General features: G+C 41.8%; 1 protein-coding gene across 1 annotated transcript; it reads right to left on the bottom strand.

The window, feature by feature from the left end:
• Positions 1-29,784: 29,784 nt before the first annotated feature.
• Positions 29,785-42,570, bottom strand: LOC142154930 (annexin A1-like). The gene is made up of 13 exons (XM_075210984.1): positions 42,464-42,570; positions 39,103-39,185; positions 38,229-38,319; positions 37,582-37,676; positions 35,894-36,007; positions 35,634-35,724; positions 35,327-35,406; positions 33,812-33,868; positions 32,525-32,618; positions 32,114-32,209; positions 31,828-31,886; positions 30,773-30,895; positions 29,785-30,071 (listed from the first exon to the last, which is right to left on the bottom strand). The coding sequence occupies exons 2-13, from the start codon at positions 39,169-39,171 to the stop codon at positions 30,009-30,011; spliced, it is 1,032 nt and encodes a 343-aa protein (XP_075067085.1). The 5' UTR covers positions 39,172-39,185; positions 42,464-42,570; the 3' UTR covers positions 29,785-30,008.
• Between the last annotated feature and the right edge of the window lie 9,206 nt (positions 42,571-51,776).

The following is a 51,776-nucleotide window of genomic DNA, read 5'->3' as shown; positions in this document are numbered from 1 at the left end:
AGCAGTGCACCGGGGCCCCTATATATATATATATATATATATATATATATATATATATATATATTATTATTATTACCATTTATTTATATAGCGCCACTAATTCCGCAGGGTTGTACAGAGAACTCACTCACATCAGTCCCTGCCCCATTGCGGCTTACAGTCTAAATTCCCTAACACACACACACAGACAGACAGACTAGGGTCAATTTGTAAGTAGCCAATTAACCTACCAGTATGATTTTGGAGTGTGGGAGGAAACCGGACCACACTATATTTATCTATCTATCTATCTATCTATCTATCTATCTATCTATCTATCTATCTATATATATATATATATATATATATATACATATATATATGTATATATATATATATATATATATATATATATATAAAAAGTAATTTTATATATATATATATATATATATATATATATATATATATATGTGTGTGTGTGTAAAAAAAAGTGATTACATATATACATATATATCACTTTTTTTTTTAAATCCCCCTTAACTTTCCTTTCAATCGCCCTGTTCTTTGAGTCAAATCCTTTTCTGTTCTTCGTCGCTGTTCTGCGCTTTTATTTCGTTCGTTCTTTTTTTTTTTTTACAGGAGTCCTACCTCGGGCCCCCTTGTCCGCTGGGCCCCCGGGCACCTGCCCATCGTGCCTAGTCGGAAAGACGGCCCTGACAGGATTCCGCTCTGTATATGTACATCCCGTGTTTCACAGAATGATTATAGTCTATGATATGAGCTGTGTCAATTCTTTCTGCTCTGTGGTGTGGTTGGTGTACAATAATGGTGAAGTCCAGGCATACTCAGGAGATAGACAATCTTAAGGTACACAGACAGCCAGGTAAAGGAACACTAATATGCTAAGGGGAATACTATGGAAACCAATCTTCATGTAACATTGGACCAGGCTGTCTGGTCTAATCTAGGAATGTCTATGTGGGCAATTATGGAAGCTGAGAGCTGGACTATGGAAGTATGCATATGATTTTTTTCTGCCCTTGGACTATCAGTAAGGGAGAGACATGTAATCTGACTTGTACTCTGTCATGGCCCCTTTTCAAGATGTTGCCTAACTTTATGCTGTTTTGAGTGTTAAAAAGAGAGACATTTAGCAGTGTATGTGATCTAATGTAATGCATGGGCTTGATGTAAGGACTATGCCCACTCTCTAGTAATATCTCAATAGCTAACCCGGAGTGTCTGAAGTACAAAGTATTATTGCTTGTATGAGAAGTTTCCTGATTGGCATGACTTCTTACGCATATAATATCTTCAAGTTGCTACACTCATGGATAACTTTCAGCTGTGTGGCATTGCCCTGAATTCACCTTTCATCTATCAGTAGTCACCAAGTGAGACTAACCTAGAGTCTATGTCCTGTTGATTCCCTGAAGTGAATCCATTAATTTTTTGGGGTGCATGTTGAAGACTGAGGTCTCCATTTTACATTCTTTTCAATCTGACATGAGATCTCTTTGAGAACTTTGGGATATATTATAATATCTCCTCTAGCTTAGAAGGTGCTATATTCTGGAAATGGAATGCCAATGTGCTGATGAGGAAGTGTGAAGGAACTAAAACAATCATCATCATCATTTATTTATATAGTGGCAACAAATTCCCTGGCACTTTACAATTGGAAACAAACACAGTAATAAAACAATACCGGGTAATACAGATCCAGTTCCAATTCAGCAGTGTCCTTAGATCTCTATAAAGTGAGCAGAATCACAATCTTGTCAGCCGGTAGTTATGACAGATGAAGAGCACAGATCTGAAGGTAAATCGTGTAAAATGTGTTTAGTGTGTACACATGAATCTGCATGCTGATCAGGACTTTGTTTTATACTTGCCGTTTGTAAAAGCGTTAAAGATGTCGCATCGGGAGAAATTTTCTGTAGTGTGTACCCAGCCTTATTATGCAAGGGAGGGAATTACACAAAGTGGGTGCAGGCCTCAAAAGAGATTGTGCAGACCTTTAAGCTTGGGTAATGGCATAATAGTGTTATTTGTTTGAACTTAATTGTGGTTCCATATATATTCAATGAAAAGCAATTTGAGGCTCTAAAATCAAAGCTTTAGGGAGCAGAATTAAATTTTAAATAAATAGATTTGAATGAGGGATAACATTCAAATGTTTGACACTGGTATAATAGCTAAGTCATAATGTGTCACAATTTACATAAAAACAATAAAACATCTCATATTTCACATATATCCAAGGGCCAAAAGGGTGCTGGACAATCTTAAATCACCAGAACAGATTCACTTTGGCATAGATCCTACAAGTGTCTGTAACTCCCTATTGAATTGATGCAACCAGTGTTAAACTGGGTTATGAAGGGTTCACCCGCTTGCATATGGGGAGTGACCAGTCAGGGCATAAATAGCACTAAACTAATCACCCTTCCTCCTCAATTATACCCATGTGTTTGGTTTGGTGCCGTGGCTCCAAAATCTCCTGTATTTGAATGTGATACACTATGGTGATTTAGATTTCATTGGCATATAGTTTACATAGTTTTCAAGCTCATCAAATTGTGCATGCCCTGTTGAAGAGAGGATAGAATTCAACTAAATACTAAGACAGAATTGGTTTACCATAGAACGATGCCGAGTACTCAGAATGATTTTCTTTTTACTGATATTTGTTTGACCTGTGAGGGGACGAGTGAACTTAAAACTATAGATGAGCGGGCTCGGATTTCGCTAATCCGAGCCCACCCGAACAGTGCGGATCCGACGGGATCGGAGCACTGTTCGGGTACTTCCGGCGGCGAAATGAATCGAAAACGAGGCTATGACATCCAAGTCTCACGTTGGATCTCGCGAGACTCGGATGTCATAAATAAATTCCCCACTCTGGTAAATGCAGTGACCACATTACTGTATTAACTGACCCCAGTCACAAGTGAAATGATCGGACTACTCAGTCCTTACCCGGCTAGATCTCTTCCAGCACACACGAGCAGAGCAATAGGATCGCAGTGTCCAATGCCAGTCTATGTAAGTAGAGGGACATTGAGGGTAGGTTTATCAATGTAGAACAAGAGCCTGCAATGGGTACGCCGCCACTATGAATATAACTTCTCTAGCTGGTATGGAAAGTGCTACATATACTTGTTGGGTTCAGCCAACTTTAAAAAAACAAAACAAAAAAGCAATAAAAACCCAAAAGAAATCCCATCTAGACATTGTAAAGTGAGTGCATGTTAATTCTCTGTATTATATGGTCACACCCATCTGAGCATGTTTATCTCTCACTCACTTCCCCACTCCTTGGTCTTGTGATGATGTTTGAGCTCCTGACAGAAAGCATTTTTTTACTTCGATAAGGGGTCTTCTGCCTGCGGAGAAGAATTACACCATCGGGGACAAGGAGTTGCTGGCTATTAAAGTAGCATTAGAGGAGTGGAGATACTTGTTGGAGGGAGCTTGTCATCCTGTGACAATTTTTACTGATCTTAAGAATTTGTCATATTTACAGTCTGCCCAATGTTTGAATCCTCGTCAAGCAAGATGGTCTCTTTTCTTTTCTCGTTTTGAATTAATCATAACCTTCAAACCAGCTGCAAAGAATAAAAAAGCAGATGCTCTATCTCGAGCTTTTGTGACGTCCTCAGACGTTGAAGATGGTCCCAACCACTCTATATTAGATCCCAAATGTGTTTCTCTGGCTGCTTCTTCTACTAAAGTGCTACCATTTGGGGAAACCCTCGTGCCTCCTGCTCTTAGGAAGAAAATCCTTTCATGGTTTCACTCTTCTCGTTTTTCTGGACACTCTGGTGAACGCAAGACCTTTGAAATTCTTTCTCGAAGTTATTGGTGGCCTTCTATGAGGAGAGATGTCAAAGATTTTGTAGCTGCATGTGAATTGTGTTCCCAGTTCAAGACTCCCCGCAGAACTCCAGCGGGTTTGCTTCAACCACTACCCATTCCGTCCAAGCCGTGGACCCATATTAGTATGGACTTTGTTACTGATCTTCCTCCTAGTAAATACTGCAATACTATTTGGGTAGTGGTGGACAGATTTTCGAAGATGGCGCATTTCGTTCCCTTGACTGGTTTGCCTTCTTCTTCTACTCTGGCTGAGTATTTCATCAAAGAAATCTTCCGTATTCCTGGTTGTCCGTCCGAGATTGTTTCAGATAGAGGAGTACAATTCGTTTCCAGATTCTGGCGGGCCCTCTGTAAGACCTTGGGCATACAATTATCACTCTCATCCTCCTACCATCCTCAATCAAACGGTCAAACCGAAAGGGTCAATCAAGATCTTGAGACTTTTATAAGGATGTTCTCTTCAGCCAACCAAGACAGAATTGCTTCCATGGGCTGAATTCGCTCATAACAACATGTACCATGAGTCATCGTCTAAAACTCCATTCTTTGTGGTTTACGGTCACCATCCGTCTTTTCCGGAATTTCCTGCCCTCCCTCCCACCCAAGTTCCTGCTGTAGAGACTATTTGTCAAACCTTCAAAAATATTTGGTCGCAGGTCAAAACCTGTTTAAAGAAGACTTCTGCCAGATATAAGTCTTTTGCAGATAAAAAGAGACGGGCTATTCCACCACTGAAAATCGGAGATTGTGTTTGGTTATCAACCAAAAATATTCGTTTGAAGGTCCCATCTATGAAGTTCGCTCCTCGTTTTATTGGTCCATATAGGATCATTCAAGTGATAAATCCAGTTTGTTTCAAACTTTTACTTCCTAAGAACCTTCGTATTTCCAATGCCTTCCATGTGTCTTTGCTCAAACCTCTTATCATCAACCGTTTCTCGGTCCCTCCTTCAGCACCTCGGCTAGTTCAGATTCATCAAGAGGAGGACTTTGAGATTACTCATATATTGGATGCAAAAATTTTGCGAGGAGTTCTTCGTTTCCTCGTTCATTGGAAGGGCTTTGGTTCTGAGGAGCGTTCATGGATCAAAGCAGAAGATCTCAACGCTCCAACTCTTCTTAAGAAGTTCTATTCCAAGTTTCCGGACAAACCCGGTTCCAGGTGTTCTGTGCCCACCTTTAAAAGGGAGGGTACTGTCACTCACCGGACTGTGAGTGCTACTTCTCGTGTGTTTAGGAACCGTGGCCGTCCGCCATCCTGAGGGTCTGCGCATGTGCAGCCCTTTCAAGCCTTCAGTACTTGTTGCTTTTCATTAATTGGCTGATCAGGCAACACTCCCTATTTAAAGCACCTGAGGTCAATACCTCGTGGCCTGATCTTGGAGTCTCATTCCTATGAGCCTCTGAAGGTGTTCCTGTGTTTCCTCGTGTATTCAGCTCCTGCTGATTCCTGTTATTCGTTTGTGGTTTCCAGACCACTTCAACTCTCCTGTGTTCATCGTGTCTACAGCAGCTGATTCCTATCCGCTGCCTTCGTGGTTTCTACAGAGTTCCTACTCACTTCAACTCTCCTGTGTTCATCGTGTCTGCACCAGCTGATTCCTATCCGCTGCCTCCGTTGTTTCTACAGAGTTCCTACTCACTTCAACTCTCCTGTGTTCATCGTGTCTGCACCAGCTGATTCCTATCCGCTGCCTCCGTGGTTTCTACAGTGTTCCTACTCACTTCAACTCTCCTGTGTTCATCGTGTCTACAGCAGCTGATTCCTATCCGCTGCCTCCGTGGTTTCTACAGAGTTCCTACTCACTTCAGCTCTCCTGTGTTCATCGTGTCTACGCCAGCTGATTCCTATCCGCTGCCTCCGTGGTTTCTACAGAGTTCCTGCTCACCTTAACTCCCCGGTGTTCATCGTGTCTGCAGCCAGCTGATTCCTATCCGCTGCCTCCATTGCTTCTACAGAGTTCCAGCTCATCTCAACTCTCCTGTGTTCATCGGGTCAGCGCTCCGCTGCTACCATCTCTGCTACTGGAGTTCAGACCGCCTCAACTCTCCCGTGTTCTTCATGTTCCAGTTCCTTTTACTACTGCTTCCAGAGTATTGCCTCATTCATGCTGGTTTACTTGCCGTGCGCTGCACCAACTTGATTACCGCTTCCACCTTCCAGTGGTCTCTTCTCCTGCCGGCCTTCAGCCGTTCAGGTATCCCTGCACATCTCTCTGACAGCCTGCTCTCCTGAACCGCGGTATGCATACTTCTCATTGACTTTGCTTATGTATTGCATATCTAGCTGGACTGAGTTGTGTTCTCCTCCGGAGTCCTTTATCCACTGAGACTATCGCTACCATTGACTTTGTTTCCTATTTGCCTGGATTGTTATTGTGACTTTGTATACTTTAGCAGTGCTGCTCTGTTATCATTTGTATTGTGATATCATAGTGGGATTAAGTCCTGTGTGCCCGTGTATACTCTGCATGCATTCATCTCCTCGTGCTCTCCTCACATATATATTGCAGTGGTACAACTTGCTATATGCAGACCACTGATTCCTGTTCCCTGTGACACCAGTTTCCAGTATCCTCTCACATAGCAGTGGTACAACCTGCTATCCGCAGACCACTGACTTCCCTGTTATCTACCTCCACCTGGATTCCATTCCTTCACCTAGACAGCGGTACAACTTGCTATACGCAGACCGCTGACTCTCACTGCCTCCTCGCTACCTCTGGACATTCCTCCTCACTATAGCAGTGGTACAACTTGCTATACGCAGACCACTGACTACCCTCACGTTTCCTTGTCCATTTGGTTCCTCGTGTACAGTTATATACTCATTACCAGTTGCTACTAGTCATAGACTTTTCCTGAGCATTCTCTCACCATCTGCTGTTCCTCCTGTTCCGTTGTCACCCTGCTACCAGAGTACCTATTATCACCTATATTACTCTGGTAAGCCACCATCTGGTGATTTCCTGGGTAAAGACTCCTAGTGCCCGTGACACCCACGTTGACAATCCTTATATAAAAACCTGCTATTCCAGGGCGTACCTGTGCATGTAGTTTCACAACCGTACTTGGCATATTTTGACTTGCAAGTAGCACCCTGACGGTCATTGCCCATTGAGTACCAGGAAGAGCTCTAGTGCTATTCAGCACACGCTGGTGGTGGATGGGGGGGCAAATTCCCTGAGGATTGTAGCTCAGTGCTGGGTCTGCCCCCTCCACCCCCTCCTTTTTACCATGTTCCTAGGCTAGCAAACTCTTGCAAACTGCCATCCTGTCTGCCACTGCAGTGCCACTCCTAGATGGGCCACGTGTTTGTGCCGCCCACTTGTGTCGCTTAGCTTAGACATCCAGCTACCTTGGTGCAACCTTTTGGACTAAAAACAATATTGTGAGGTGTGAGGTATTCAGAATAGACTGGAAATTAGTGGAAATGAATGTTATTGAGGTTAATAATAGTGTAGGAGTGAAAAAAAAACAAAAATATGGATTTTAGCACTCAGAACCAAAACCTTTCGTGGGGTGTTTTGGCAAAACAAATCAGAACCCAAAACCTCAAGCTAATCAGAACCCAAAACCCAAAACACCAAAAGTGCACACCCCTACTTAAAACGTGCCACATGAATGGGACCCAAACCATAACAGATTGCAAAGCTGCTGATGGATTGATCAGAAAAGACCATAAAGATTATTTAAAACCTTAAAAATTTGGTTCCCTGGTGAAAATGCCATTTTCCCTATCATAGTGTCACCAACATATCCTTGTATAGCCTAGTGCTGGTAGCGGCCTTTGCAATTGTGACTATGAACCTAAGCTATGAACACTGGTACTAGGAGCGCTTTTAGGGGACGCGCTTTTCAAGACGTAATCAGGTGCAAGTCATGGGTACGCAAATAAAATAATATGCATGTAGGAATACGCACCTTTCATGAGCATCCACAGTTGTAAGGAGAGGATTTTACACTTAGAATTCGCATTGTGCCTGCCTTTAAATGAGTCCCTAAATGTAAAAGTTCACTACTATTTAAGTCTGAAGTAACTCAATTAATTAGTCAATGTACTTCATTATGAGATTATACTGTTATTATTTACAGGAAATACTTTATGTAATTAGGGATAGACAAACTGGTTAGACCTGACAATCTAACCTCTCAAAAATGTATATGGTTGTTTAACTGTAGTTTCAAGTTACCAAGGTGATAACTATAAACCAGTGTGTGCATTGACATTACGTATAGATATGGCTAGTGTCCCTCCCTTCAAAAATATGTGGCATTCTATGAGAAAACAGTGGTGTTTGTGATTCATGCCATAACTTCTTCAAGAGAAGAACTGCACAAAAGAATTATATAAAGCAAAGTATTAGCAAAATGTTTATAACATTAGGGGGTAAATGTATGAACCTCCGGATTCTTCAACTCCGGCGGGTTCAGCGTCTTCAGCGCTTAAATTTAAAGCGGCGCTGCCTTGTAAAGGGAAGTTTCCCTTTACAAGGCAGCGCCGCTTTAAATTTAAGCGCTGAAGACGCTGAACTCGCCGAAGTTGAAGAATCCAGAGGTTCATACATTTACTCCTAGATCTGCTTACATTATACATTCTGTGCAACTAATCTTATAATCTTCCTAATTCTGAAAGCAAGTTTAATAGTACTGTACATGTGATAACTAATAATGAATGAAGCTTCTGCAAATCCAATTTGCAGGTCATTTACATAAAATAAAAGCAACAATGTATCAAATCCATACAAACCGAACAAAGCACAGTTTGTGTACACTTTCACAATCTATGCACATTGTTTTCTCTTTTAACTTGTAATTTCTTGTTTCAATTAAAGAAAGAGAAGACTGACATCACCAAAATAGATCTCCAATAGAAATGTTTCCCTTACTGATCATTTTGTAGTGCCCTACAAAATGAGTGCCCCTTTTGCCCTGGAATAATAGTGGGATAAATGTGACCTTTCATTTATAATAAATTATTGGAAGAATAAGTCATATGATTGATAGCAAATTGCAGACATTATAAAAAGGTGTTCAAAGTATACAATGTGATATGTTTAATGATACTTAAATAAAAAGTAATGATTAATTTAAAGTTAAATAAACAATAGCTATGGTATACAACAGACTGTCTGCACTTGTCTAGAAATTAGAGAAAGGGAAATCAGAGCAGGGTGAGATAGGCCCAACAGTAACAGCGGCAGTAAAGACATCAGCTAGAGAAAGAGGACTGTTGAGAGACTTCATCCACAGCAGTCCTAACACAAAAGGAGTGGAGCCTAACATGGTTCATCTGTGGGGACAGCATACCTGTACTAGGAAAACAGAGGCAATTCAAGGAGATCTGTGATTAAATGAGGAGTTGATCTTACCTCAACTAGTCTGCACCTCATTTCTCACAGAGTTTGGACTATAAAAACATATGCTTTTTCTAGCCCTCTGGTTCCCCTTATTTCTCAACCATATTTTTTCATTTATGTATTGAAACTTGTATATACTGTCTTTTTAAATTGTAATATGCCTGGTAGCATAGCTTGTTAATGTGTATATACATGCAGATTAATCCATTGTTTCACCCTAGGCAAAAGGATTATTGTCCTCCAAACTCCTGCATAATTGTACATTACACAAGGGAGTCTCATGTCCTCTGTTTAGTTGTGTGTCTGTGTGTGTGTGTTAAGATAGGGAAAATGTCCACGGATTGAGCTCCTTGTTTAAAAATAGATTACTACATTATATATTTAAGTGTAATGTCTCTGTGTTGTAACCTCTCCTGTTTAACCAAATTATGCTGCATAGCCACAGAACAATACCTGCCCCTAATTATATCAAGAGGGACTCATCTGCTAACCTTTTGTCTGCATGTTTACCTGTGGAAAGGTAAACACAGAAAAGGACCAATCAGACAGGTCTTGGAACTCCTCAGAAGGCCATTTCTGCCTTTAAAAGACAGCTCTCCAAAGCAGCAAATGAGTATTCACAATCCACTGATAGACTGGCGTTGAGGTTTAGATCTCTGCCAGTTGACAAGGAAGGGACAATTGGTCCCTGGAGTACTACCTTTGTCCTGAACTCCAGGTCTTGGTGTGCTGTGTGTCCCAAGACAAGCTTGGATTGACAGCACCACCTTAGAGTGTCTAGGATACTGGTGAGGTGTTTTCATTATACATTGCATGTTGTCTGTGCCAAACTGCAGTGTTATTTGCTGCAGGTTATTATTTAAATGTTATCATTGCTGTTTGGTCCTATCATTTTGTTAAATAAACCTATTCTATTTCAGATATTTGCCTGGGTGATTTTGCACTTTGATTGGGTAAGCCAGCTGTGTGGCACAGAGTGATAAACTAAGCTCGGTATTGTCACAAAATCCATGATATGAGAACTCGAACAAAGCAGATAAGTGGTTCCAATTATAGACAAATGCACTACATTTACCAGAGACCATAAAATATCTTACATTTAAGTCCTGACCAGTTCAATGCACACCCAACCAGATGGCCAATGAAGTGAAGGAAATAAAATATTAAACTCAAGTTACGCTTAGCAACGATTGCTAGTTACTTACATGTTAACATACAGAGCATACTGACCCGTTATCATAGAACCCGCTTCCTCCAGAAGTGCTCTCGCACTGCTGAACGCCTCTGGAGGAAATCTCGCTCCCTGGCCGACTTCCTTCACTTTAAATTTATCCTCACCTCATTCTGCTCCGCTCTCTCCCTTGCTAAACAATTCTTCTTTAGGTCCCTCATCTCTTCTCAGTCCTCCAACCCCCGCCGCATCTTTGCCACCTTCAACTCCCTCCTCTCTCCACCCCCCCCTCCTATCCCGACTTCCCTCTCAGCTTCTGACTTCGCCACATTTTTCTCTTCCAAAATCGAAGCCATCAGACTGAACATCTCCTCCTCCCATCCCCCTTCTTCCTCCCTTTTCCCCTCACCTCCCCCCAACAACCAACTCTGGTGCTCCTTCTGTCCCACTTCAGGTGAAGAAGTTCGCTCACTTATTCTATCCTCTCCACCCTCTACCTGTCCTCTCGATCCTATCCCCTCTCGCCTCCTCTGCTCGCTCTCTCCCACTGCCTGCTCTTACCTAGCCCACCTCTTCAACCTATCACTCTCCTCTGGCGTAGTCTCCTCCTCATTTAAACACGCTCTCATCTCTCCCATCCTCAAAAAACCCAATCTTGACCCCAACTCTCCTGCTAACTATCACCCTATCTCACTTCTCCCCTTTGCCTCTAAACTACTGGAGAGGATTGTCTGCAGCCGTCTCACCAGACACCTCTCGGACTATTCCCTCCTCGACCCTCTCCAATCTGGTTTCCGCCCCCTGCACTCCACCGAAACTGCCCTGGCCAAAGTTACCAATGATCTACTTTTAGCCAAATCCAAGGGTCACTTCTCCCTACTCATCCTCCTCGACCTTTCTGCGGCCTTTGACACCGTAGACCACCCCCTCCTGCTACAAACCCTCCTCTCTCTTGGCTTATCTGGGTCTGTCCTCGCCTGGATCACCTCATACCTCGCTAACCGCTCCTTCTCTGTATCCACGTCTGGCTCCTCCTCCACCCCCTCCCCTCTTCCTGTCGGAGTCCCTCAGGGCTCTGTTCTCGGCCCTCTACTCTTTTCACTCTATACCTCCTCCCTTGGTGCTCTCATCTCCTCCTTTGGTCTTCAGTATCACCTTTATGCCGATGAAATCCAACTCTACACCTCCTCGCCTGATCTCTCGCCCACCCTCCTCTCTCGTGTATCCAACTGCCTCTCTGCCATCTCCTCCTGGATGTCCTCCCGCTTTCTCAAAATGAACATCTCTAAAACTGAACTCATTGGCTTTCCTCCCCCCAGGCTCCCCTCCCACCACGACCTCTCTATCACCGTCAACAGCAACACCATCTCTTCTGTCACCCAACTTCGCTGCCTGGGCGTTACCTTCGACTCCTCTCTCTCTTTTGCACCCCACACTCAATCCCTCACCCAAGCCTGTCGCTTCCAGCTTCGCAATGTTGCCCGCATCCGGCCCTTCCTCTCTCAGGATGCCACCAAAATCATCATCCACGCACTCATTATCTCCCGCCTCGATTATTGCAACCTCCTCCTCTCTGGCCTCCCCCTCTGCCACCTTGCCCCCCTCCGCTCTATTCTCAATGCGGCTGCAAGACTCATCTTCCTCTCTCGCCGCTCCTCCTCCGCATCCCCCCTCTGCCTTGCCCTTCACTGGCTCCCTATCCCCTACAGAATCCTTTTCAAACTCCTGACCACCACGTTCAAGGCACTTTCCCAGTCCACTCCCCCCTATATCTCTAACCTCCTCTCTATTCACACTCCTGCCCGCTCCCTGCGCTTGGCCAATGACCGTCGCCTCTCCTCCACCTTGGTCACCTCTTCCCACTCCAGAATCCAGGACTTTTCCTGTGCAGCCCCCCTTCACTGGAACAACCTCCCTCGCTCCATCCGTCTCTCTCCCAATCTAAGCTCCTTCAAACGAGCACTTAAAACTCACCTCTTCCTTAAAGCCTACCATCATTCCACCTAACCCATATTCCCCTCTCTCCTCCCGGCCCCTTCTCCCTCCCATATGCATCAACTGACTCCCTTTGTGCCTGAGTCTTGTTTACCCTCCCTTAGGATGTAAGCTCACTTGAGCAGGGCCCTCTTCCCTCCTGTATCCATACCTGTTCTTCTGCTCCGTCCTTACTGCATTAGCCTGCCTGGGGCCTCTGAAGTTTGGTATTTATTGTTTATTGTTCAGTAATGTCTTACCCTGTATAGTCTACTGTTTTGTACAGTGTACGGTGCTGCGGAACCCTTGTGGCGCCAAACAAATAAAGGATAATAATAATAATAATAATAATAGCAGTTGAATTCTGTACTACAAAGAGCCCATGCTTCCTAAGTGGTATAAAGTTTTGGTGAACTAGGTGTTACATTAATAAGTTTAGCATAGGAAATATATTAAACTAAGATTTATAGTAAGATTAAAATGATTTCCTCTCTTTTAATTTCTTGAATAAGATTGTATATCAAAATAAGATATATAGAAAGAGCTTGCATTTAGAATATTTTATTAAGTATTTCATCATTTATAACACATTGATTTCATGTGATTGTCCCCACTATTCTTTCCCTGGATTCCCTTAATAAAGCATTCATTTATTTGGGGGCTCACCTTTATCTGCATTGGGGTTAGCAGCATTCTCTCTCTACAACCAGTAAAGATTCACCACTAACAAATACTCATCAAGGACACCACAATTTTACTAATGTTGCAACCCTCTGCCAGGCATAATACTGAATGCCTGTTTCCACCCAAAATTGAATTAAAAATATCTAAATTTCCCTTTCAATGGGGAGCGTGGCCTGGACGAGCATGGAGTAGCAAGCACAGTTGCAAGCTCTCCATCCCAAATATCCTGTTGTTCTCCGTTATAGTTGAATAAAGAAACTTTTGGACCCAAAACTGTGCATCCGAATAGCTGCTGTACATAGTGTACAATATCAATCTGCTCCGACACCATTTTACCCAGGACTGGGAGAGAAAGTGCTGAGCCTCTGGGTGGAGGAATACTGCAGGCAGTTTGTGGCAGTTGATGACTGCTGGGACATAAGGCCTCTGCAATACCACATACTGGCCTGTGTACAGGTGAACACAGCCTGTGATAGCCATCTGATACAGGTACATTTATATCCTTGTACAAGTGAGGAGTAACAGATTTGGGCTCTGGACTTATTTGATTATCATTATCAGTGTTGTTGGAGGAGATATACCTTTCTCTGTGAAGATAACTGGCTGCACTGCACTGCTAGCAATACAATCTGAGCTGTACACCTATATGTAATTAAAGCTATACAGGCTACAGGGTTGCATACAAGCTTATAGGATAAATATCATCCCATCTTTCCTGTGAAATTATGGGCAAACATAACCAGTCCACCGCAGCGAGAAAATTGGACCGCTTTGCTCGCTCCTCCACTGCGGCCTCTGGTTCACATCCCGTTACCCCCCCCTTTGTCGGCTCCACTGGCGGACCCTGAAGTTACATTACAGCAGGTCCTGCAGGCCATTGGGGCATCTGAAAAGCGTGTTACGGATAAAATAGGAGAGGTGCAGGTGAACCTCTCTCTTCTCCGGCAAGATGTGCAAAAAATCAGGGAGAGAGTGGGTGAAGTGGAGACCCGTGTGTCTATATTGGAGGACAATTCTGCACCAAATGCGGGCCGGTTGGAGAGTTTGGAGTCGCAAGCCTCCCTGTTTAAACAAAAGCTCACGGATATGGAGGGGCGTTTGCGTCGCAGTAACATTCGGTTGGTTGGATTGCCCGAGAAGGCAGAAGGTGCCTCCCCAGAATCCTTCCTGGAAAAGTGGTTAATCCAACTGATTGGTACAGATTCATTTACAGCCCAATTCGCAGTGGAGCAGACCCACCATATTCCAACTCAAGCATCCCCTCCTGGAGCCCCCTCACGCACCTTCATAGCCAAATTGTTGCACTATCGTGACCGAGATACCATTCTACGCTTGGCTAGGCAGAAAGGTTCAGTGGAATACAATGGGCAGCAAGTAGCAATGTATCCTGACTTCGCTCTGGATGTACAAAAGAACAGGGCTCAATTCATTCCGGTGAAGAGAAGATTGAGAGATTTACAGATCCCGTATGCCATGATCTACCCTGCTCGGTTGAGGGTGGTTTCGGAGGGCCGTACATACTTTTTTGATACTCCCCGAGAGGCTGCAATTTAGTTGCACCGCCTGGCTGTTGCTGGACGCTGATGATGGATGAGTACTTTTCTATGTCTCTCCTCATAGTCCTTTGGACATTGCTGATTTGTCATTGATGTTGTGCAAAAAAAAAAAAATGTATTTCGCTCAGGTGGGGTCTGTGATTTTCAAACTAATGTTGGAAGGTACACTGTAAAAAAAAAAAGTAATGGGTTGGAGAGCCCATAGCTTTAAGGCCGTTCTTTTCCTCTCTTGTCTCAATTGGCCCCTTTTGCTTCCTTCCTTTTCCTTCCTCTATCTTCTGGTATTTTGCGGGTTGGCTGGTGACCTCTTTTGGTAGTGTGCTGGCCTGCTGAATATCTTAAGGTAACTTTAGTTAGGGTTTAAGGTATACTTCAGTTGGGTGGAGTATACAGGGTGGGGGTATGGGTTTAGTATTAAAGTTTTTTAAGTTGTGGGTAGTTTTAATGTTATAGCAAATACATAGACAAGGATTTTATGTGCTTATAAGTATATTAATGTATGCTCTGCAGGGGTGTGGGATGCGGGGTAGTGGGATAAGAGGGACTACTATTATATGTATTCTGATAAGGAGCTGAAAATTCTCTCCTGGAATGTGCAGGGCCTAAATAATGCTGTGAAACGTTCTCTTGTACTAAGACAAATTAGAAAAAATGATCCTGATATTGTTTGTCTATTGGAGACTCACTTACACGGTGATTGAATACTCGCCCTTAAAAAAGCATGGGTAGGTAGGGCATACCACTCTACGTACACGACTTATTCTCGAGGGGTCTCTATATTGGTACATAAACGTCTCTGCTTCTCCTTGGAAAAAATTGTGGATGCAGGGGGAAGGTTTGTACTGATGAAGGCTGTCATTAATTGGGTTCCGGTGATTCTGTTAGCTGTATATATACCCCCACCGTATAATGGTGAGGTGTTAAGGAAATGTGGAGAATTCATGGCATTGTTCCCAGAGGTTCCAGCCATTTGTATAGGGGATTTTAATAATGTGATAAATGGAGAGGTGGACAGATGGCGAGAGAAAAATGCTGTAGTTGGCAAGTCTAAGTCGGCTTTTTCTGCTCTGGTTGAGGAAATGGGGTTAGTAGATGTATGGCGTTTGAGGCACTCAGAAGATGTCCAATTCTCCTGCTTTTCTACATCATATAATGCATTTTCAAGAATTGATCTGGCTCTACTTTCACACTTTCTGGTACCGCTGGTAAGGAGCGTGGAATATAGGGCTAGGGGAATTTCTGACCACTCGCCCCTCTGCCTATCTATTGGTTTTGCAATTGATAGAGGCCAGTCCTTTTGGAAATTAAATCCCTTCTGGCTCTCCTTGATGGGTACAGGAGCGACATTGGTGACACAGTGGGAAGGCTTCTTTGTAGATAATCTGGTAACAGCAAGGCCACCTATAGTTGGGGACGCTTTTAAGGCTTTCCTAAGGGGGACATTAATTGATATAGCTATTATGTCATTCCCTAATGGTAAAGCCCTTGGAGTAGATGGAATCCCAATTGAATTATATAAAAAACACCGGCCCTTTTTTGTGTCTAAGTTGTTGGATACATTCAGCAAGCTGGATGAGACTTGCGCTCTTTCCCCTTCAATGGCAGAGGCAATAGTGGCGGTGCTGCCTAAGTCAGGGAAAGATTTGTTGTACCCTGAGTCCTACTGCCCGATTTCACTTTTGTCAAATGATGTTAAGATTCTGGCAAAATTACTGGCTTTGACGTTAAGTAGAGTGGTGCTGGAATTAATTCATCCAGATCAGACGGGATTTATGCCGGGCAAGTCCACGTCTATCAATCTTAGAAGGCTGTATACTCTCCTGCAGGTGCGGTCACCCTCTTCTGAGAGCAAAGTTGTGGTGTCCTTGGATGCAGCCAAGGCGTTTGACTCGGTGGAGTGGCCATACCTGTGGGAGGTATACTGTCCCGATTTGGAGTGGGCCCAGAATTTATAAAATGGGTTAAACTTTTGTATTCACATCCAGTGGCGCGGGTCTGTGTCAATGGGCATCTTTCTCAACAATTTCAATTAGAGCGGGGCACTAGACAGGGATGCCCGTTGTCTCCGGCCCTGTTTGCATTGGCAATAGAGCCGCTGGCCTGTAAGATCCGGCATGATAGAGAAATTGTGGGACTTAGATCAGAGCACAGAGAGGATAAGGTGGCATTATATGCAGATGATATGCTGCTGTTCCTTTCAGATCACGACACTTCCCTAAAACATTTGCTGCGGGTGGTTGATGAATTTGTTTTTTTTTCCGGCCTAAAAATTAATTGGGATAAATCTAGCGTGTTCACTCTGGGATGGGAATGTCCCGTGACAATGCTAGAAGGCTTACAGTTAAAATGGGCATCGAAATTCAAATACTTGGGAATATGGATCTCTAATACCCCCGCTGAATATGTAGAACTTAATTTGCGGCCCCAGATCAAATACATTAAAGAAAAAACTCATATATGGAAGAAGCTCCCACTTTCTGTCTCCGGTAGGATAAATTTAATTAAGATGATGGTGCAGCCAAAGTTTTTGTATATACTCCAGCAGTCACCTGTATATATTCCACCCTCCATTTTCCGATGCGTTGATAGCTATTTGATTTCATTGGTTTGGGGAGGGGGAAGGGCTAAGGTCAAGCTCAGCTCGCTATATAGATCCAGATCTTCTAGTGGATTTGCACTTCCTAACTTGAAACTATATTATTTTGCCTCTCAGTTGGTCCACCTTAGGGCATGGGTTTCGGACCCCGATTACCATGAGCTACATTGGGTGTTGGTACATCAATTTAATTCTAATCACACTCCCTTACAGTCACTGCTGGCGGGGCGGCTTGGTATGCGGGCTCCTCCGCTCCTGATTCAGGCAGTTAAGATTTGGACAATCTGTAATAAAATAATGAAACAAACTGACATTGATCCATGTACTCCTTTCTGGGGGGCAAAGAAATTTGAGAAGTTGAATACAGTAAAGAGGGCCAGGGAGTGGTCTCGGTTGGGTGTGGTGTCGGTAGGTCAACTTTATGACACAAATGTACTTAAATCCTTCGAGCAGTTGGTTGGGGAATTCTCTGTACCCAGAACAATGTTTTATTCTTACCTTCAATTACGACACGCCCTAAACACACAATTTAAAGAAAAGACACTGGTGATTGGGGTGGCTCCACTGAGGAAACAACTACAGGCCTTGGGTTATAGAGGTCTGATCTCTTGAATGTATTCATGTCTTCTGTATGAATCCACTGCAGATGATTTGGATGGTTTGAGGAATCAGTGGGAAATAGATATTGGCCCTTTATCAGACAAGGAGTGGGGAATGGTTACAGACAGTACTAAAGGTTATACTTCATCATTAAAATTTCAACAAATACAGGTGTTTATCTTACACAGGGCCTACTTTACACCTATTAGATTGGCAAAATTTCGCCCGGATGTTACCCCTAACTGTCCGAAATGCAATTCGATCAATGCTAACTTTTGGCACCTTCTATGGGAGTGTTCATGTACACGAATCTTCTGGCGAAGGATCAGGAGATGTATTCAGGTTGCTGGAATTGAAGTGTCTCTTAGTTCACCGGCCACTTGTCTCTTTGGGCTACGTTTGAAGGGGAAAGTTAATAAACTGACAAAAATGTACATTTCACAGTTATTGATGTTGACTAAGGTCTGTATAGCGAGGCTGTGGTTGGCCCCGACGAGTCCCACGGTTAAAAATTGGAAGGCACTGGTTAATACCACCATAAGGCTTGAGAGATTTGTCTATACTAGCAGACAGGCTCTGAAGGAATTTGAGAATATATGGTACAGATGGTTAGAGTCTCCATTCTATCCTGTGTCATCTAGTACAATTGCTCTATTTACTTAAATGTATGGCTCCCGCAGTTCTTATAATAAGTATCTGAGTCCATGTAATAAACCCTGCATGTGTAACATACTTATGTATGAGCATTTACGATGTATGATCCTGAGTGAATATAGCACATTTATTATTATTATTATGCTTTATTGTAATCTTGTAAATTCCGTCATTTAATTCTGATATGTATGCGATTGTTTTTATTTTCTTTTTGTTGTTTGGTATGTTTATATCTTAAAAAATTTCAATAAAAATACTGGATTTAAAAAAAATTCCCTTTCAATGCTTTGAGATATTCTGTACCTGTCCATTTCTTCTCTCTTTTTCTTCCTATATTTTTCTTCCAGTGTTCTTTGTAAAGCCAATGGCTTTTAACCTTTATCATCCCTTATCATTTCCCATTCCTGCTTTCAAGACTTCTCTCATTCTGCACCTCTTCTCTGGAATACTCTCACTCATTCTAACTAAATATAACCTGACATTCAAAACTTTAAAGTTGGCCACACAGGCTGAGTAGGTGGTCAAATTGGAAGAGATCCATCTGTTTGTTGGCTATATTACTTCCTACACACTGATGCTTATGGGCAGTAGATAAGCACATAAACAGTCCAATAAAGGCCAATTAATATTATGTACAATAATGATCTATAGCCATGTTAAATATGATTTTTTGTTAAGGCCTCATAAAGCCTTTGTTCAGCCATTTTATTGTAACTTGCATAGAAATATTATTTGCTAGAAGAGATTATTCATTTTTCTGCTGATTTGCAGTTTTTCAAGATGTTAGCCTATGGGCCTGAAGTTAAGCTGACATAGAGAACACCTGAAGAATGTAACCAGATATGAAAACAATAGACATTTTCATATTCAGCTCGTAGTGTGGGAATGATTCCTCCACCCCTGCGATCGGATCCTGGTGCCTGGCTGTCACGGTGACAGCCAGGCTGAAGACAGAATAGCGGAGACCAGCGGCGGGCCCCAGGTAAGTCTTTGCTAAACTGTTGAACCGGGCCCCCTGGTGAGCCCGGGCCCGGTACAACAGTACCCCCTGTACCCCCCTGATGGCGGCCCTGGGTACAGGTACCCATATAGACTGTGTTACTGCATTGCTTCAGTTAGGACAAGCTTTCACTCAAGCTCGATATCTCCTCACGCTACTACTTGGCGTCATTGTGCATAATCTGCTGTGATCAGCTTCTCCTCACTGCAAGGCACCAACTATATACAGACTATTCATTGTGCCTTCCATCCCTGCCTCTCAAGACATTGCTCTACTCGCGCTGTTCCCATACAGCCACAGTTTGCCTTTCAACTTCACTCTCCTGCATCTGGACAAGTCCTCACTCCTTCACACAGCAGTGGTACAACTTGCTGCACGCAGACCACTGACTTCCCTATTACCTACCTACACCTGGACCCGACTCCTCACCATAGCGGTGGTACAACTTGCTGCACGCAGACCACTGACTCTCCTATTACCTACCTACACCTGGACCAGACTCCTCACCATAGCGGTGGTACAACTTGCTGCACGCAGACCACCGACTACCCTGCTACCTACCTGCACCAATTCTATTCTTCCCATCACAGCAGTGGTACAACTTGCTGTACGCAGACCACTGACTCCTCCTCTACTTACCATCACCGATCCACGTCCACTCCTCGTGTCTACATTATCTTCAGTCTCCAGTTTACAGCTCCAAGTCGTTGACTTTCTCAGACTATCACTACTCTCCTGCTGTTGTGTCGCTCCAATCATTCACCTGCCTGCTTTGAGGTGCGTGCCATAACCCCGCCTCTCCAGCAGAGTTCCATCTGGTGAAACTCGGGTAGCAACTCCTAGTGCCCGTGACACTTGTCTTATGTATTTGCTTGAGTAACGTGTACTGACTTCAACTTGTGCTTCTACGCTTAACTTCTGTCTGAACCAACTTTGGTTTTTTCCTGGTTCCTACTACTCTGGCAACTGACCTGCTTCACAAATAACAAATCCGTTGCAATAAAACTCCCTGACATTGAAAGTGGGTGTTTTAAAAAAAAAAAAAAATATTAGTTGTACTTCAATATTTCTTTTCTTTTACTTTTTGAAAATATTTTCTTTTGTTTTTGTTGTTAATTGATTTTCTGAGATACAGAACCAGGACTCGAGACAGGAAGTGGAATGCTGGAAATTTTGAATAAGAGTTCTAGTGTTTTGGTGCCAGTGTATTAAGCCATGGGCTAACAGATTTTTAACAGATGCTCTTTTTTTTTATCTCTGTGTGTGTGTGTGTCTCACATGTTATAACTTGTTTGTTTTGTTTGGTATGTTCTTAAATTCCATCTGAATGTCTAATCAGCAATAAGGTTATTATGTTAAAGTGATATTTTTAATTTATGTCTTCTAGCAACACATTTTCTTCATGATTAAATTAATGAATTATCAATTAACTGTAAATGGGAAATAATATACAGGGTTTCAAACGCCAAACAGATGGGGGCGCTTCCATAGTGTATTATAGTGTATTGTATTTCTTAAAACCTACAGATCCGAGCAGCTCTCACAATTAATATTTAGCGTCTACTCCCTCAACGTGTTTCATCTCAGGGGACTTTGTCAGGAGAGATCTCACTGAATCCATTCTTGGAGAAGGAAGAGCAAGCCGACTTGTGATCTTGATACGCTATTTTATAATTTTACCTCTGGTACGTGCAATATTGTATGTATGTAAGAAATAAAATTATTTACATTGGATAATACACTTTGGAAACGGCCCCAACTGTTTGACGTTTTAGATAGTTTCTACTTGTCCCGTGGAGATCGGGTTTTGGAAGGGGAGGACGCACAGATCAGGATCTGCTGGTCTGGATGACTGTGTGAGAAAATAAGACAGGCCTGGACATGCTAAGCACAATTGCTACAATTAAGATTATACTGAGATCAGGTGCTGGATGTTATTTATCGTTGTGCACAATGTGATTTATTGTATTTTTAATGTACAGTGTTTATTAGGTAAAGTTTAGGTAAAGACACTCACAGCATACTGGCATATTAGACAGCAGATCACTAAATTTCAATAACTACAGTAGTATTTGGCAATACATTTCATCTGTACCCTAATGTCATTTTTTACCCTAATATGCAATGATAAAAACATATCTTTCATTTTTAAGTCATTAGTTTGGAAATTAAAAAAATTCTAAATCCAACTGTATTGTTTTCCAATTAAATAATTGATCATTATCCAATTATTGATTCCCAAAATAACAATCATATGTAAGCACTTGTGTCAAAAGGGGGACTAAGGAACATGGTTGTTTTATATATATTATATACAAGCTCTAATACAACTTTATTTAGTCCTCGCACATGCAGCCACCTAATTAGTTTGTTGACTGCGTGGGAGACCAGAAGACCCGAACTGGCCCACAGAAAAGGAGGCCAGCCCTCTATACTCCAGAACCCTTAAACCACCTCAAGTCAAACTTGAATTTCCCTGGAGTTTAAAAGGCATATAATAGAAACCTGGGACATATATATAAACCAGCTACTATTTTATATATTGTGTTTACATATTGTGAGAGAAATACTTGTAAAATAGAAGATGGTGTACATACTACCTGGGAAAGGAAGCAGCAGTGCATATGCTGTTAGAGACACCTGATTTTTATAAGAGGGACAAATGTGCATGTACCATTATTGTATGTGTGGGCAGGATTTTAGGTCCCCCACAAGTACAGAGGAATTGTACACTAGTTAGAGCCAGACAAGCTATAATTTGTTTTCTTGTTTTTGTTTTTTACTTATTTATTGCCCAACAAAATAGCTGTGGCTAATTGTACCAGGCTGCTGGACTTTCATGTCACTGGCAGCTGCGTTACAAAGGGCCACCAAAACCACAATGCGATGCAAGATGGGAATTGCATTTCTTTTTCATTGCATGGAAAATATTGCCTGCTTTTGCACGTAGCACACAAATACAGGGCTAATTAACAAAGCTCCAAAATATTTGTTAGCTGCATGCACACACACACACACACAAAAAAAATGCACCTTTCAGCTGGATTTATTCATAAATCTAAATCAGGGGCTAAATGTATCAAGCTGAGAGTTTTCAGGCGGGTTTGAAAAGTGGAGATGTTGCCTATAGCAACCAATCAGAATCTAGCTGTCATTTTGTAGAATGTACGAAATAAATGTTAGCTAGACTCTGATTGGTTTTTCAAACCCGCTGGAAAACTCTCTGCTTGATAGATTTACCCCCGCGAGTTCTGCGTCTTCGGCGTTTAAATTTAAAGTGGCGCTGCCTTGTAAAGGGAAACTTCCCTTCACTATTAATTGAAAGTGGGGCTGTTTGGGAAAAAAATGTGAATATGAATTATTTAATGGCAGTGATGGTTGCGGGAAATAGGTATATTTATTAAACGTAAATGCTATTTCATTTATTGCTGGGGATGTTTGGAGGGAGGGAAATAGGTTTATTTATCAGCAGCAGCAGCAGTTATTTATATTAAATGTGAATACTAGTATTTTAATGTTGGGGCTGGAGGGAGGCCTAATTATAAAACATTGGTTGTATTGATTAAACACCAGGGCTGGTTGGAGTTTTCTAAATTACATGTACCCATTTTTTTTCCAAAAAGGGCCTCCAACATTCCAGTATCCAGACAAGCAGCAACTGAACTAAAGACACCAGGAGCCAGAGGTGGTGAAAGTAACAAGACAGGTAGGAGAGAGCAGTCTGCCAACTGTCCTGAATCTGGTGGGGAAGTCCCTAATTTTTGTGACTGTTTCGTTTAGTGAGATTTGGTCCGACTACAAGGACAGTTGGGAGGTATGTCCCGCTTCCCACTGTACTGCTTGTGAAGGCAGAGCTGCGTGCAACTAACAGTATTGCACACATTATTGCCTGTGTATTTGTCTAAGATTTGTCTAAAATGATAGCCATGTTACATAATAGGGGCTCCCTGTCTTAAATACCCCAGGCCCCACAAGTGTTAATCCAGCTCTGGTTAGCAAGAGGGAGCGGATAGCAGATCCAAGTTTCTGAATAGGACACAGCCTGCAGAGCAAGCCGAGGAGCTTTAAGTCTCACAAGATTTGGTAATCTTGTGAGACTAAGAGCTTCCCTGCTCACTCTACAGGAAGTTCCGACCCTGATGAATGTCAGCAGCACCAGAAGCATAGATGGCTGGGGGTGTCATAATGTGCCTTAGGGGGTGGCGTGATAAATGTAATATTTTATTTTAATGTATGTATAATTGCCCCATGTTGGCTACATCCACAACACAATGTGGCCATGCCTTTTTCGGTGCTGCCGCGCAGGCCCACCTCGGTTTCTTTCCTGCTGGAACTGAGGTGGACCTGTGGACTTTAAATGCCAGGGCTGATTTTTAGTCCCAGTCCGGCCCTCTTACACACTTATACAGTAGTGTACCTAGTTCAAAAATAAACAGGTGAGGACATAGGTATGACAAAGTATAAAGTATGATTTAACTTGCATGGTGGAGGTGGATATGTTTTCTTTTACAGCTGACTGGGTGTGTCACCAGTGACACAGCTCAAATAGCATCTGAAGAGGCCTCCTTCTTTATGGACCAAGTGGGAGTGTTACCTGTCAATCAAAGCTGTGGGAGGAGTCTAAAGTTAAAAAAAACTGTATTGTGCTATCTCGCGATGCGACCGATGCAAAAGAGTGGCCGTTGTCTAGACTGGAAGACTATGTCTAGCCAGTATTAGTTTACCTGGTGTCATTCTGATGGAAAGTGCATGCTGTTTGTTGTAATGGAGTATTAGAAGTACTGCTTATACAGCAAGAAGTTTTTCGGTGTATGTATCAACGAAAAGTGTCCATGTCACTGTTAGGACTGCGGTTACTAGATAAGCTTTTAGAACCAGGCTAACAGAGGTCTTCACTTTTAGCAGCCGCCTTTCTTGTAGAACTATACTTGTTCGGAGGTACTCGGATGCTCCCAGGACTTAAGCTCAGAGGTAGTAAAAGCTTATCCAAATAACCACCGCGCAGGAGGTAAGCGGAATGCTGGAGGAGGATGTCAGGAACAGGCCAGGATTGTGGGAGACTTGCAAGCAGGATAACCAAGGGACAGGCAAATGGTCTGGGCAGGCAGCGTACAAGAATATCCGATAACAGGCAGAGGTCAAGGGGCTCAGGAGTTCAAGCAGGATCCAGAAAACAGGCCGAGGTCACAACAGGGAATCAGGTCACAGATATCTAGTATCTCCAGGAGCAAAAGCCGGTCAGCACACGTGCAGCACACAGGACGCTATAACCGGCAGGGAGGCTGTCATGTTCATTGCAGGTTTCGGATTAACTACCTCCCCCCCCCTCCATAAGAAGCATACTCATAAATGGGAGATTGCAGCCAAGGTGGATGCCCCAATTGCATGCCTCCCCATACACACCATTATTCCGATTTTAAATGCTACTTCTTTAAAGGATAGGAAATGTGAGGTGATTTTAAATCAAATCCATTTTTGTTGTAACATGTGCATTCTCTCTGCCACTTGGGTAGATAAGAGTAGTAGTGGGATTAGCATACTAGTGAGGGCTTGCTCTCAGAAAATATCTTCTAAATTAGGGCCTTTTTTTTTTTACCACCAAGCCTTAATTCAGCTGGCTTTAACAGCGTGGCTCTTGTATCCATGATCCTTAGAGCGTAGGATCTTTTTTGGAGGAAGTCATGCAAGCCATGTTGATTAGAGCCATAAAGCAAGTCTCTACCAAAAACTACCACAGAGTTTGTAAAGCTTAAATTTCTTGGTGTAAAGTTAAATGTGTGCACACTTCTTTCACTAATGCCTCTTGTTCTTGCAGGATGGTATAGACACGACATTAGGCTATCTTCCCTTAAGGTTCTGGTTTTAACCCTGTCAGTCTTCTTTCAAAATAAACCAGCTATTATTCCAGAAAATCAAATGCTCTTGCAGGGTTTTCTACACATACAGCCCCCTTATGTTCCACTGATAGTTGTTATGGCTAGCGGCTATTGTCATAAGCCATCACTCTTTTGCATACTTGCCAACTCTCCCGGAATGTCCGGGAGACTCCCGCATTTTGTGAGAGTCTCCCGGACTCCCGGGCGAGTGTGGCAATCTCCCGAATTCTGCCCACTTCACTAGGAAGTGCCCCACTTCCTAGTGAAGTGGGCAGAATTAGATCCCAAACGCCGCGATTCCCGGTGAATCGCGGCGTTTGGCCCCGCCCCCGCTGTCAAATGACGCAATTTGCGTCATGACGTCACAGGGGGCGGGGCCGAAATGACGCGATTTCGGCCACCCCGCCCCTTCACGCCCCCCTCCACTGGCTGGCTCCCGGAAGGGAGCTGAAGAAAGTAGGTAAGTATGCTCTTTTGATGTCATGTATAAATGGCGACGGGTAAATCAGTATTTTTAGAGCGGCATTGCCGGGTCCCTAACCTTATTCCTATCGCTAACCCTAAGCTAACACTTAGCTGTGATGAGAAGCGGCAGTACCGCTTTAAAAATACTGATATAGCAGTCGCCATTTATAAATGACGTCAAAACAGGCTGCCGTTATTATTGCTGCTTGTGATTTATTACCACACATGACGAAATCCTAATAGTACAGGTCCTGCTGTCCTAAATTTCCCCTAGCGCGGGGCTTACCACTGCAGTAGGCACTACCTGATCACATGTCGGCCATGGCATCTGACTGTTGCAAATCCCATCTCAGTATGACAGGAGAATAGACTTGGACTGTATTACTGCTGCCACAGCTCTTTCTCTATAACTAGATAGCAGGAATGCACTTAGGGTGACCCACCACCCTCCATGTATAGTAGTGATCTGTTGCTCTACTCCTCTATATGTGCCCGCATCGGTCTTCCCAATCACATCATGTCATGACGCAATGACGTTTGCTTCAATTCACCAACGGTGACTGGCCAAAATGGGAAATCGCATCATGGAGGCTTTAAATCTGCCCACTTCCTAGTGAAGTGGGCAGATGCGGGAGAATACCCTGCTCTCCCACGAGATCTACCCAGACATTCTGGCAGAGTAGGCAAGTATGCTGTACAAGTCACAAGACCAGAATCATTTTATGCTGATTACTAAATAGGGATCAACTTATTCTAGCCATCAGATTACTGTATGTTCTATATGCTTGTCCACTAGTTAGTGGCATTATCAAGGTTTGATTTTTTTTTTTTTTTTTTTTTGGTTTTCTTTAAGTAAGGGGAAGCCCAGAGAACCAGAGCTAAATGTCCTTCACAGGGGCGCACGCAGGATTGTCAGGGGAGGCCCCCCCCCGACCCAAAAAACAAACAAACAAACAAACAAAAAATGAGAGAGAGCGCGGCAGCGCTGTCCCATACAGCAGCCGCGGCGCTGTCAAAGAAGCGTCCACGGTGGTGCTGTATACAATACAGCACCGCCGCGGACGCTTCTTTGACAGCGCCGCGGCTGCTGTATAGGATAGTGCCGCTATGGTGGCCACTTAGTTAGCGCACAGGGAGAAGGGGGGGGGGGGGGGGGGGGGGATGGTTTCTGGAGACTCAGAAACACCCCCTGCTTGCACCAGTGGTTCAGCATTAAAGACACTCCAACACTGCCTGGCTATTTTCCCCAGAAAAAAAGAAACAGCTGTTTTTCAGAAGTATTTTTGTGAAAAATGTTTTTATCTATTTGAATGGTGTCAAAGATATGCATTTTTTCCCCACTTTGAAATCAGCTTAAGACAGCCACATTCGCAGACCTTTTTTTTCCCCCTGACTTCCTGTATGTATAGTACTTGTTTCCACTTGAATTGCATTCCTGTAACATGAACTAAGCTGGGTTACACAATTATTTTTTTTTTTTTTATTATTTTTTTTTTACAGACATGCCTGCTGCCCATGGCCTCACACCAACAGTAGGTGTATGAGCAGCACTAATATTTATTCTAAATTATATATTAAAAATACATAAATAAAAAATAGAAAAAAAAATAAAAAATTGTATCAAGGTTAATATACATACACCACTGGATGCAAGCTTCCAGTTTGGCAATTTGTCTGATTATAAAAAATTATATTACATGCATAGTATTTTTTGTAATAACTTTGGCTCACTATTTCTTTTACTTAATTAGACCACTTAAACGTGTTTCAGGAAGTAGAGGTCTTCAAAAAATGCATTAAAGTGTTCTGAATGAAGGTGCTTCGGTTACCTGCTGGCTGGCTAAGGAAGATTCTGATGTCAAAACATTGGTGTCCATGTGAGTGCGAGACATCATTGGTATAGATTTGGTTTAGAAGTTACTGTATGGTTATCACATATTTCAGAGGAAGGAGGAGGGGGGGGTTTGGGAATCTTACACTTGCACTGAAATGTTTCCCTTTCAGCAGAAGCGCCCGGTACAGGCTGGGACCAGGGCCGGATTAACCCTAGGGCTAACTGGGCTACAGCCCAGGGGCCTCGGGCATCCAGGGGGCCCTTGAAAGTGCTCAGCAGCAGTATTGATCGGTCGGGGGCGCCCCCGGCGCGATCAATGCTGCTGAGCACTTTCACTGTGTTCCTTCCCCGGCGCGCTGTAGTCTCCTTACGGAGGAGATCTCGTGAGTCTCACCCTCATGAGATCTCCTCTGTAAAGTGCGTACAGCGTGCCGGGGAAGGACTGCAATGCCAGGAGAAGGAGGTAAGTGCCTTGGGGGTGGCTCGGATCACGGGGGGGGGTATTGTGCCCTCACGGTGGAATGAGGCCACCTTAGCCCAGGGGCCTCCATTCCCTTATCCCTTACCATATCACTTACCATTATTTACAAATCTCCTCTCCCCTGTGTTGTCTTCAGTAACTGTCTTTTTATTTCACAAGTCATGCAGTCACCAAGATTCTTATTTAAGTTGTCCAATGAGAAGCGGGCATACCTTAGCAGTGAGTAGTCTTGAACACTCTTACTCCATTGCTGTATGCATCTCATTTGTAATTTTCAAACCATTTTATTTGCCTCTCCTTATATTTTCCCCATAATCATTTACTGCAACACTGCCTGTTTCTACTTCTACCCTTAGCCCATTTAATATTAGGTTTTTTTACCTCCCCCCTATTTGTACGCCATTTGACAACAGTCTTCGTAGCCTTTAATTCAATGTTTCTTTATTCTGAAAGCTACTTGCACTATTTTGTTAACATTTTCCTCAGTTTCTCATCTTCAGCAGAAACCACACTTATATGTGATAACCAATCCTCCTTTCAATTTTATATATTTTGCCTGAATTTTCTGTAATTTAATTTTAAGAATATTCCAATAGAATTCAACGCCATCTAATCCTTAGACACCATACACACATTAAATGCTTGTTAACCCGCTTGTGGCTTCTTCCCTGTATATTCCAGTCCTGTCATATTGCTACAATAGTCCCCACTTTACCTAAAGTTGTACTTTGTTACGGTGATATGTCTGGAAGATAAAGTCATACGATGCAGTTTTATTGAGCCCAAATCATGTAACTGCACAAACAATACTTCATACCTTACCGACATCCAAGGGATACATTCACAAACCAATTACTTTACCGAACAAGACTGTCAAAATCCTCCAAATGATTTCCATTTAAGGCCCAAGCATTTCTGATCTATTTTATTTTATTTTATTACTCTTCCCGTTACATCTAAGTAATAAAGTATCAGTCATGTCACCTGCTAGACAGATTTTTTTTTATTTTTTTTAAACAAAGACACTTGGGAGGGGGAGGGGTGTATTTACCAAACTGTGGGTTTGTAAGAGTGGAGATGTTGCCTATAGCAATCAGATTGTAGTTACCAAGTTTGGTACATTCTACAAGATAAGAAGCAGATTGTTGCTATAGGCAACATCACCACTTTTTCAAACCTGCAGTTCAGGATTCTGCTTTTTTCACAATCAAGATTAAGGCTTGCTCTTTAAGGTCTTCAAGAGGCCAGTCTAACTTTGTTGTTACATTTGATTTTGTTTTAAACTGTGCACATTATTCTTCTATGCTAAGAATTAGCCATAGAGGCCAGTTAGCCTGCAATTGTGAGAGGAGCTAGAGCTGTAAATACCTCTTCCCTTATTATCAGCATCCCACTCTCCTCTCCCTATATCAATTTCATATTTTATCTAATTGAGCCACAACATCATGTTAAACTAAACTTCATGCCTTCTACTCTTACATGCAATGGGCGAGACCCTTACACATTATACCAATTTACCACACATGGACCCTGGAATTATCCTACATCTCTATCTCCTTAGCGATTGTAGGAGGGCAGAAGACGTGTTAGGTCATTGACACCAGAAGCAAGTTTTGTATGCCAAAACATGCTTCAGTACTCTAGACCAAAAAAAAAAACAAACAAAAACACATACAGTATGTAGTCACATTTATTAGATACAAATTTGTTACTTTCTTGCACAGAATTTTGGTTGGTATTTAAACCTCTACTGCAGTAAATATAAAAAAAAAAATGCAGCAATTGCAGTAGGCCAATGCGTTTTTCAACAAGTCTAATAACACTGCACTGAAGGTACAAAGCAACAGGGAAACAAAAGTTTGGTCTCTTGCTACAGGATCCAAAGATCCAGATAGTCTAGTTGTCAGGTCCACACATTGCCAGAACAATGGTTTCATAGTCTCCTTTCAGCTTTTCTTCCTAGAAATATCAAGATCGCATGTTAGGGAAAAATGTACAAGTGTATAAATGGATTGCAGCACTAGAATTGTGGCAGTGGGGAGCCATCAATTTAGATTTACACGGCAAACTCATTCCGCTCCAAATTTGTTATATATATATATATATATATATATATATATATATATATATATATATATATATATATATATATATATATATATATATATATATATATATACACATACATACACACACACATATATATACACACACATACATATATATATATCTATATATACATATATATCTATATATACATATATATCTATATATCTCAAGGTAAATAAATAGTTCAACTCTATGCATGTTCAATCTACCTCTGATGAAACCGCCTACAAACATGAAAAGGGACATAGAAATGCATCAGTATTATAAATAACCAGTTTCAATAAATTTGTTGTCAGCACTCATAATTCAGTGTTAAGAAAGCACACATTTAGGCTCCCACAGAAGTTCAAGGAAGATTTTTGTATACCTAGTTTTGCTCCATGAGTGCTGTTAAAGATTTCTTTAAATGTGTCAAAACATTGGCAGAGCCCAATATCAGACCAGATTTAAAACGCTTCTGCCACAGCCCAAATCAATAAACTTCACCCTTTTAACACACATTCCTCACACGCATTGGTTCACACCATGATTTTGAAAAGCACTCTTCATACCATAATAGCTTGGCGCAGGGATTTTCCATAGTTCCGTTTGTAGTGAGTTTTGATTTCGTTTAGGTCAATTTCAGAGCGGGACACCAAGAGCCTAATTAAATCCTTATGCCTGGTTCCAGATCCCTAAAGAAATAAAGATTAGATCAAATGAGGTAGCAGAGCATGATTATGTAAAATATTTAGCATAACTACTAATTATTGAGTGAAGAGAACTCTGGACCACTTGAAGATCTGTCCCCAAGTTTGCAATACATGAGGCATAACTTACAACTGTTTCATCAAGAGTGGTACAATGTGGTAGATAGGAACGGTAAGGGACGGTTCAGGTTAAGAGCGTGGAATCGTTTTAGGGCTATGCAAGTGTAAAGGTGAAGACTATGCAGCCAAGATGGAGTTAAAACTTTGTTTAATTTGTTTAGCCAGAAGGAGATCTTTGTATAACCTTACTGAATCCCCTCCCCTGGTAAGGAGAGGCTTCCTTCTTTAAAACAAGTTTATTCTTAGGACACCAGAGAGACAAGCTTTTAGAGCCCATTCCTCATCTATGGCAAATCACTAGGAAGTGAACGTTTGATGCCAGGGCAAAATACTTTTCTAGTCAACCTTGGGAAGAGTTATGTTATCGTGTCATTTCTATTGCTACCAGTATCCATTAAAAGCTTTGATTTTTCTAATATAGTAACATAAGCGTTTGGCAGTTACCAACAGTGCATCAATCCTTGACAGATGCACACAAGAGTATGGTGTTTATGTGCCTTTACGTGTGAGGAATTAGCCATTAATGGGATTCTTGTGGCATTAGAAATTGTATTTCAGTCCTTCCTGGGAATTCCTACATTACAGCACATCCTGGTAAGTAGGAGTGGCAAATGTTGAGCCTCTGTTCAATTTGTAAATACAGAAGTTACCATATGTAAATATCCATAGAAAATCAAGCAAATTTTTTACTCAAATACACTGTAAAGAGTCTTGTGAATGAACCTTAAAGCGTAGAACAAGCCAATAACTAGAAAGTGGATTTTTTGCAAATTGCATAAGAGTTTTCAAAATCATACCTTCATTGCCAAGAAGAATTTTTCAGCAAAATAAGCCGGTTTGCTTATTACAACCTTTACTGTAAATTAAAAAACAAAAAAACACCATATTAAACAGATTAGCCATTAATACCAAATCTGTATTTTGCCATTACCAAAACTATTTTGGAATATAAAAATTCAAAGTTTCATCCGTTATCGATTTCAGCAAATTGCTAAATAGGAGTATCTATTATTCACTCCAACAAGCATGGTTAGACAATAAGTTATAAAAAGGGACTAATAAAAATCTAAAAAGCTCACTCACCAAGAGATATCAAACAGTTTTCAAGGTCTCCTTTTAGTTCCAGATCAAGAGCTTTTGCCATATCATTTTTGCTATATTTGGCATACCTCGTGAAAACTGAAGACAGAAACACAGAACAGCGTCTTTCACGTAACATATTAGACAATAACACCCACATGAAACAAGTGTCAAGTCGACTAGTGCCGGCCTGGCCAACATGTGGCTCGTCAGGTGTTGTGAAACTACAAATCCCTGGAAGACCTGCCAGCCATCATCTGGTTAGCTACTGGCAGAGGATATTGGGGCTTAGAGTTTCACAACAGCTGGAGAGTCATAGGCTGGCCAGGCCTGGACTAGTGCATTGTGGCAATAATACATTTCTCTGACATTTGTACTGCAATGGCCTATCCAATTTCACTTTGAACAATTTACCTTGGCGAAGATGTGGTACACTTCTTGAAGTTAGAATATTTAGGAACACAGAAACATCTGTTCCTTTACGCTTTTCTCCAGCTTCATATAGTGCCTACAATTAAAAGATCAGCATGTTCTTGATTATAAATATATGCAAAGACTGTTCAACCACAACATTAAAACCACTAACAAGTGACTTGAATAACACAGATTATCTTGTTGCAGTACCACCTGTCAAGGGGTGAGATATATTGGGGTCAGCTCTTGAAGTTGATGCGTTGGAAGAAGGAAAAATGGGCAAGCACAAGGATCTGTGAGACTTTGACAAGGGCCACATTGTAATTGCTAAACTGGGTCAGATCATCCCAAAACAGCAGGTTTTGTGGGGTGTTCCCGATATGTGGTGGTTAGCATCTACCAAAAGTCCCAAAAAAACAAACAAACAAAAAAAACACAACATGACGACTGGTAAACCGGCGAGAGGGTCATGGGACGGGTGCCCAAGACTCATTGATGCAAGTGGGGAGCAAAGGCTAACCAGTCTGGTCCAATCCCACAAAAGAGTTCCTGTAGCACAAATTGCTAAAGAAGTTAACGCTGGCCATGATAGAGGTGTCAGAACACACAGTGCATTGCAGCTTACTGCGTAGCTGCAGACCGGTCAGAGTGCCCATTCTGACCCATGTCCACCACCAAAAACTTCTATAACAGGCACGCGAGTGCCAGAACTGGACCATGAAGAAATGTAAGAAGGTGGCCTGGTCTCATGAATTAAGTGTTTACATCATGCGGTTGGCTGGGTGTGTTGATGTGACACATACCATCTACCTAAACATTGTTGCAGACCAAGTGCACCCTTTCATGGCAACCGTATTCCCTGATGGCAGTGGCCTTTTTCAGCAGAATAATGTGCCCTGCCACACTGCAAAAATTGTTCAGGGATGGTTTGAGGAACATGACAAAGTTTAAGATGTTGACTTGACCACCAGATTCCCCAGATCTCAATCCAATCGAGCATCTCTAGTATATGCTAGAAAAAATAAGTCCGAACCATCTCGCAACTTACAGGACTTAAAGTATCTGCTGCAAACCAAGGTGGTGCCAGATACCACAGAATACCTTCAGAGGTCTTATGGAGTCTAGGCATCAATAGGTCAGAGCAGTTTTGGTGGCATTAGGGGGGCCTACACAATATTAGGTAGGTGATTTTAATGTTGTGCCCAATATAAAACTATATCTGCATATACACATTTGTATTTGCATTTTGAACACTTCAGATTCAGGGTATAGTTTGTATTAACTTACCCTTGCATCATTATCAGCCTGCTCTTCATTTACAGTGGTGCTCTCACTGCGTTCCCCCTAAAGGAAAAAATAAATAAAAATCTATACATTAGGACTTTATAAACTAATTAGAGACACCAAAAGAGTATGTTACAAATCATGTATACTTTTAACAATCATAACCTTATACCTCTTAGAGCTGCAGACAGCCCAACTCACTTGCAGTCTTCTTAATTTTAATTTTGACTTTGTAAGATAGTGAGGCCAGTATGGTGCTGCTTCTGTGATGGCAATTGGTAGCTTATTGACCAGCATTACTAAGAAATCATGCAACAAATAGCTGCTCAAATTGAGTAATTATGGTGTATTGACAGAATAGTGCCATGTGCTTATCTAAAACTAATGTGCCTATCTGCAAGACCCTTATAATTTTACAGGTCACATCATTGCTGTATTCCGTACCACAAACCAGAAGTACAAGCTACTATTCTCAAAGAATATTGTAGGGCCCTAGACCTTATCTTATAATGGTCACACCCAAATACTTTGTCTGTAGCAAAGTACTGCCCAATGTCTTCTGTTCAAATGGCACCCTCCCTAGCAGCAGCATGGTACTGCTTGTCAGATCCTTCTGTGCTACATAGCCATTCCAGCTGGTGAGTCAATGACTGAGATTGATTAAAGATCCCCATAATGCTCTTAGCACTCAGAATTAGAGAGAGTGCATTTCAGAGCATCACTTTAATGGCAACAAAGCAGCGCATACATCAAGAGCACAGGAGACACCTAGAGGGAAACCAAACCAAATATTAAGCTGCTGAAGGACAAAGAAGCTCAGTGAAGGGAGGTCTTCATCACTAAAGGGACAGAAACTCAGTGGAGCCATCGGTATCAAATGAAAGTAACAAAATGAATTTCAATTACTACAATTGTTGGCTACATCACTATTACTTTAGAATGTTTTTACATGTTCAAGTGTGTCCATTTGCTTCAGATTAGCAGCATTAACATCTTGCTTTTGTAATATTTTCCATAATCATTTGCCAAGTATAAGAATATTTGGGGGCCAAAGCATACAAGAGCCTAGTCCAACCCTTTTTAGTGCATACAACCTTGATAAGACCTATGGATGGTAGGGATTGTTGTAGTAATAATTAAAATACCTGAAATATGATGCTTGTGTGTTAAAATTTACCCGATCCCATAAAGTGAGTGTTAGAAAGGAACGCATGTTATTAAAAAAAAAATAAAAAAAAAAATAAAAGCATTTTCCCTACAGTCTACTATGTAAAACTAGGCAGTGCCTGCATTTGTTACTATGCAGCTTGTGTAAATAGTAATAGTGGTAAATAGATGATTGTGTATTTTAAGTGCTCTGGCTGAAAAAGGTAAATTACCACTATTCAGATACAAACACATAGCACTACTTTCATACGAGTTACATTAAGGTTCTGTAGAGTGTTATATTATCATCAATATAAGAATGTAATCATAGCCTATGCGCACACATTTTATATACAAACGCCAAAACATTACCTTTAAAAGCGCAAGAAGAGCCTTTTGAAAGTCGCCTGATGTATCAGAAGCCACGTCTTTTGCAAGCTCTTTTTTAAATTCTGTAGTTGGGGAAAACAAACAAAACAAAAAATACGCCTTTATAAAAAGTTTCCCCAACACTATACAGGGGAAAGGGAAATTAACCAAGACAGGCAAGACCACTGTAAAGCAACAGATTCAGGCATAGTCACTGTCATTTTATAGTTCTATATGAACTTCAAAGTTTTCATGTAAAGTAAAAACATACAGTCCATCATGTAACAGTATAATAAAAGAAAAGTCTTACCTTCTTTGTAGACTTTGTTTATTTCCCTGAGCTCACGATTGTCCCGTGATACTATAACTTCAACCAGTGTACTTTCATCTGTTCCAAGTCCCTGGAAAATACTTTATTTATAAAAGTGGTTCCAAATCTTAACCATTTAATGGTGAATTTCTTGGGGGGGGGGTTTAACCATTGTGCAACAAGTCACATTCACACAACAGATTCAGATACGACAAATTGCTTTGCTGAATGTTGCACAACGTCATAAAGTGGTCACTTACCTTAACAGCATTCTTCAAGCAAAGAGCATCAAATTGGGCTGGAGTCTTCATCAATCCCAAAACAACCTCCTCCAGGTGACTGGAGAGGGCTTTCTTCAATGCATCATCTAAAGACTACAGACAAAACATGTTCAATGCAGAGCAGTAATGTAAGACTAAAGTTTGTCCAACTCAAAATTTAACACACAACCTTTCAGCAAGGACTATGCATGAGCTCAGTCTTTGGGACCATTTTATGAGATTTCTGTACAGTGTACACGAGTAAAACGAAAACTTTTTTTAGCAAAGGGATAAAAGTAACGGAATGTTTTAAGCCCAGTAGGAATTGGTCTATAGAAAAAATGTTCTAGATAATGAGATGCAAGCCTGACCCATAAGCAAATTTTTTTTTTTTTTTTTTTTTTGAAATGTGCAGTAGAGAACCTTACATCTCAGTAAGAGCAGAGAGATGAATCACCATCTTACGCCACTACACTTAGAGGGATGAACGGGAGAGAGTGTGGTCAGACATCAAAGTACAGTAAGGACATGTTGGGCGGGGAGGGGAAGAGAGGTCGCAGATATGCCTTCAAGAGGAGTGTCATCTGTTGCAGTTACTTTCCCCCCGGTGTAAAATCAGTGTTGAGATTTTGTATGCCCTTTACCTGGTTCAATTAAGGTCCTAGCTGGTTCACCATGTGCCATGGGTATGCTGGCACATACTATAAGCACCAGCATGTCCAGACATGCAATTTGTGGGCCCGATCCCCTAGGGAATACAACTCCGTGATAAGCAGCCTGGGGCTGGTTTGGCACTAGGACCTCATGATATGGGTTTCCACTGCTATAGTGCCACCAGCCTAAACTGTGTACTATACCAATTTGCAAATATCTTAAGATACATGCAGCTCGGAACACTGAGTAAACTAAAAAATCAGGCCCAAAAACTACATAAGGTCCTGAATGTTAGAATCTGGTTGCCATGTGCAACACCACCTTTGCACCAGTTTTAATAAACATCCACCAAATTTCAAGTGAGAAGTGACCAGAAATCTGTCACTATAGATGCTATAAATCTACCCTTATTCTGTAGTGGGTTTTTTTCCCTTAAGGCGGCGGTTCCCAAAGTGTGCACCGTGGCTCCCAGGGGTGCCACGGCGCTGTCACAGGGGTGCTGCCGAGACCAGGAAATAAATAAAAAAAAATAAAAAAATTACCAATCCGGCGGCACCAGGGACCCAGCACCCTCCTCCCTTCTCACTGAATGTTAGGTGTGACGTCATCACATCCGACATTCAGTGAGAAGCAACAGGAGAGAGGAGGATGCTGGATCCCGGGCGCCGCCGGATTGGTAAGAAAACAGAAGAAAAGATAGAAGAAAGAAGGCTAAGTATGGTAAGTAAAGGATGATGGAGGGCACAGAGCGCGTGGAGATTGAGGGCACAGAGGGAGATAGCTGTAAATTCTTCTTTGACAGAAATATGATTGACTATATAAAAATATTCTTTTCCCTTGGATTTATGTGTAGTATTTCTGTCCTGACCTAAATACTTATTACTTTTTTTGACCCAACTACTTATAAAACGGGACTACTCGGTAATTATTTTGGAGGAGTGCCTTGAAAAAATTATGGAGACTCCAAGGGTGCCGCAAACTGTTTACATTTATGTTTTCATAAAAATTTTCTTCATTACACTTGTTGCACCTACCTTGCCTGTTTGTTGCTGATAAGCAGCCTTTATTTGCTGCCGTTCGTAATTGGTTCTTTTAGTCAATATATCAATGATGGTGCCTTCATCAACACCTGCAATGAAAAAAGCTCAATGTTTAATTAAATTAGTAACTTAAGTCATAAAGTCCACAGCAAGACATGCAATACAGACAAAATATGAAGTAGAATAATAAAAGCCTTAATTGTGCCAGTTTATAACAAATAAATAGCAACATCCACTAGTTCTAAGTTTCAATTAATTACTGACTCAGTACTTGCATTTTATACGCTTTAAGTGGCATTTCATTAACGAGTGTTTAAAGAACAGTGGTATTTGCTGCATGTTACCACACCAATATATAGCCGTGTTAATTATGCAGCTATAGATTTAATAAATGAAATAGATAAGCAGTTGGCTTAGTATTCAACTACATACTCTGCCAAGTGTATTAAACAGATTTAAAGTGGATTAAGAGTCTCATGCCTCAATGGTGTCCCTAATTCTCATGACTGTAGCCTGCTCCCCATTGTGTATTGGTAACAGATCCCCCTTTAAGAACCCTGCTCAAGCTTTATATCAGTGCCTGTGCTTTTCTACCCGTTTTTCTTGTTCTAAAAACAAATCAAATCATGCCAATTTGTTACCTTTAGCTTTAATTGCCTTATCCAGATTTGCTGCATCTGTTGCAGCACTGAAACCAGAATGTGCTTTCAGAGATGGTCCTGCCTCGTCCGCCTGCAAAATTAAGATTTTAAGGGCATTACACGACTGGACTATACTTTCATTCACAAGAAGTACATTTTCATTGCATTGCATTTCTGCTATGATGTCTAGATGGTAATGATTCAAGTAATTGTAAACCTATGTATGCAGAGAGCTACAGCTTTATGGTTAGCATAAGCATTCATCAAATATACTTCTGGAGGCAATGAAGTGTGGGGTGGAAATATAGCATTAGTTAATATTTATACTGAGAAAAAAAATTCAGTGAGGATCCCACTTACACTATTATATATTAGCAGTGCCATGTAAGATATCTGAGAGATCAGGCTTAAATCTGTCCATATGCAAGACCAGCGGTGCTGGCTTTGATGATGCCTTGTCCTGCACATGCAACACCCACATCCATTTAACACCCTCTTGTTTGAGAAACAAATGAGATCACACAGTGTTTTCCTATAGCTACATATGCAGTGCTCATAAAATATACTGCAGCTCCAGAGTGCGAAACCTGAAGAATAAAAGCTTTGTGAAATGGGTTTAAATTGCTAGCTATATAAATCATGACTCTCTAGCTTGCTTTATTTGTTCCCACTCCCTTTTGCAGTGTGTTTGAAAGAAGAGTCACTGACTAACAACCTTTCAAACTCAGGGTTCTATAAAAGAGCTTAGCCTTGACAACGGAGTGTTCGCTACTTGCTACCAGTTGTTTAATATAACTAGATATACTTATCCAAGTGCTTTGGAATTTTATATTCTAGAAAATTACAGCTTCAGTCCATTTTACTTTCAACTTACAGAACATGGGTTGTGTCCACCGCCTTCCAGAAAGTTAGCCTGGGCCAGGAATTCTTGCATAAATGACATAATGAGATCTATTTCTATAGAAAAAATAAAAAAGACAAAATGTCAACTTTGAAATAAAATCTTGAGTTAGTGGGTTGAAACCCTCCCAGTGCCATAACAAGAGGTAATATAACAGTTCACATTGTTAAAAATGTACACATAAATATACTTTGAGTAGCAGAACTATTTTTTTTATATTTTTTTTAAATACTATTAATACTCCAAGGGGCATATTTAAGAAAAAACGGTATTGCACCATCGTGCACTTACCGTGTAATTTGGTACAGAAAGTGTCCAACGCAAATTTATTAAAGTCCCATCGCACTGATGATTGATGAAAATGACTGCTATTCACTTCAGATCGTTTTTGGGAGCAGTCACCATCAAGTCCCGAAAAAATATTTTTTTCGGGTACTTGTCATGCTGAAGCTGGCGTACATCATCCGAATTAAAGAAATCTAATGCTGTCAGCTCTGCTCCAAAGAGCAGAGCTGGACAGCGCATGTGTGGAGGGATCACATGATCCCTCCCTGTCACTCAGCGCGCTCTCTCTGCAACCATCGTTGCAGAGACAGAGAGGGGATCTGTGTGCGCATGTCCAGTTCCAAGAACTGGACATGCGCAATTGAAGAGTGAAGAGAAGACCCGGAGACAGCGCTTCCGAAGAGGGGGGGGTAAGTATGATTTTTTTTTATCACTGAAACAGCAGTTTTTCAGAACTGCTGTTTCTGTGCTGGGTTGTACATAAATGTGAGAAATAGTTCAATCCTTATCATTGCGATAAGGATTGAAAACTACTTTTCACTTTATGTGAATATTGATAAATGTGCCCCCAAGAGTGAAATAGAATTATTGAACGGCCCTCACTATAGAAGCCAATAATATACTCACGACTAAATCAAAGGGTCATGGCTCCTTACGCATCCTCCTTAACCCATTTTTAAAACAGTAGAGCGCCCTCTTTTCCTGACAAGGACAGCAATGTTCTCTCCCGGTTTACCTTCTACTCCTCCAAATGCTCCATCAGTCTCTACTGCCAGCATATTCTCCCCTTCACCATCAGTTCGGTAAGTCAAGGCTCTGTATTCAGCCTTCTGCTTTTCTATTTATACCATCTAATACTGCGAGACAATATGCTCCTTTGGCATCCACTACTACCTGCATGCAGGCAACACCCAAAGCTAGCTCTTTACTCTCCCAATGTAACCTTAAACTCAACATGTCAAAAGTAGAAGTCGTAATCTTCTCCCAATCTCAGGGCCACTAATCCCTGACCTCTCCCTCACAGTGGAGATAATCGCAGGTCCCCCAAGCATGCTGCCTTTGTGTCATCTACTCCGCCCTCAGCTTCAATGCACACATCCAGTCACCTCCTTTGAAACATTGCCAAACACACCCTGCTTACATTCAGGAGGTTACCAAAATCCTTAGCCATTCTTTTGTCTCCCTCCTCACCCTTAATTGAGGTGATGAGACCGGTCTTCTCTCAAGACCCTTCCATCTGCTGCAGCACTCATACACTGGCTCACTATTACCTCCAGAATTCAATTCAAATTACACAACCCCACTTTGAGTCCTCCCCAAATCCTCAGCTTCATACATTCCTTAGCTTGTCAGATGATACTCTCCCTCATGCCATCTAAAACCTGCCTCAGCCCCTCTGACAACCATCTTACTGTATTTACCATTTAACAATCAGATTAACCCATTGGGCAGCATTTTTACAGCTCTGTAGCAGCTAGCAGTTCTCAGATTAAAAAAATAGCCGATGTTAACTTGGTCTTTAAGTAAACTGTATTAACTATAAAAACACATCGGCCAAGATTGTTTTTGGAATTCACACTAAAGTTATGACACAAGGCAATACAGTGGATTTAGATTACAAGAATTACCACTACCATGATAATGGCTATGACAAGACACAAGCAACTGTCTACAACTGTAACAAGATTTGCAATGCACCATAACGTAGATGAAGAGATCAGTTTCATAAAGAAACGTTTCAAAACTTTGTTTATCGTTTACACTAAATTTTGAAACCTAACCACAGTAATATATTTTGTTGAAGTGATCTCCGCTTGTAGTCTGTCTGCAATCCTCCCTTCTTCCATATGGCAACACTCCTTTCTAACCCTGGATGGTTTAACACAATTATGGTATTTAATATGTTCATCTGTGCAGAACAGAGCTGGCCCCCACCCACGTACTGCATTACTCGGCTTTGTGTGCAAAACAGAAGAGAAGACGTGGAAGAAGTCACCGGCACCCTGTTCAGTCTTTTCAGTGAGCTGCCACTGAGGGACATGCAGGATTAGGGAGAGTGGGGGCATGTAGGCTCGGGATTAATAGAAGACATAACTATGGCTGTAGGGTCAGTTTAGTGGTTTAAGATCAGGCAGGGCAGCAGGTGACAGCACATTGGTGATTGTACGGGAAGTACACAAGCAGATGGGTGGGAGAATGGTGAATCACGTCCGATAGCATCAATGCTGAAATGTTCAACTTTATGACTCATCCTAATTAAAAAAAAGTATCAACTTACTAAAAACAAAAAAAGCTATAGAAGACGGCCCTTTCACTTGCAGCCTCAGGCAACATGCGAGGAGGCAGTCACACCCTGAGCCACCACCCAGAAAAACCAAGGAGAAGACTAGTGGCAAAATTATTAAAATGAACTAAAAATATAGTTATAACGACATTATACTAGATTTCCTTACAAAATAACAGTATTATTTTGCAGCTTGCGTTTTGTTATAGCACGACCTTGTGATCGACTCTACGTGGACTTCATTTTTGAATCCGATCCAAAATTAACCTTGGTTACAAATTCGATCGGTAAAACAAAGATTATATCGAGATAAATGCAATTACATCCTTTAAAAAAAAAAAAAACTACAGAGTTAAAGCAATAAATCTGATATTCCGCTCATAGCTAGTAAAAGTTTAATAGAAACTTGGCAGCAAACCGACAAATCTGTTTTGTGTTTGCACATTAAAAAAAAACAAAAAAACAAAGAAAACCCAAACCCTGGCTGTTCAGCTGAGACACCAACAATCTTATTTATTTTTACAATCACATAATGTATCTTAATCTAAAATATAGTTGTTGAAAATGTTTTAATGAAAAGTTTGTTACATCTTATTACAAGGAAGACAAATAGGCACTCCCATTTCTACAGAACATAAAGTAAAAATATTCTTACTCTAAAAATGTAAATATATATATTCTTTAAACCTATATTAATCTTTCACACAGCAGACAATGAGTTAATACGAGAGAACAAGAAATACAATATGGACACTAAAAACCCACCTTTCAGGTCTCAGAAAGAAATTGAAGGTTTCAGTGCTGTGAGCTGGAAGAGTGGAAATGTGAACTCCTGATTTTTATGAAGAAGTTACAAACCACACCTAGCAACAGCACATACCTCTGCAATAGCACTGATTGGTTGGCAAGCAAGTAGTTGTTTCAGACAGTTATGCTGCAGCTAGACTAACAACAGATTACTTCCAGCAAAGATATTTTATGGCATTTGGTTGTTAAAATACACTTTATTTGCTTAACATTTTCAAGTATGCAGCAGCTACAGCATGCAGCTTGCTATGAACTAAAACTGTGTAGCTGCTTTCTCAGGTAGAGACAATAAAACCACTGTTAAAAGCTTTGTGACAAAAAGAAGGATTATATTGCTTATTGTATAATGGGCTTGGCACACACTACAGGGTTTTCAGCCGATTATCGGACCCATCATATTGCATTAGTGTGTACACTCCAACTATGAACGATTATCCTTCCAAAGCTCATCATATGGTTTAATTTGATTTTTAAACTGAACTAAACAGGTCGTTCAATGATTTAACAATGTCGTTCTAATTCTGCAGTGTGTTTTCAGCCGATGGTTATGACAGTTTAAGAGCACAGGTCTGAAGGTAAATCATGTAAAATGTGTATAGTGTGTTCACATGAATCGACATCCTGATTGGGACTCTTTTTCTTTCTTCATGTCGGTAAAATCGTTAACGATGTCGCATCGGGAGAAATTTTCTGTACTGTGTACCCAGCCTATGTTGCTTTTGTATTTTTACAAATGTTCTAGTATAACGAATATTTATATGTCTTTAGACATTTACAATATTTATTTTTGAGACATTGTAGACACTTATTAAAAACTATAAAATTCAAACTGCTGATAATTAATGGGTAGCTTAGTTTAGCTGCTTAGCTTGTCGGAACCTGTCTGCAATGGCATTAGCCTTTGTATCCTATTGGGAGAGCATTGCGGTAGAGGGATTTTCGGATCCCTCACCACAGTTCTCCTGTTCTCACCTCCGGTCACACAAAGTGGCTTTGCGATAATGACAGTTTTAAGGTAAGTAAAGTCATAGCCAGGAAAGTCTCCTATCATGTGCAATGTCCCAGGGGATTTTTTAATGTTTACAAAAAAAATCATCTGTCATAATTTTTTTGGAACTTTTAGGGGGGAATTCAATTCTCCCCAAAGTAGTGCCGTAATAACTCTATTACCGTTATTATGGTAAATTTAACCCAGCTTTCTGCTCGCAGCTCCCGGAGCCGGCATTAAAACTACCGTAATAAGCGCACCATTACCGTAATAATGGTAATAGTGAGCAGGCCGCGTTACTTTTTACAGTAACGTGGCCAATTGAATTCCCCCCTTAGTGTAAATCACTGTTGAGAGAAGTTGACAACTATACCAATGATTCAATATTATGGATATAAAAGATAACAACGTACAGAAACAAAAATATCCAGATAATAGCACTGTGTAGTGGGAGCATGGTTAGAAGGTGGAGAATTTTAATCTTGACTTACCTGATTTTCTGCTTGTTTCAACTCCTGCCTGTCCACTTGTTGTTAAAGACTGACCCTACTTGTATATCCCCCCCCCCCCTCGCCTTTTTTTTTTTTGCATGTCTTGAGTTGCTGTTTTTGGATAACTGAAGTTAAGCTGCACCTCTGTAGTTAAGTTTTAATTGAATTGATATTTTCCCATCATAACCTATTTTTTTTTATCCTTTGCAAAAATTTAAAATATACTGCTAATGCTTATAGTTATTAAAACTATTATCATTAGTAGTATAGTATTTGAAATGCCAAAATTTTAGATACATAGAGGGGTACAGGGAATAGTCAATCGACGTGGACTGTGCAGGGGGCAAGGTGATTAAATAAGTGGAAATAACTTTCTGCTATCCGAGGCAGCAGTCACCTCTGTTTGCTAAACCATTTTGTTCTGCTTTATAGCAGAGATGTCCAAACTCAGTCTGCAAGGGCCACCAACAGTTCATGTTTTCAGGATTCCTTTAATCATGCACAGGGGAGAAAATCTATTTGGCTGGGTCAGTAATTACCCCACCTGTTTCTACAGACAGAAATCCTGAAAACATGACATTTTGGTAACCCTTGAGGACTGAGTTTGGACACCTCTGCTTTATAGGTTGTAAGAATGTTACTTCTACCTGTTACGTTTTAGATCTTGTACTTTGTCACTGGGCTTTTTTTCCCTGTAATGTGCTTTTGATATGGTTTGAAAAAAAAAAGTTTTATTTAAAAAAAAAAGAGTGGAAATTACATTGGCGAGGAATCTAAAAAGGGTTGAACTTGAACAGAGTCTTGTGAAGCGAGATAAAGAATTCCAGACAAGAGGTGCAGCTTTAGAAATGTTCTGCTGATGCATAAATAACAACAGTGAGCAGAGGTTAATAAATATCATGAGATGAGTGTACAGTCATGGCCAAAAGTTTTGAGAATGACGCAAATATTGGTTTTCACAAAGTTTGCTGCTTCAGTGTTTTTAGACCTTTTTGTCAGATGTTGCTATGTTATACTGAAGTAAAATTACAAGCATTTCAAAACTGTCAAAGGCTTTTATTGACAATTACATTAAGTTTATACAAAGAGTCAATATTTGCAGTGTTTACCCTTCTTTTTGAAGACCTCTGCAATTCGCCCTGGCATGCTGTCAATCAACTTCTGTGCCACATACTGACTGATGGCCGCCCATTCTTGCCTAATCAATGCTTGGAGTTTGTCAGAATTTGTGGGTTTTTGTTTGTCCACCCTCCTCTTGAGGATTGACCACAAGTTCTCAATGGGATTAAAGTCTGGGGAGTTTCCTGGCCATGGACCCAAAATTTCGATGTTTTGATCCCCATACCACTTTCGACTTGTGGCAAGGTGCACCATCATGCTGGAAAGGACATTGTGCGTAACTAAACTGTTCTTGAATGGTTAGGAGAAGTTGCTCTTGGAAGATGTTTTGGTACCATTCTTTATTTATGACTGTGTTCTTAGGCACAATTGTGAGTGAGTGGTTAGGAATCTTCTAGGCCGACGAGGTATATCAGGATTGCACACGGGTTGCAAAATGTCAGGAACTCAGAATAGCACACAGGTAGTAGAGAGTCATGAGCTCAGATTTGGACTAGGGTAACAGATATTTAGAAGCTCAGGATTGTACACAGATAGCAGAATGTCAGAAACTGACAATTTCACTTGGGTAGCAGAGAGTCAGGAAATCAGGATTGCACTCGGGTAGTGTCAGGAGCAGGGGCGGATTGGCAATGCACTCTACTGGGGCCAATGAGAAGCCACTTAATGTTTTATTGTTGCAATTCCCATTGGTTTGTTTTTTGTTGTTTTTTTGCATTCTCGTTTTTTTTTTACATTTTATGCAACTGGTAAAAAGGGTGTTGGTCATTGGGGCTGACCCTGTCAGTGAGTAAATTGAGACAAGCAGCTTGGCAGCAAGTCAGTCTGCTGCCAAGTTACCTGTCATTGAAGAGTGCAGCCGCTGAGCTTTTAGTCTCATAGGATGAGGCTTACTATCTTGTTATCAGCAGAAATTTTTTCCAACGGATGTAGGCAGGTAAAAACAAGGGGGCGGGAGTGTTAGATGCCTTATGTGTTGTGCCAGGCATCTAACACTAAACTTCATCCCCCTGTGCCATGCTTCCTTTGCCCCCCTTTTCTTCAATCCCCTGTGCCATGCTGAATTTGCCCCCCTTTCTTCAACCACGTACCATACTGAATTTGCCCCCCCCTTTCTTCACCCCCTGTACCATGCTGAATTTGCCCCCCCTTTCTTCAACCCCCTGTGCCATGCTGAATTTGCCCTCCCCTTTCTTCACCCCCCTGTATCATGTTGAATTTGCCCCCCCTTTCATCAAACCCCTGTGCCATGTTGAATTTGCCCCCCCTTTCTTCAACCCCCTGTGCCATGCTGAATTTGCCCCCCTTTTCTTCATCCCCCTGTATCATGCTGAATTTACCCCCCTTTCTTCAACCCCCTGTGCCATGCTGAATTTGCCCCCCTTTCTTCATCCCCCGGTATCGTGCTGAATTTGCCCCCCCTTTCTTCCACCCCCTGTATCATGCTGAATTTGCCCCCCTTTTCTTCAACCCCCTGTGCCATGCTGAATTTGCCCCCCCTTTCTTCAACCACGTACCATACTGAATTTGCCCCCCCATTTCTTCACCCCCTGTACCATGCTGAATTTGCCCCCCCTTTCTTCAACCCCCTGTGCCATGCTGAATTTGCCGTCCCCTTTCTTCATCCCCCTGTATCATGTTGAATTTGCCCCCCCTTTCTTCAAACCCCTGTGCCATGTTGAATTTGCCCCCCCTTTCTTCAACCCCCTGTGCCATGCTGAATTTGCCCCCCTTTTCTTCATCCCCCTGTATCATGCTGAATTTACCCCCCCTTTCTTCAACCCCCTGTGCCATGCTGAATTTGCCCCCCTTTCTTCATCCCCTGGTATCATGCTGAATTTGCCCCCCCCTTTCTTCAACCCCCTGTATCATGCTAAATTTGCCCCCCTTTCTTTAAACCCCTGTATCATGCTGAATTTGCCCCCTCCCTTTCTTCAACCCCCTTTATCATGCTGAATTTGCCCCCCCCTTCCTTCATCCCCCTGTGTCTCTCTGCGTTTCTCCTCTTTCACTTACCTCTGTATTGCTTTATTTCATCTTTATTTTCTTTTCTTCTCTTTTTCTTTTTCTTTTTCTCTTCTGTCTTCTTTCTTCTTCACTGAATGACGGGCGTGACGTTATCACGTCACGCCAGACATTCATTGGAAACAGATGGGAGAAGGAAGCCGGCGCCGTGATCATGTGAATATTATATGCGGAGGCGCCAATGTGCCCAACCACCCCCCACAGTCCGGAGAAAAAAAAAAAACATTGCAAAAAACAAAAGTTGAAAATAATAATAAAAAAAAAATCCGGAGTGAGGGCCCTGACTCTTGATAAAGTTCCCTATGGGAACGAAACGCGTTGAGGAGTACTATGAACATCGTGACTAAAACCTCAGTGTAAGTACTGATGCACTTTGTATGTTACAATAAAGTTTTTTATACTGATTGATTACTTTGGTCTTCCTTGGGTGGTGTATACGGATCGGAAAGGCACTGCCGGTGGTTGCAGTTATATCAGTGTCCAACGCCGGAGGATTCATTACTACATCTAGGATACGGACTACATTACCCAGCACCACTTGTGGTCCTCTGGTTGGACATCGAGATCACCAACAGCTCTTACCATCGGGCGGTCAGGTTTTTCCTTCGGGAATACAGATTTGCCAAATGGATCATACACCTTCTACAGCCCTTGGAGGACTGTTATTATCGTATGGAGTAACACTATCTTCCAGACTTGAGTCTACAACGGTATTTTCAATATATAGGACTGTTATTATCCTATGGATTAACGATATTATCTAGCTTTTAGCCCATAACGGTATATATATATATATAATCAATTTGGTTACCCCAAAGGGGTTTTGTTGCATGTTGGAAAGTGCATGGGTGCAACAAAGGTCTACACAGTGCACGGTTCTTCAATGTGGGAAAACCACATTTCATTACACGCTATATGTTATTTGTTATTGAGTTTGTATATGTGTGGTTATATGTTCTGACACTGAGCGCTATAGGATTTAAATACAGGATTGACATTGGGCCCTTGGGAGAGAGTCTCTCTATGTGCTGCTCATGACAGGGTGTGTTTTCTATATTACTGAATTTGAGCGCTTGTTCCCATTATATATATATATATATATATATATTGGCCCCCTGTCGGGCCCGGGAAATTAGTACCCGCTCCTTTTTCCTCTCTGGCGGTCCTGTGTATATGGTATTTTGTGTGTATGTATCTTCCATCTTACCCCGCCCCCCCTTTCCCTGTCATTTTACCCCTTCCTTCAATCTTCTTCAATCTTACCCTCTCTGCACAGTGGGGTGTGGTGAGCAGTAAAATCATCTCTCCTCTGAGGACCAGGAGAGGATATTGTATTTTATTGATAATTTTAAAGTTATATAGTGCTGAGTCCACCTTCTTATATGTTAGTTCTACCTACTCTGACAGGCTCTGCCTACTGTGACAGTTCTCCTTGCATTGCTGTGATTTTGTCTACCATTGCATAGGACATTAGCCTCGTCTACCACTGGTAATTGTGTGCTGACCCCGCCTACTTTTAAGTTGGCCTCGCCTACAATTGATTTGGTCCACTACCCATGTGAGGCCACTTTCAGATTTTTTTCCAGGGCCACTTTCAGTTCCCAGCCCGCCCCTGGTCAGGCACATACAGATAGCAGATTGTCAGAAATTTAGGATAACACCTGGGTAGTAGAGAGTCAGGAACTCAGGATTGTGCTCGTGTATCAGAGAGTCAGGAATATATGATTGTAAAAAGATAGCAGAGTGTCAGGAACTCACTTGTACAGTAGAGTCAGGAACTCAGTACTCAGGTAGCAGAGTTTCAGGAGTACATAGTTAGCAGAGTGACAGTAACTCAAGATTGTATATGGATAACAGAGTCAGGGCCGTCTTTCCCATTGGGCACAATGGGCAGGTGCCCGGGGGCCCTACAGCCCAGGGGGGCCCGTCGGAGGCAGCAAAAAAAAAAAACCTGGGGGAAAAAAAAAGTCAATACTTACCTTGCGGTCAGCTGGCGATCCGGCTCGCTCCATGGTCTCCACCTCCGTACGGCGCTCGCAGTGCATGTCGGGTGTGACGTCATCACGCCCACCCGACATCCATTGCGGAGCGCGACGGAGGAGGAGAACATGGAGGGAGCCGGATCGCCAGCTGACCGCAAGGTAAGTATTGTCTTTTCTTTTTCCAGGTTTTTTTTTTTTTTGCTGCCTCTGACGGGCCCCCTGGGCTGCAGGGCCCATATATATAATATTTTTTTATTTTTTTTTGTATATATAGGGGCCCCGGTGCACTGCTGTGCCCGGGGGCCCAAGATGTTCTTAAGAGGGCCCTGAACAGAGTGTCAGAAATTTATTTGATTTCAGTATTAAACAGGCAGTAGGGAATAAGTAAGGTATGTCTACATCTTTAGTGCTAAACAAATAGATAAGAGTCAATAACACTTTTATAACAGATGTAAAGTTAAGGCCTGCATCAATAAATAAAGGTTAACACAATTCATGGTTAACTTTAGCAAGAATAGTAACTATTATGTTATTACTGTACAGGACAATTCTAGTCATACATAGATGGTTGAAGGCAGTAAACAGTTTAACACACAAGGGACTAAATATGCATTGGTGTTTATTGGTTGGGAACGTGCCATGTCTGCTTTGCAAGTAATCTTATACCACAAGATTGCAGAGCAGAACTTAAAGTTGGACACTTGGAAGAATGATCCCCTGCATATTAGTATTTATGAATATGGCAATTTAATGGACGCTAAGGACGCTGTGGTAGGGAGCCCTCATTAGTATGACTAATTGATGAACACCCACACAATGGCAGACCGGAACACCATTTAGTTTAACAGGCACTATGATAGACATGTTAATCAGCACAGCTGGGCCACATAGGAGTGTATTACGAGGGGTGGTACAAATTAACTCACATAGGGGCCTTATTAACAAACAAAAAATGAAAAATAGTTTTAAATCCTTATCGCATTTATAAGGATTGAACTATTTCTCATATTTATTAAAAAAACAACACAGGAACAGCAGTTCCGATAAACTGCTGTTTCTGTGATAAAATAAAAATACTTACCACGTCTTCTTCGCAATGCGCTCATGTCAGGATCTCCTCCTCCTTTCTTTGTTCCTCTTTAGAATGCATGTGCGCATGTTCCGAACGAAAATCTGGAGCCTGCGCACAGGAACCCTCCAGTAGAAATTATATCATGTGACAGGAAGGGATCACATGATCCCTCCACACATGCGCTGTCCAAATGAATTACTAATATACCTGGATGCACAAATTTAATCAAAGAGGGTACCTAACCGTGAAGCCCAATGGAGCCCCCTAAAGCCTAACCATCGAATAAAGCCAGTTTGAGGGAAAATGCTTGGGCTTCGAATGGGACCACTTTTACTAGGCCAAAAAATAATAATTATTGGCACACCAGCCACGCCGTTTTGACCTTCCGCTGTGGGCAGCACGGTGGCTTAGTGGTTAGTACTTCTGCCTCACAGCACTAGGGTCATGAGTTTGATTCCCAACCATGGCCTTATATGTATGGAGTTTGTATGTTCTCCCTGTGTTTGCGTGGGTTTCCTCCCACACTCCAAAAACATACTAGTTAATTGGCTGCTATTAAATTGCCCTTAGTCTCTCTCGGTCTGTGTGTGTTAGGAGATTTTGATTGGAAGCTCCAATGGGGCAGGGACTGATGTGAATGAGTTCTTTGTACAGCGCTGCGGAATCAGTGGCGCTATATAAATAAATAGATGATGATGATGACCAGAAGTATGAAGGTAAAAGAGACATGAGACGAATGCCAAAGCAGACATATGAAACAAATAAAGAACACAGCCAAATTAGCCATTAGCGTGCATGCACAGGATGACCCATAATGAGGTAAAACTTCAAAATCTCAAAGGGCCACCAGTCAGTCAAGCACCCTATTACATGAAAAAATTAGACAAATCCCTTCGTGCCTCCTTTGAACAAGACAAGCGACGCATGTCATTGGTCAGCCTCGCTGTGAGCATAAAACTAGGCTTAATACACTGCAGATGGCCTAACATATTTTTTAAAACAACCTACCCAAAGCAATCGTATAGGAACAGAACAACCCTCTGAAGCTGCTATAGTAGTCTCACCAATCCTAAAAGAGTGAGTCCCTTAATCCGCAACGCTCAAACCAAGTATAGCCACACATGTGGAAATTTGAAATTTTGCTAAAGGGAGCCATCACGATGTCTAATTACCACCAGGGGCTGATTCCATACCCATATTAAGCAAAGCCAACCACACAGGTCAAACTGGAAAATCTCACTGCATTGTTAAGTGATCCATGCCCTTTACAGAGCGGATCCATTTTAGACCTATGCGTCACAAATCAATGGGTTGTCGGATCCTCGCTGTCTGCTTGGATTAACTCTACCCAGAGGGTGGTGCGGAGTCTAACGAAGACGAAGGTGTTTGCCAGTGACCCCTGTAAGATCACGGTTCTCCAAGTAGGTCACAAGTGAGAGCAGGTATGTAGAGAGGTGAAGTAACTTCGGGGCATCGACTAAAGGCCCAGCTAAGCAGGAAAGTCCAAGGACTGAACCACTGAGGGTGCAATAGTACGCGGACAAAATACACGGAGGTCCAGGTAAGCTAGAAAGCTCAGGGTGTGGATCACTGA

This window comes from Mixophyes fleayi, chromosome 1 (genome assembly GCF_038048845.1).
Source record: "Mixophyes fleayi isolate aMixFle1 chromosome 1, aMixFle1.hap1, whole genome shotgun sequence".
Classification (NCBI taxonomy): Eukaryota; Metazoa; Chordata; class Amphibia; order Anura; family Limnodynastidae; genus Mixophyes; species Mixophyes fleayi.
This window is presented reverse-complemented; position numbering and strand designations above follow the sequence as displayed.

Coding starts and splice junctions, on each gene's coding strand:
- LOC142154930 (XM_075210984.1), bottom strand. CDS start 39,171: ATGTCATTTATGCAAGAATTCCTGGCCCAGGCTAACTTTCTGGAAGGC. Junction 32,619..33,811: donor AGGCTGATAATGATGCAAGG/GTAAGTTAATAC, acceptor TTTTAATTGTAG/GCACTATATGAAGCTGGAGA. Junction 30,896..31,827: donor AATTCTTCTTGGCAATGAAG/GTATGATTTTGA, acceptor TTATTTCTTTAG/GGATCTGGAACCAGGCATAA.